Below are 58,965 nucleotides of genomic sequence, written 5' to 3' on the forward strand. Positions count from 1 at the left end.
CTTTATATAGAGCTTTATATAGAGCTTTATATAGAGCTTTATACAAAGCTTTATATAGTATTTAATTTTACTTTTTTACTATTTTAGCATTTTCTAGCATTTAGCAGCTAAATGCTAATACTTAATTATAAATGCGGTATTTGGCGCTAAATGCTAGTACTTAATAATAAATGCGGCATTTAGCTGCTAAATGCTAGAAAATGCTAGAAATGCTAGAAAATGCTAAAATGGCAGAAAAGTAAAATTAGATGCTGGTAAATTTTTTCCTAACGTTAGTCCCTTATAGCTTAGGACGCTATTTCTCTAAAGCCTTAATAATAGCTAAGAGTTCTTTATTATAGATTTTATAGTTATACTTTAACGTAAAATGCTTTATAGAGAAGAATATAACTAGTCTTAATTTTCCGTTATTATTATATTAGGAAAGGACTCCACTAAAAACCTAATTTAATATATCTATCTTTACTACTGTTTTCTTTATATGGTTATAGTATGCTAGTACTAGTACTAAAGTAAAGGCTCCCTTAAGGGCCTTAAACGATTTAGCTTATTTTAGTCCCTATAGCTATCTAATATCCTTCTTTAGGAGTTTTATTATAGGTATAGCAATAATAAAGTAACCTTAAATAAATTATTAGTAGAAGTTCGCGAAGCTAAGAAATTATTATAGTTCTTTAATTAATGTTGGGTCCTTTTATTCCTATAAGGCCTATACCTTTTTAAGGTCTATAATTATACTATTAGTTAAGATAATTAAGCCGAGGTATTTTATTTTAGTAAAGTAGAACTTAAACTTATTAATATTAATCTAAAGTCTAGCATTACTAAGTCTTTAGATAACTTTATTTATATACTTAATATACTCGGCGCGTATTTTAGAAAAGATAAGGATGTTATTAAGGTAGATAGTATAGTAGTTGTTAAGGGCGTTATATAGAATATAGTTAATATAGTTTTAGAATATAATAGGTGCGTTATAAAGACTAAATAGTATAATTAGTATCTTATAGAGTCTAAACTGGGTAATAAATACTATAAGCTATTTATAGCCCTTTATAATCCGGATCTAGTTAAACATAGTAATTATATTAAGTTTAGTAAAGTACTTAGCACTATAAAGTGCGTTAAGTGTCTTATAGATTAGTAGTAGTGGGTACTAATTCTTAATAGTAACTATATTTAGGCCTTAGTAGTTATAATAGATTTATATACTGCTGCCGGGCTTAATAGTAAGAAGGAGTAATATAGTACGTTAGGAAAAAAATTACTAGCATTTAATTTTACTTTTCTGCCATTTTAGCATTTTCTAGCTTTTCTAGCATTTTCTAGCATTTATTATTAAGTACTAGCATTTAGCGCTAAATGCCGCATTTATAATTAAGTATTAGCATTTAGCAGTATTTATAATTAAGTATTAGCATTTAGCTGCTAAATGCTAGAAAATGCTAAAATGGTAGAAAAGTAAAATTAAATACTGCATAAAGCTCTATATAAAGTTCTGTATAAAGTTCTGTATAAAGCTCTATATAAAGCTCTATATAAAGTTTTATATAAAGTTCTATATAAAGCTCTACACGAAGCTCTATATAAAGTTCTATATAAAGTTCTATATAAAGTTCTATATAAAGTTCTATATAAAGTTCTACACGAAGCTCTGTATAAAGCTCTATATAAAGTTTTACACAAAGTTCTATATAAAGCTCTATACGAAGTTTTACACGAAGTTCTATATAAAGCTCTGCACGAAGTTTTATACGAAGTTCTATATAAAGCTCTGTACGAAGTTCTATATAAAGTTCTATATAAAGCTCTACACGAAGTTCTATATAAAGTTCTATATAAAGCTCTATACGAAGTTCTATATAAAGTTCTATATAAAGCTCTGCATAAAGTTCTATACAAAGTTCTATATAAAGCTCTATATAAAGTTCTGCACGAAGCTCTGCACGAAGTTTTATACGAAGTTTTATATAAAGCTTTGTATAAAGCTCTATATAAAGCTCTATATAAGGCTCTATATAAAGCTTTATATATAAAGGCTCTATATAAGGCTCTACGCAAAGCTCTATATATAGAGGCTCTATACGAAGCTCCGTATTAGGTCCCCGCTATATTCCTAATAGCCTCTAAACGTGCCTTTACTAAGTATACCCCCTATATACACCTAGGTAGCCACCTTATTTTTTACCCTTCCTTATATCCTCCCTACCTAGGAAGACACTAGAATAATAGCTAGTAGATGACCGTTACCGGAGCTAGACGACCGTTAGAGCTAGACGACTGTTATTAGAGCTAGATAACTGTCGCTAGAGCTAGATAACCGTCGCTAGAGCTAAACAATTGTCGTTAGAGCTAGATAACCGTTGTTAGAGCTAGATAACCGTTGTTAGAGCCAAATAACCGTTGTTAGAGTTAGACAACCGTTGTTAGAGCTAGATGACCGTCGCTAGAGCTAGATAACTATTGCTAGAGCTAGACGACCGTTAGAGTTAGACGACCGTTGTTAAAGCTAGACGACTGTTACTAGAGCTAGATAACCGTCGCTAGAGCTAGACAACCGTTAGAGCTGGACGACCGTTAGTAGAGCTAGACGACCGTCGCCGGAGCTAGATAACCGTTGTTATCGCCACACGACCGTTGCTAGAGCCACACGACTGTTACTAGAGCTATATAACCGTTGCTAGAGCTATATAATAACCGTTTAAATAACTAGCTAGCGAACACAATAAACGATTTAATTAATTAATTAAATTAAGGTAATATAGATAGGTAGGCATAGACAGGTAGGTATAGATAGGTAGGCATAGACGGGTAGGTATAAATAGATAGATAGACAGATAGATAGATAGATAGATAGGTAGGTAGGCAGGCAGGCAGGCAGGCAGGCAGGTAGGTAGGTTAGTAGGTAGGTAGGTAGGTAAGTTAGTAGGTAAGTAAGTAGAAGAGAACCGTCACTATATATTAAATTATCTAAAATAATATAATTTATTTTGCACTAACTACGTAGAAAGAGTAATGCTTATTTATTACTTAAAGTAAGTAAGATATATAGAATATGTAAGAAAGGCATTATATATAAAATGTGTAAGAAGGGCATTATATATAAAATGCGTAAGAAGGGCATTATATATAGAATGCGTAAGAAGGGCATTATATATAGAATGCGTAAGAAGGGCATTATATATAGAATGCGTAAGAAGGGCATTATATATAGAATGCGTAAGAAGGGCATTATATATAGAATGCGTAAGAAGGGCATTATATATAGAATGCGTAAGAAGGGCATTATATATAGAATATATAAGGAGGGCATTATATACAGAATGCGCAAAATGCGTAATTAGCTGCACTATATTATTAAATATAGTAGTCTGCCATACTGCATTATTAAATATAGTAGTATACCGCACTGCATTTTTAAATATAGCAGTATGCCGCACTATATTGTTAGATACAGCAGTACGTAGCAGTATGCCGCATTACATTATTAAATGCAGCAGTATACCGCACTGCATTATTAAATGCAGTAGTATACTACACCTTAGTCAATACTATACGTTACACGTTATAGTGCGCGGAATGCGCATTTGGCCGCTAAATGCTGCTAAATGCTGTTAAAATGCTAGTAAATTTTTTCCTGACGTAGCTAGTAAGGTTAATTTATGGATAAAACCTTTATCTAGTATTTTATTAATCTACTTCTTTATATACCTAAGTTTAGCAGGTAAAAGTAGTCTATTTTTATAATATGGGGCCTAGTTTCTAGAGATAATCTCAATTTAATAGTCCTATAGTTAGTAAAAGGGCAGCTTATTTACGTTTTTAGGGAGAAAGTGCTTAATATATTTATATAACTTCTTTAGTAGGCGTTATAGAATACCTTTATGGGTTAATCCTAGTTTGCCTTTTAGGAATTTTTTAATATTAGTGTTAACTATCTTCTGATATAAAAGCTTGGGTTTAGTTTTTAGATTTATCTTAAGAAAGTTATAAAAATAGAAAGGAAGCGCTTTACGGGCTTCTTTTATTATATAGTTACCTTCTACTAGCTAGCGGAAAGACTTTTCTAATAGGTTTAGTACTTCTATTAGGCCTATAGGCAGCTCTTTAAGCAGCTATTAGTACTTATTTTGTTTAATTAGTTCTACTAGCTCCGCTATATAGATCCTTATTACCTTTATGTATTTTTATTTATAGAACTAGGTAAAATTAATAGCATAAGTGTATTTAATATTGTCTAGGTTAGGGCGTATCTAATTCTTTAGTGCTACGGCTAGGCTAGCACGGCTTAGTTAGCCTAGGGGGGCAGAAATAAGGCGGCAGCCCTATATAGTACGCGCGGGAGATAGGTATAAGGTTAGGCGTTATAGTGGCGCGGTTTTTATTATCTGGGTTTTAGTAGTTCTATAGCTAGTCCTTACTATAACGCGAGCTATAGTATATATATATAGCATATGGCTTAGTTCTAGGTATTAAGCTAAGCGGCTAGGGTTTAAATAGTGCCTAGGTTAGGGTTAGATTCTTAGTAATAGTAGCGTAAAGCAGACCTTCTTCTTTAGTCTTGGTAGGGCTGGCTAGCCTATTATTTTAGTCTTAAGTGCTAAGGTAGTCTAGTCTTCTACTATCTTATTTCTTTACAGCTATATAGGCTCCCCTTTATTAGGAACGTCTTCTACTATTAGGGCTTTATATATAGTCTTAGGTACTAGGCTTAGTAGTACTAAGTATCTATATAGGGCGTCCCTACTATCGTCGGTTATCCCCTATGGGAGGTAGTGCCTAGAGTAGTAGTCTAAGTTAAAGTGGATCTTAAGTTTCCTAAAGCTAGAATAGGGTTTATGCTTCTAAAGCTAAGGTATACTTAGAATAATTAGGGTAGTGGGTAAAAGTTTAGTAATAAAAAAGAGCATAGCTTTAGTATGGAGGCCGATTAATATTTAGGTAGTAAAGTAGTCTATAATAAGCGAAGTTAGAATGCTATTTATAAGGTATAATAGCCTAGGGACTAGCAGCTTCTTAGTTATAACATTATACTTTCTTATAATAAACTCTATGTTAGTAAATACTATTATAGTACTACTGGAGTCTACTAGGCTTATTATATTAATATAAACTTAGGGGTATAGGTTATATACTAAGGAGAGTTAGGTTTAAATAAGGATTAATTTCTTATTACTATTTGCTAATCTAAGATTAAGTAGCAGCTTACTAATAGAAAGGACTAATTAATTTAGTAATAGGGACCTAATCTTCTCGTCTTCTTCCTTATATAGTTTAAACCCTTAAACGCGACTTAGTCTAAGGGTTTACCTTTTAACAACTAGGGTATAAGGCTATCTTAGTAGGGTGGTCTAGTGTCCGTCTAGCTGGCGGTATTAGTTTTAGTCTTAGTTAGGGTATAGAAAGATAATACCTTACTAATAATATAGCCGTGTTTATATTCGCTAGCGCAGAGTCACTAATACTAAGTATTATTAATAAGTTAGGCTCCTATATAGGGTATAGTTTAAAGTAACTAAGCTATAGGGTTAAAGGGGGGGGGTTATCCGCCGCGGCTATAATAGGCTCCGTAGTCGCCGCGTCTATAATAGACTCTACGGTTGCCGCGCCCGCGGTTATTAGTTCGCGTTATTTAGTAGGGTGGTATTAGAACTAGGTTTGCTATCTTAGTAGGGTTATAGGTATTCTTCTAGTGGCTAGGTAGGCTATAGGCAAAATATAATCTATTATTAACGCGGCGCTTACGCTCCATATCTAAGATTTTATTAAGGTCTATAGGTTCTCTAGTTACTACTAGGGTTAGAATTAATATAGGGGTAAGGGCTTAGGTAGGTGGTGGTTAGCGTTTTTCTTAAGGTTAGCTTAGTGTGTATAGTTCGCGAGGTTCTTAGTAAATATATCTATCTACTTACTCCAACCTATATAGTCGCTATTATTAATTTTATAGGCAAGTCTAAGTACCAGCTCTTCCATTTTTGGAGAAATAAACTTTTAAAGTAGGTCTACCTTTTATTTATCTATCTTTTTAACGCAGACTATTAGCTTATTAAGCTCTCCCTTTTAAAACTAGTAGTTACGCTTACCCTAGGGGAAATAGTTAAGCTTATTTTTTGCGACCTAGGTTATATTAAGGACCTTATAGTAGGTAGTAAGGTCTTTAAGTATATCTTCCTTAATAGGCCATTTCCACGCAGATATATTATTTGGGTTCTTATATATAAGCTCTAAGCCCTACTTAATAAACTTATAGGCCTTATTTTTTAGTATATCTAAGATATAAAGGATTTAAAACTAAACTATATTAAAGTAGTCCTAGTCCTAGTTAAAGACTTCCTTAATCTTAATATGCCAGGTTTTAAAATTGGCTTATTATTCTAGTGGGGTGCCTTTTCCGCTAAATATTAGCGGGTCTTTAGATCTCCGTTTTTTCTACTAGGTTACTACTATTATTATAGGGGTTAATTATTTTAGAACGGCAATAGTCTCTACCTAGGAGTTAATAGTTCCTATTTAGGAAGCAATAAGAGTATTAAGGTTTTTATTTGCTTTTTTATTAGCGGTGTTTGTGTTATATATACACTATAGTCCTACTTTAATATTATTAAGGAACTTGTTAGTATAGTTAATAAGGGTAAAGTAAGCTTTGCTAGGCTTAAAGGTCTTAGGGTATAATAGAGAGCGGCGGATTATTTACGCGATATTAGGGTATATCTCTATAAAGAGGTCTATAAAAACGTTGCGGGGGTTTTAGGTTTTAGCTATTTTAGTATTATTAGTGTCGCCTATTTAGGCGCTAGGTAAAAACTAAGGATTATTTTAGGACTGTGCTGGGGACGTATTAGTTTTAGTAGAGGCGCGTATAGGTCGCGATTGCTCTAGGGCGGAGGTTAATTAGCTAGGGTATAAGGAATTGGTAATTATAACGGGGCGTAAATTAAAGATACTATAAACTGTTACAGTGCTGCAATAAAGTAGACTAAATAACTACGTTATGGTATAAAGAGGGGAAGAAGGTAAAAAGGGGGTATTGTATATAAATAGTAGGGCCGGCCGCCAAGTCACTAGTGGTGGGCCAGCTAATAGTAGGAAATAGTACGAGACAGTATAAAACAGTATGCGTTAGGTCAGTGCCGTGACATTACTCTAGAAAGTATACTAATATTAAGCGCTAAAGGTACATCTTTAATTAGATATAGGCCTAGGTAATATCTTATAAATAAACCGCTATTTTATTCTTTATTAAGGAGGGAGCTAGCGTAATAATAACTCGCTATCTAGCTTATTAAATTATAGGAGATTATATAAGAATTACCTCCTTAGTATTATTGTTATAACCTTAGATAATAAGCTTTAATTTCTTAAATAGGGCGTTAGTAGCTTTGCCTTTAATCTTATTAACTATTCTTAACTTAAAGATACGAACTTTATTAAACTTAGTAGGGTTATACTTCTTAGATTTAAAGACTCCTTTTATAATAAGACTATTAATCTCCTACTTATTAGATGCTTAGAAAGGAGCTTTAGGGGTTATAATATAACCTTTCTTTTCGAGCTGTTTTGTAAGCTTAAAGTTAGCCTTCTCCTTAGCTGTTATAAAGGCCATTAATAACTTAACTCTATTCTTAATAGTAGTAATAAATTGCTCTTTAAAATTAATAAAGTGTTAGCGATTTTATAATCCCTTTAGGCGACCTCTACTACGTTATAGTTGCGGTATATCTACTATAATTATATTAAAATTATAGTTGCCTTTTAGAGTACGTTAATTGTAGTTCTTCTTTAGGGCATTTTTTAGGGCATCCTGTAAAGGCTTAAAACTATTATCTTTATAGTAAGGCTTAATAACAGTTAAATAGAATTAAGTGGGTCTGTAAGGCATCTAAATAGTATAAGTTTAACTATTAATTATAATAAGTTAATATAGGCCTAACTACTCTCCCCTTTTACGCTATACACGTACCTTAGACTAGAGTAGTAGATTAAGCGTAATTAAGGTATTTAGGCTATTTCTTATTCCTAGTACATTGTTAACTTAGTATATAGCGTAGAAACGTTATACCTCCTTAGCTTATTATATAATAGAGGGCGATAATAAAGAATTGTTAGTTATTTAAGGGTAGGCGCTAAAGGCTAGTAATATAGGTATAAGTTTATTTAGGCCAGCGGAATTATTAATAGCTTTAATAGCTATTTATAAGGTAAGTTTTTTACTAGCGTTCTCTAGTTTTAAAGAGATAATCTTATATGCGTAGCGTAATAGCGTATAATATTACTCTACTTTTTTAATACTATTATATGCCTTAATAGGGACTTCCTTAACCTTAATTGCTATTGCCTTTATCTATTATTAAAACTCTATAAATAAGAAGTTCTTTCCTATATTATTGACGATTTAATTAGGGGGTTCTAGGTAAATATTAATCTAGTATAATTAAAGGGTATTTTATATATTTCTAGCTAATATATCCTTTAAGAAACGTACGGCTTAGAAGAAGGTTAAGAAGTTAATAACTTAGAGTACTGGCTTACCGCTAAGATATATAATATTAACAATAATATAGAAGTTAAAGTTATAGTTATTTTTAAGGGTAAACTTAAATCAGCTAGGGGACTTTTAGTTTATTTAGTAGTAATAGTAGTACTTTATAAGATGCTTAATTGCCTTAACTTTAACTTTATAGCCTACTTACTAAAGAACCCTAAGCAATTAATAAATGGATAGGTGGCTAAAATAATGGTATAGTTAGCGTAACTCTAACTTAGTTAAGTAGCTCTAAGTAATACTCTTTTCTAGTTAATAAAGAAGTAACTAGAGGTAACCTTACTTGCGTATAATAGGCACCCAATTATCTCCCTAAATAAGTATATTCTTAAGGTTATTAAGCTTAACGCCTAATTTATTTATATCTTTAATATAAAATAGAAATAGGGTGTTTATAGGAATAATGTAAAAAGTAATATATCCTAAGGGGGTTTGGACCCTAATCGTGCTAAGAGAGATTATAATACCCTTACCAAAATAAATCGTATATTAGCCTACCGTTAAATAGTTAATCTAGATAAAGTTATTAAGCTATTAAAGAGCTTAAACTTAAGGTTCTCCTACTATAGATACTCCTGCGGCTCCGGTATCTGATATAATACTATAAAAGATATTTACTAAATATTTATTATTAAAGGAGAACGCGGAATTCTCCTTTAGCTTATTAAAGATATCTAACTTTATAATAGAATGGAGTGTAGATTAGTTATTAAGAATAGCAATAGTTTATAAGCTATTTACCTTACTATACTTAGTAAAGTATTAGTTAGGGAAATAGTCCTTAATTTCTATATCTATAAGGAGCTGTTTGGTTTTATTAACCTTACCCTTAAGATCTTTTATGCCTTTATATTAAACTAGGAAGCTTTAGAAGTAGGCTATAGTAACCTTTTAATTTTTAATATTTCTTATATTTTGGCAAAACTTATTATATGCCTCCTTTTACTTATTAAAAGAGTGCCTAGTTAACTAGTAACTTAGCTTCTTATAAACGTAGCACTTCTTCTAGTAATTACTTTAAAATAAACTTCTATAATTGCCTCGTGGTCGGCGTTAATTATACCCTCTACTATAGTCCCTACTATAACCACTATATATTTAATCAGTCCAGTTATAGTTATATTAGTTAGCCGGGTCAGCCGGGTTAATTAAAGTAGGTTAGAGTTAGGCGTTAAATTACTATACTTTTTAAGAGCGTAGAGCAGTGCTAATAGAAGATCTTAATTAAGTATATATTCCTTTATAGGTATTTATAGGATTAAAAAGAGTAAGGTTGTATTCTTTAACGCCTTAGCATGCATTAATAACTTAATTACGTAGGCTGAAATCCTTTTAATATAATTTAGATAAACTATGCTAAATCGTCTAAAGTTAATTAAAGAGCTTTTAAAGATAATTACGCTAAGGGATACCTGGGTTTATAGCAATAATTCTTAAAAAGGTAGTCTCTTTCTATTCTAATATATACTGCTATTTATTCTTTTCTGTTTTAAAGTGGCATCTTAACTTATATATTATACGGTTAAAATTATATCCTTTTCCTTATTCCTACCTCTATATTTTGGTACAATTATTATATATACGGTGTGAATATTGCAGATTAATTGCGCTTATATTTTATAATATAGAGAATTTATAGGTAAACCTAGAAGCCTTTATGGCACTTCCTTCTTAATATAGTAATTGTTAATTGTGTCCTACTATCTTCCTACTAACCTACTAATTGATATTGTCGGTATCACCCGGGGGTACTGCAATTGCAATATAAGGTAACTGGTTCTTAATTTATTCGTTTTTTTTTCTCGTCTACCAAAAGAGAAAGAAAGGGGTAGTAAAGGTCGGGCTATCTATCGGGCCGTGGGCAGTCAGGTGACCTACGCTACGCATACAGCCCCTACCGCATACACTCTACGCCATTTATCTAATAACAATATTTATAACCTCTACTCGTACAGACAGATATAGATATCGCGAGAATAGCCACAAGTAATTTTTAATTAACCTCCGTAAAGCCTTATTTAAATACTTAATTTAAAAGCGAAAGAATTGTATATTTAAACACCTACCTTGACGTTCTATATATGATATAATATGGGTCCCTATAGCGCAGCATTAGCTAATTAAGCTGTTCCCAAGGGAGGTTTATTGCTTAGCTTGTATAGAGGCTGGCAGGCGTGCTTAAGAGCAGTGCATTGAGCGTTGAAAGGCTCTGTCAGAGCTTTCACCTAATACTACAAGGAAACCTCGCGATAGTAAGGAATGAGAGAGGCGTGCGCGTCCTCCAAGGACTCATTCCGGCTGCAGTATATGCAGTGATCTTCTTGGACTTGGTTAATTCTAGAGCTCCGTGGCGGAGCCGTCTTTGGATTAGAGTGGATCCTGTCAATTTAATTGGTTAGATGGAGTGGATTTAATGCTACAGAGCTCTTAGAGCTCCAATTCTCTTACCTGATTTGGCAGGTATTATATAAGGATAGAACCAATTAGCGAGGTCAACAATAAGATTTGATTTTAATTAGGTTTACGAGCTATACAATCTAAAAACTCTAATATATATAAGTGTCTCCTCCTACCCCCATTATCGTTGTCGTCGTCATTATTATCGCTTTAATTAATTTATCCTTATCTTCTTACTACTACCATAGATCGATATTTATTAACTTAATCGTCTCCTGCGTCCGACAACATAATTCTTACACCTAAGAGCTTTAACCTAAAAGCTAATAAGTCAAAAACGTTTAATAAGTTTAAGCTTTATAAAAAGCAATATATTTAGTATAAGGCTCTTACTAAAGATCTAAATCACACTAAGCAACAATCCTTATATATTTAAAAGTGGGGTAAGAATATCTAGTTAAAGTCCTCTATAGATTAGCGAACGTTCTTCTATTACTATATTTACAAGCAATTAAAGCATAAGCAAGAGCTCTGTATAGTATTATTAGGAAGATTAACGGCCATAGATTACCTTATAAAAGATTACTAATTAGATAAAATAACGGGCGAGATTCTCTTTAAAAAGAAGGATAAGCTAAATTAGCCAATAATTAAGTAATATCTAGAGGCTAAATCGCTTAATCTAAATCGCAATTTTAAAGGCTTTAAGGCTCTCCTAATTTAATAGATTATTTGCTATTATATTACCTTCTTCTAATTAAAAAACGCCTACTTTTAACAGCTCTTATTTTATCTCTACCCTAGGCTCTAAAAGTTTCTTCTATAAGTAGGAAAGATAATTTGCGGATAGGTTATAAAATCGTTTAAATAGCGGAAGGAGTTATTAAGGAAAGAGCTTAAGAGCGCCCGTAGTATAATATTAATTTCCTTTAACCTATAGACGTCACCAAATACGCACGCGATTATTGGGGTAGTAGGCTATTTTATTAATAAAGACGGCAGGCATTGCTATGTTATTCTTAGGCTTTATAAAACTATAGATAAGCATACTAGTAAGAATATAGCGGGCGTCCTTATAGATCTATTTCGCGACTATAGAATCGTAGGTAATATTAGGTATTTTATAGCCAATAATACGGAGTTAAATAATATGTATATTAACGTAATCCTTTATATACTATATTTAAATATATTAGCAAAGCTTCGCAAAGGACACTAACTATATTACTTTAGTTATATTACAAATCTTTACGCCTAGGCCTTTATTATTAGAAGTAATATAAAGGGAGTTTATAAAAAATTAGTAAGGGCTTATTATAAGATAAACTTTAAGAAGGTTAAGGAGTTATAAAAAAAAGCGTGGAGCTATTAGATTGCTTTACAACCTTATATAATATATTTATATAACTCCTTAATATTATAGTTTCTTTTAGAGGATTAAAATAGAAGGCCTATTAGCAGAATTTAATAGCTTAGAGGTAAGTAAGAGATCTTATATAGAGCCTTAGTATTAAATTTTAGCAGCTTAGCGCCGGATTTAATTTTATCCAAAGGAAAATTAACTAAATTAACTCTCTTATATCCTTATACTAACCACCTACTAGCTTATTTAAAATAACTAAACACGTTAGAACTTATTATTCTCGGCTATATTATACTTTCTAAACTATAAAGAACGTATTATAAAGTTCTATAGTAGCTACTACTTAGCAGTAAGTATAAAGCAGCTTTCTAAGGATAACCTACTTTAAGAGCACTATTAAAAATAACTTAAACACCTATATAATTACCTGGAGACGTTTTATAAGGCTATTATTATAGTAGAAGGTAAGTATATTAGCCTTACTAATTACTTCTAAACCCTAGACTAGCTTTTACTTAAGCTTAAAAGAACTAAGTATAGGTTTATTAAGCTTTTAAAGCAATTAAAAAAAAGGCTAAGGCGTAAGGTTATTACTACTTAGCTACCTACGCAGAGGCTACTTAGTAAAAGTATAAGAAGTACTACGTTAAGGCTAATAATATAGGAGCTTACTATATAGTAATTATTCTTAACCTAATACTTAAGATATAGTGGTTTTATAACTAATAGGCGCAATATAAAGAAAAGGCGGCTTAAATCTTAAAAGTAAAGGAGGTAGTAAAAGAGCTCTAGCTTAAATATAAAGGCAAAAGCTTTCTACTACTACTACCATTATCTACACCAGTAACTCTACAGCCGCTAGTTATAAAAGAGAAGATCTATACCTCCGCCTAAGCTTATAAACACCTTAAGATAACTTACCCTAAATATAACGGCCTAGCGCCAATTAATCGCTTTAAAGAATATCTTACTACTAACTGTATACTTCTTACTAAAAACTAACTCTTTAATATTATATAATACTAGCAGGATCGCTATAAGAGCTAGCCGGATCTCGCCTAATTTGCGCTTAATATATTAGCCATGCCTCCTATAAGCGATAAATATAAACGACTCTTTAGTAGCTATAAGATTCTTTTTAATAACCGGCGCTCCCAATTATAAATGGATATTATTAAGGCAAATAAGGTTCTTTAGTATGCGTATAGACCACCGCTAAAGGGTATATTTAATAATAAGGAAGTAGATAACTTAGTAGGAGAGCCTTATAAAAGGGTATCCCTTAAGGAAGCGGCAAAGGCCCGGCTTACTGCTGCGGTTGCCGCAGAGGTCTCTACTTAGGTAGAAGACAATATAATTAATAAGGAGGAAGGGGGGCTAGATAAGCAATATGCGGCTATTAAGATTAACTACGAGACTAAGGTTATTAGTAAGGAGTAATATAGGTAGCTTTTAGTTAGTTATCCTACACCTACTCTTCCTTTTACAATACTATGCCGATGCTAAGCCTTTCTATTTTTAGTATATAAATGTACTGGAGCTCTAAGGAGCTCTTGGAGTCAAACAATTTACTAGCTGGATGGAGTGGATTTGAGCCCGAATCCACTCCACTCCAGTCCAATACAATCACTGAGTATATGTAAAATACTGTTCTGCAGGAAGGACGACTGCTGGAGGCCTTATATTGAGCGACTTAATTCCAAAGAATAAGCCTATATATCAATTTTATATAGTATATTACGAATATCACCAGCCTTGTATTTCTGAGTACGGGCACTAAATTCAGCTAATCTAATTAGTTGGTTCTTATCGATACCCTGAGGACCCATTTTGACGTTGCAAGGGATAATTAAGATGATGATGGATATTAATGGGAATAAAGGTTTTTAAATTAAAGATGATGCAGTAGACGGCCTGGGCTTATAACTGTTGAACGGTTAATTAAGGATGAGAACTCAGTCTATTAAAGAGGGCTCCAGAAGCTCTCTTATATATATTAGGTAGGTCCAGACAACTGAGTTAAATAGGTAATAGAAAATAGGTAATGAGACATTCGATGAGACATTTAGTTATAAGTTGAGAGATAACTAAGACATTGTACGTAAAGACGATCTAGGTCGTCAGACAGTAGTACGATGGTGGTAAGGAAGTCCGATTCAGGTCGACAAGACCGGATTTTATTACCTTTACGATAAAACTGGAAATTATACCTCTAAAGCTACCATTCGAAATACTTTAACACGAGCAAGTGGATGTCCCTTTCAGGTGCTTATTTATAAGCTTCTGGATACTGAACCGGATTGTCAATGGAGGCTTGAAGTTAAAGATGGACACCATAACCATGTTCCCTCCATCAACCCGTCTGTCCATAATGTCTATAGCAAACGCACACAAGCTCAAAAGAATATCATTAAGTCGGTGTCACGATCTGGTGTTGCTCCGAAGCAGATCCTGACCGCTATCAGACACTGTCGATCGGTAGTCCGTGCACCGATTATAAGAAAGGAAGGACTCGTGTGTAGATTGATCTATGAAGAAAAGAGACTATTTATACATAAGGTAGTACCCCCCCACAGGGGTCCCTAGAGAACGGTGAAACTAGATTGAAACCAGGTCGAGACAAATCTGAAGTTTATGTCTGACAGTACCCGTCACGGTCGACAGACACCAAGATTCAGACACCCTTATCGCGCCTACCAATATCCGCAACGACCGTACGGTAATTAGGCGTAATTACCTTATGGATAGGACGCCAATTGAAGCTTTGTTGGATGAATTATCGACCTCATTGGAGTGGAATTTCGATGTGAAGAAGGACTCTAAAACCGTGTTCACCATCTCTTTTTTGCACACACTAAACAGGTCGAACTGCTCCGCGCGAATCCCGATGTCTTGCTAATGGGCTGTACCTATAAGACCAATAAGTACAGGCTCCCGTTATTGCATATACTTGATTGCACAAACCTGCAAACCTTCTTCTCCGCGGGGTACTGCTTCCTACATGGAGAGAAACAGGAGGACTACTACTGGGCTCTTTCAACGTTCCTCCATCAAATCAACCCATCACCTCCGAAGGTCTTCATCAGCGACCAGGAGGATGCATTGAAATCTGCAGCACTTGAACTTATGCCTGAAGTTCCCCAGATTTTATGTGTCTGGCATATCAGCATGAATGCGCTAAGTAAGGCTCAATATGTGTGGCGGGATAGGGATGCTTCTATGGAGGATGAGAAGGTGGAAATTGCAGAAATGAGGACTGATTTTATGGCTCAGTAGAAGTAAGTATCATATTATTAATATGCCACGACCCTGCACAAAGTCCGTCCATGATGGATAAGCAATGTATTTGGGTCCTTAGACTAAGAAAACTATAACTAAGAAAGGGAAGAGAAAAGGAAAAAAGCTATCTGTGTGAGGAAAATATATCCTGTTGTGGTGCCCCGAGCACTTCGCCGTTCTAGGTAATCGTGGGAGCTAGTGTCAAGCTGAAGACGGGCTGAGGAATCGTGGGAACCAGGTGGGGGCCTAACACTATAGCCTTTTAGAATTACGCTACTAATATAGCATGCTCGTGCCAAACCGGAAACGGAAGCTCTGCCTGTATTGGCTCAACGCCACCAACACTTTAGGGCTCGTATTATTGGGTCGAATGGTACAAGAGACTGAAAAGAGTCGTGATTATCATTAGGTACTGTTTAGGGGTGCTGCGCCGCCATCTTTAACTGGGAAGAAGCGAAAAGGGGTAGACACTTCAACCGTTGCAATAGGCGGGTCCGAAGACTTGACCTTTGTTTTAAGGAAGGCATTAGGGGAACTTGCAGGAGTGTATCATATCTGTACTCTAGAAAGTATGGAAACCCTGAAAGATAGAGCAGTCTACAATAATGCCTAATACCCCACAAAATAAGAGCATGAGTATCCTAGACCCCGTCTTCCTTCCAATGAACATTGCCAATAAGGTACCGAGGGATAAAAACGCGCAAATAATTGCCAAGATTGGGCTTGCCAAGATTGGGCTTGCCATGAATACTGTGCTTTGCGAAAGTGCTGCGAAAATCAAATTAAGCGAGCCTCGCCCACACAACATCGAATTTGGGTGATCTTACCATACAAATCGAATGCCTACCACGCATACCACGCTTACCGTTCCTTAATTACTTGCGAGGCTTGGGTATTATATCGTGTTGCTTATATAGATCAATTTTCTGGTGTTGTAAGCGCGATGGTACAGCATAATAGCCTTCGGAAACGAGCTGCCAAGCTAGGCCTTGCAGCAGGACTTCTTTAATTAAGGCGTGAGCTTAAGACCTTTTAAGCAAGCTAAAAGGGATAGTAAGTTATTAATTTCTATAAGGGCACTACCTAAATTTAGAAGATCGCGCTCCTTACTAGTTTTCTACTAAGTAGCCAGCCTGTTAAAAGTGTCCTTAAGCCAAGCGACGGATTCCTATACACTATATTTTAAAGTATAGGAACGTACCAAAGCTCTTATAATCCTTAATTGAGTAAGCGTTTAGTTAAATCCACGCCTTAAGATTATAAAAGGAAAGCTTAATTGGGTTAAACTCTGGGTAGTAAGGAGGAAGATATTTAATAGATATTTAGGCAGCGGAGTAGAGCTCTATAAACTTCTATATCTTCTAGTTAGATTATATAGTTATAATATATATGCAATTACTTTCTTACCTAACTCTTATATATTAAGGCGTTATTTAATACTAAGATTATATAGCTAGGTATACAATGCGGTAGAACAGAAGACTTAATCTAGGTATTAAATATTTTAAAAGTAATTAAGCCTTGCCATATAAGAGTTCCAGGGAGGAAGCCGTTAATTATATACGTAGGAAGAATACTCCAACACTCCGAGCGCTTAATTAATACTATATTAATTACAGGAAGGTTTATAGGACTCTAACCAAACTTCCTATAACTAGTCCTCTTATTAGCGCCTAACTTATTAATAAATATAAGGCGATCAACGTCCTATATATATTAGCGTCCCTTCTAGGCAGCATAAAGATCTTTTAAGCGCTCCTGCGCTCTTTGCTGTACAGCCTTCCTACTCCACTTATTATATTTAAGAGCCCGCTATATTAATGATATTGACACTATAATATCGCAATCGTCCTATAGGAACCAGGCCATTTCATTAAGGTAGGCAGTAGGGCGATCCTCTAAGTAGGCAAGAAGCGCCTACGTACACGGTTAGTATACCTAATACTATAATATTATATATCACGAACTTGCTTATATTCCTTTGGTATATTACTTAGTCGCCTAATCTTAAGATTAGGGGGAGGGTATAGCTCCCTATAAAGGTCCAAATTAAGCTAGATACGGTATATAGTTAAGAGGTGTAACTTTGTAGCTGTCGTGATATATTTAACCGTCCAATCAAATAGGAAAGCCACTAGAATTTGATGGAGCTGCCATTTAGGAAGCCTCTTAGACATAGAAGGCAGATATAAGCGTTTTAGGCGTGGTATGCGTGGTAGGCATTCGATTTGTATGGTAAGATCACCCAAATTCGATATTGTGTGGGCGAGGCTCGCTTAATTTGATTTTCGCAGCACTTTCGCAAAGCACAGTAACAAGGTCAGCCAAATGGCCGTCAAGACCACAAACCCACCAAACCACCATTTGTCCCTCCTGAACCATCTTTTAATGACTTCTCGGAAACGATATTGCGGCTGCCGGATGATGGCGCCGTCGTTTTTGATGGCTCCTCCTTTCAGGTCTCGACGCATTCTGCTGATAATTTGGCGTTCCTCAAGACATGTAATGTCCTCCCCTTCTTTGACAAATTCTCGCTGTATCGCGGCACCTAGCCCGATAACTGCTTTATAATTTCCCGGAATTTCACAGATGTCTCGTACCTTTAGAGCAAGGTGTGCTTCTAGCCAGAAAATATACGTTCCAATGCTCCAGATTAACAACGTCAAGAGAAAGATGAAGAGGAGTAGGAAAGAAAACCCCCATTGATAGGGACCTAGGGGCTGACAGGTACCGTTTACCGACAAGTAATCAAACGGATATGGTACTCCGTTCGCCACAAAGACTGCATCTGACTGGTTGGCAAATGGCATCTTTCCTGTGCGAGAGCCGGTCCAGTCCGACCTGGAGATATGCTCTGAGGCAATGTAATATGCTGATATATTTAAAGTTGGTGCAGAAAGATTGTAGGTTTGGGTGTATTTGAAGCTGCTGTTGACACTATTTATTCCGTAAAACCCGTACTTGGTAACATCTGAATTCAATATGAGTTAGACAGACTCGCAATGGGTTAGCCGAAAAAATATATAAACGTACAGCTCGATACATTGGACCGGAGAATACAACCCGCCGGTATTGGACCAAATTCGTTTTCAGAATCAAAATCATTCGTAGTAAAGTTATACCACGAGTCACACTCGCTTGCATAAGCTTGTCGTGGATCAGCTTGTCTTGCATTTAAAGCTGGAGTCGAAAAGTGCCTTACTATTTAGAAGCCCAACACTGGTATTTCCGCTTATAATGTAATCTTTTGTTAGTCCAATTCGGTCTCCATCGTGTATAACATAGTCAATATACCGAAATTCGGAAAATAATGCAAAGTTGCCAGTTTGGTCCAGAACGAATGGTCCGCGCTTACCATTATAACCGCTCATTGCGCTGACCCAAGTGGGGAATAATGCGATAAAAGTAGCGCTTAGTATCATCCAAATCATTAGAACTTTTGAGTTTAAGGAGCGGTAAAATATGAACTCTCGAAGGAGGGTAAATATAGAAGATATATTGGGATCATGGCGAAAAAATACCGTACTGTAAGTTGCGTAGGATACTGGGGAGATAGTCATAGATGCGGTGATATATTGCGCAAAGGCGAAGCACGAGATCAAACTAAGAAAGATCTGACCAACGCGCCCTATCATCTTTTGGTATGTGAGTTAAATACTTCTGCGAGGACGACATAGATCAAGCGCTTACAACGTCCCATATTACGTCAATAAGTTTCGCATTAGCGAATGACAAATTACCGAATGCAAGCGTAATCTCAAAGGCTCCGGAAATGGCCCAAAGATCGTAAATATTTGGGTTCATGCTGAAAGATCCATCTGGCAGACATGGTGAAATTTTGTTATTATAAGACCGCGGATAGCCGGAACTCAGGGTTCCAGGGGTGATAAAGGTGATTGCTGTGATCAGACCACCGCACCAAAACACGAAAAACGAAAACCAGCCAAATCCGCGCACGCATCTCGTGCTTCGGAAGTCATCCCGAAGCTCTTGAAACGCAGTTTTCAAAGGTTGGAGAATGAATCGTGAGGCAACTGAAAGCGCCATCAGTTATATTTGTGAGGACAAAGAGGCGGGAGAGGCGCAAATAAAGATAGGTAGGGGAATAATAATAATAGAAAAAGAGGGCTCAAGCCTGGGCAGAACAACAGTATATCCATATTTACCGTACAATCTTGCGAAATTCATCGAACGCTAGCAGGGGGGTTGCGGCATCTAGCTATATTGGGTAGGCGGTCAGGTTCTGCCAATATCAACAAACCAAACGTCCGCGTCAGGACCGTAATACCTATGCGAATTCAATTAACCCCTTTATTAATTGCTTCTTATTAAATGCTTTAAATGCCTCCTCTCCAAGAAATCAGTGGCAATACCCGATATGCTCCACCGTCTAAGAAGCGCCCTGGGCCAAAAACTACACCATTAGACGCGCGTCCGTACAAGCAATATAAGCCAATATCCCGTATTGAGCGAAGCTATTCCCGCGAGCGAAAAATACAAGTTCTTCTATTCCTTATTTATCACTGAGTTAAGGATAATCAGAGACGTCAAGCACGAGCCGGCTATACCAACGCTGAAACCGAATTGCCTGATGGCACTGTATATCGCCCTCCTACTACTGCCAAGGCGTTAGCCTATTGGAAGATACCAGAACCAATAATAAAAGGCTGGTGGCGATAAAGGGATAAAATTGTAGAGTTAAAAGCTAGAAGTAGAGCTTTACCCAGATAAGGTTAGACCTGCTAATGGCCAGAAATGGAGCAAGAGTTATTTAATACATTCTGTGCACGTAGATTAGCTGGCTAGCTTATTTAGCGGAGCTGGTTCCGACGAATATCAAGAGATCTCTTTTAGCGCTATTATATAGACTGTGGACAGTTATTTATGTTTTTATATGGCTGGTTTAACAATTTTATAAAGAGATATGGAATTTTACGGTGAAGGGTTACTAAACAAGCCTTAAAGCTTCCAGGAGAATATATCAAAGTTATTAACTCCTTTTTACGGTTTATTCGCCGGAATTCGCAACCTCACGGGCCTTAATTACTACACCAAATAATGCATCCAAATCGCTTTGATTTATTAACTATCCTTAATCTTAATAAGACCCCAATTCCATTTGAATATCTAGATGGCTATACCTATAATTTCTGTAGAGCAAAAACCGTTTCTGGCAAAAGCGATTAGAGTAGGTGGAATAAGAGGCGAGCAACACTTATCCTATATATCTTTGCAGATGGTGTACAAAGAATACGGCCGAAGCTTATCTTTTATGGCACTGCTGGTCCTTCTAGACAAATTTATAAGCAGGAGGGCCACCGCTACAGCAAGGAAGTTACAGTTACCTATAATGAAACAGCTTACAATAATAAAGAGCTGTTTGATGAGTGGATTACTAAAGAACTCTGCCTATTACTTAATAGACTTGACAGGCTTGATAATCTTCTTGTTATGGATGTCGCCTCATTCTATAAGATATAAGCAATTCTACAGAAGCTACGCAATAGCTATATTACTACAGCGCTAATTCCAAGCGGCTGTATAAGCCTACTGCAGCCACTTGATACTGCAGTTAATAAGCCCTTTAAAGGCTGGCTACGAGAGGCTACTGAGGAGTATCTTAAGGGTCTGTCTGAAGGAGATATCACTAAATGGACTGTGTCAGATCGGCGGGTAATGACTATATATGTAGTTGCTGCTGCTGCACGGAGGCTTAGTTAGAAAGCAGACCTTGTACGTAAGGCCTTTATTAAGTGTGGAATTAGTATCCATACTGATGGCAGTCAGAATTATCTTATCCGAATTAAGGATATATCAAGCTCAGATATTAATTTTACTGGATGGGAGGCACAGGAAGATCCAGTAATTAAATAAGAAGAGGATTTTACGGAGCTATTAGTAGTAGGTAACATGGTTAATGAATTTATCCTCCAATAGGAAGAATATCTACCAAGGAATAACTACAGAATACTGCTAGTTAAGCAGCTAAAGGACCTTTGCAAGCAACGAGGCCTTACAGTTTATAGAGCAAAGAAGGTTCTTATTAAGCGTCTTGAGCAGGAAGATGCTAAATGTAAGAATAAGCCAAATATAGTATAGCCGCTAGATTTATAGAGGTATTCGAAGCATTTAATAAGACGCATTTGATAAGACGCATTTGATAAGACGTATTTGATAAGACGCATTTGATAAAGGGCCTTCGATTTTTTGATATAGGCAGAATCTGACCGCCTTCCAAATATGGCTAGATGCCGTAACCACCCTTGCTAGCGTTCGATGTATTTCGCAGGGTGGTTTTGGATAAATCTTATCGCGATAAGATGCAATGGATATCCTTATCGCGATAAGGATATCCATTGCGTTTTATCGCGATAAGTCTTAGCATACCCCAAATAAATTTTTAGTTGCCTTCTTCTTTATTATTATACAAAATATAGCTTTAGAAGTGGAATTAGAAACTCTTAACCCTATTAATACCTCTAAATTAAAAATATAAGAGGTCGCTTAGGTCTTTTAATATAGGACTATACCGTCCACTAATATGTGGTTTTGGATAAATCTTATCGCGATAAGTCGTAGCATACCCTAAATAAATTTTTAGTCGCCTTCTTTATTATTATTATATAAAAATAACTAATTTAAACCTAGTAAATAAAGTTATATTATCCTTTTTTTTTTTTAAATTTAGTAGGTGGCTCTATATATAGCTCTACATTCAGCTCTACGTATGGAAGCTCTGCATATGGAGGCTCCGCATGAAGCTCTGCACGAAGCTTTTCACGAAGCTCTGCACGAAGCTTTGCACGAAGTTCCGCACGAAGCTCTGTACGAAGCTCTGTACGAAGCTCTACGGAAGCTCTGCACGAAGCTCTACGCGAAGCTCTGCGCGAAGCTCTGCACGAAGCTCTACACGAAGCTCTGCACGAAGCTCCGCGTACGGAGGCTCTGCACGAAACTCTGTATACAAAAGCTCTGCACGACGGCTCTGCGTACGACGGTTCTGTCCTATTCAGCTTGGTTGGGGTAGAAAAGCCCCGCACAGGGCACCTTTATCCTTATCGATTGCGATATTTTATGCATTTTCTATTGGATAAAGGATATTTTATGCTCGCTTATTCGCATTATCCAAAACCACCCTGGTATTTCGCAAGATTGTACGGTATGAGAATCTTTCGTTCGGGGGCTGAGCTAGACAGTTATTTGCTTCTACAAGAATGGGCTAGGCTGAGCAAGCCAAAGCCGACGGGCTGGAAGCATGCAAATGTGGGGGCAGAAATGAGCGGAAACTGAGGGGAAGAGCAGAAGGGCAGATAAGTGGATGCAAGTCGGTCTTACCACGCTAAAGGGTGAGTCAACCATAAGCGCTAATGCACAATCCCTGTACGGGGCAGCCTCAGCCAAAAAAATCACGTGTTCAGCCAGCCACCTGGGGCAGATTCGCGTATGTCCACAGCGCCACCAGCGCCAAGCTGTGGACATACGCGTATCAAGGGCCGCCTGCTAATCGACCCGCTGATCGACGCCGACCATAGGGTAATTAGGGCCATTAGGGCCACAAGTATATATAAAAAAGTCCTCCCTACCTAATCCTTAATTGCGGCAGCACGTCTGCTATTATACCTACTATATAAAATTGTTACGGACCTTATATCGGCAGTAGTCGCACTGCTGAAAAGAGATATGAACGGGTTGGTTAAGATAGTACGGGAGGCGCTAGAACCGATCGAGCCATGGGACGAGGGGTAACCGAGTTACATAACACGTCACGTTACAGGTTCGGAACGTAAGAATGTGGAAATGTAGGAATGTGGGACGTACCAACGTTCCTACCTAGATAGTTCTTCTCTTTATAGTAAATCTTAGAATATAATTAGAGTTAATCTATTAGGCAACCTACTCTACTAGTTATATTTACGTTGTTAACTTCTTACTACCTATATACCTAGCCTATTAATAAGTCTACCGTTATTACGGCGCTAGTAGAAACTGGTGGATTGTGGCTAGTAGATATTAGTAGATTGTGGTAGATAATTATAGACAATTAAAAACAGTTTTATACAGTTTTAGACACTTGCTATTATATAACTAGAGGATTATATATAACATTAAGCGACGCTACCTTTTATCTTCTTTTCTTTTTCTAGCTTTAGATTCTTGTTTATAAACTACTAATTATATAGGCTTACGCATCCCTCTTGCTGTGCTTATGCCTTAATTAACTAAGTTGCTAATATTATCTAAAGCTTAACTACCCTTTCTTCCTAAGAAGGAACTTAAATATATTTATAGACTATAAACTAGAATAGCACATAGAATTAGACCTAAAGAATAGAAAAGAATAATAAGACTTATAAAATACGTATAGACTAGAACCCCTACAGAATTCTACTAAAAATTACCTATAGAGATAGTCAAACTTCTCTCACATAACTGGTTCCGGTTATAGCCGCTAACCTGAGCAGCTGCCGCTTTAACCTAAGTCGAGCGTAAGCGAACCCTGAGTTAAGGCTTAGCGGACTAAGCGGTGCGTACAGGTCGGCCAGACCACGCTAAAAGGTCGGCCTGATAGGCAAAACCTCCGCCCGCCACACCAAACCCCACCCTTCCCCTCCCAACCTGACCCTACTATCCACCCTATCTTTTCTTATATATCTATCTTAAATCTATTATAAAAATATTTTTTATATAATAATTATTACCTTAAAGAGCTATATAAGCTATTTATAGCTTATTTTATAGTAATTTTAATAGTTTAAGCTATTTATAAAGCCTATTTAAACCAAAACAAAATCCTATAAAGGTAAATAATAAGTTTTTTCTAATATATNTAAAACATGTTTCTAATACGTTTAGAATATATTTATAACTAGTTACAAACCTATTCTAGCTATATATAATTAAAATATATTAAGAATTATTATTAAATATAATTTTAGTAGTTTAAGCTACTTTATTATAACTAAAAACTATATATCTATATATATATATAAATAAGGCTTAAATATAAATATAAATATATTTTATATACTTATTATTATATACTAGCTTTTATTACTTTTAATAATAATAATAATATATATATATATTAAAACACTTTTCACTCTTTATATTTTAGCTCATATTTTTTTCCCTTTTTATTTTAAAGAACACAAATATTATGCTTAAAAATATATATTTATACTTATTAAATTAATATAATAAATATAACTTTTATTTAGTACCTAAAGAGCTTAAATAATTCTTAATTATAAATATAATAAAAGNAACTTTAAATTATATATATTTAAAAATAGATTAGAATATATTTAAAACTAAATTAGAACTAGATTAGAACTAAATTAGAACTAGATTTGTCGGTATCACCTAAGTGCACTTGATTGGCCTATTAACTGTTGAATTGATTCTTGTCTAATAGGTGTCAAAAGCAGAGGATCATAAGGATCGCGGTGCCTAAGTAGGGGGTTGATTAGTCACCATAAGGATGACTAATCAAAGACACGACGACGACACGTCGACGACACGTAACTACATAACCTCTGTCCATATATCCGACAAGATTAGAACTAGATTAGAATTAGATTAGAACTAAATTAGAATATATTTTAAATTAGATTAAAATATATTAGGACTTAATTTACTTTTATAGCTATATTTAACTCTAATATACTATTTTATAGCTTAAATTTTTAATTTTAATTATTACTAAAGGAAGTATTTGGGTTAGAATATATAGTAAAATAATTTAAATATATTCTAAATATGTTCTAAATTGTTCTAAATATGTTTTAATATATTCTAAACATATTCTAAATTATTTTAGCTAGTTATTTATAATATTAATTTAATTAAGAGGTAAGTATATAGTAGGATAAGCGATTTAGGCTTAGCTAAACTATATAACTTTATATTTTAAGTTAAGGCTACCCTATATAGGGATTATATATTAGCGCTTATAGTAGGCTAACCTTTTAGCATAGTCTAGCTGACTTAAACTATGCTATTTACTTACTTTATATTAGACCTTATATCTTTTAAAAAAAATTAAAAAATTTATAGGTATTTATAAATTTTTTATTTTTGCCCTTTATATTTAAAGAACTAATATTATTAGCTTAAGAATATATATTTAGCTAGTTATATTAATATTTAAATATTATAAACTATTTATATATATATTTTAAATAATATAATAAATATAACCTTTATTTAGTACCTAAAAGAGTTTAAATAATTCTTAGTTATAAATATAATAAAAGAACTTTAGATTATATATATTAAAACTAAATTAAAAAGTACCTAAAATTAGATTAAAATATATTAGAAACTTAATTAAATTTTATAGCTATATTTAACTCTAAGATACTATTTTATAGGCTTAAAAATTTTATTTAAATTAGAATATATATTAAATATATTCTAAATACGTTCTAAATACGTTCTAAATACGTTCTAAATACATTCTAAATATGTTATAACTAGTTACTTATAATAATTAATTTTAATTAGGAGGTAAGTTGTGTGGTAGAATAAGCGATTTGGGCTCGGTTGACCATACGACTTAGTATTTTGAGCTGGGGCTGCCCCGTACAGGGATTGTGCATTAGCGCTTTTGGTAGGCCGACCTTTTAGCGTGGTCTAGCCGACTTGTAACCACGACTAAGCGGAGGCTGGGTAGCATGAGCAACCCCCTGTCTAGCGTGGACGGGGGACTGTTTCGTACCTCCTTAAAGCCGGCTGTTCTTGCCCAATTGCGAATCCTTTGAGCAAGGGTGACCAAAATCGACCACACCTTACGAAAAGTTCCTAGAAACTGCCTCTATTCTTTGTGATTACTTAACTTCTCATCTGCACGGATGGTATTCTGGAAACTATAGAGCGAAAACATGCGATCACCGTAGACTGCATTTACTTTTATCGTTGGTGTTTAGTTCTCTCGTGGTTCTCCTACTAACGACCGGATAGTTCAGCACAGATTGTTTCCTACGCTCTCTTGTGCCCAGCGCAACCGCGAAGCAGAAGGGCTCTGACGCCAAAGTGAATCCAATGATGCCGTTGGTTAACAATTGAATCTCTCGGTCCTTACGAGTGACTCAAGGGCGAGCTCCTTGACAGAAGACCGCCATCGGCCCACTCTATCTGCCACAACAGCTGAGCGACAGCCTCCGGCGGAGCGACGGCAGAGTCCAGGCATGTAGTCGGCAAAGGACAGCGGAGGGTTAGCGAATCAAGGTTTTCTTCGGGCTGAGCGAGCGGTGGAGGATCCATACCAAGCAGAGAGCAACGGTTGCGATTGGAGAGCGCTGGCCTTCGCGGATGGAGCTGAATTATGGCGAGACACTGTCAGCCTCGACGGGCCAGCAGGATGGCGCAGAGTGGAGTTGAGCTCGAGATAAGGATAACTCAGGGATGTCCTTGCGCCGGCATGACCGACCTGGAGCCAGGTCATATGGACCTAACATGGACAGCATATATTGGGGCGGAGTTGGACACGTCGGATATATGGAAGCTGATAGAGTGTGGCGAGTTTATGCAAACGCAATCGACGGATAGCTATAGGATCGGATGCAACAAACGGCGGCACTCTTCGAAGAGAGATAAGGAGGGCGTCGACTGGGACGTTCAATTTGGAGAGGGAGGCGAGGGTAAGGACCCGGTTGCTGAGGGGGAGAGGAGTACGTGGTGGGAGTGATTATATGTCCCGGCACTGCTTTTGGGGTTGGATCAGGCGGTTGATTTTAATTGCGATATGGTACAGTAGGCGGCTCACGTCGCACTAATAATAATACATTCTGGCCCTTGGTTTCTGGGTTTTATATCATGGTTCTTAATGGTGTCAATGGATGTACGCTCGACTATAATATAAAGGGCTTCCGCCCACTTGTGGTAGCTGTATTTCTCATTCTGCCTACGCCTCATAGTATTAACTGCGAGACGGTATGCGATATGGTACGGTAGGCGGCTGACGCCGCACTAGCTAATACATTCCAGCCCTCGGTTTCTGGGTTTTCTATTGTCCTTCGTAGTGGCGCCGACATATGCACGCTTGACTTTAAGATAAAGGGCTCCTGCTTACTTGTCGTGGCTGTATTTCTCATACAAGAAAACGTCGTACTCGATTGCGAACTAACAAATTACGCCAATTACATATGCTAAAATGCAAATCGCCCAAGACTCCGAGTCAAAAATCCCAAAACAAAACCTCCATCTAGCGACAAGTATCCTTCAGCGGCACCTCCGAGCAATTACTATCGCCACAAAGCTGCTCACAAGCCTGTCCAGGCCTAACAAACACTCTATGTGTCTGGCCTCCCAACGCATTACTCCAAGTCACACGATACTGGTCATTCCCACTCAAATCCAACCCCGTACCCCTATATCCCGCCTGGCACATACAGAAAGTCTGACCACTGTGTGGGAAAGTCGTAGACGGGTTGAACGCCGTGCAAGTGGCGCGGGCACCACAAAGGTTGTTCGGAGGCAGCGGATCGCATGTCGGCACGCACTTTGGTCCACCCTTACAATTCGCCGGACAAGAATCGCCTTCGACATTGTTTCCGTCATCGCAGTCTTCGACGCCGGGCGTGAGGATGCCGTCGCCGCAGATGCTGTGGCAGTCTTCATAGTAGAGCTCGCATACACGCTGCGTGTCTAATTTCGATGGGTATTGTGCGGGACCGTTGAAAATGACACCGGCTTTGGGGACAATGGAGAAGCAGTCGTGGGGGCCCGAGCCCCCAATACATCCGTCGCCGTAGTGCATCAACGAGCTCAAGTCATACGACCCGGCCCAGTTGAGACCTGTTCCGGGCTTTTTCGCAATATTGTTTGTCACTATAGTGCTACAAGGGCTGGAGTCGCAGACGAAGTCGACGTAGGTATCGCGATCCGGTCGTTGATGCTCGTGGTATAGACCGAGAGCTGTGGAAAGGTTTTTGTTAGCGATCTCAAGCCTTGAAGGGATGGATGCACGTTGTGAAACTCACTGTGACCAATTTCGTGCCTTGCGCTCCGCGGGCTGCAGTCCGGGCACAACTCGATATCTCCCCCGCAGCATCCGATGGGGGAGCTGTTGCCACTTCCCACTTTCACAGTCCTGGCTATTCCGCTAGAGTCGGTTGGGTCGTACTGAAACTTGAGGAACGGGAGTCTGTTCGTCCATTCTGTCGCACCGGCAAGGAAGTAGTTCTTGTGCGTATCGGGTAGACCGGCATCCCATTTGTAGTATACCACCCCTCCGGGCCATTTCTTAGGTGAAATGGAGATCTCAGAGAACGCTCTCTTATGTATGGAAGGATTGACTGCCGCTGCGAGCAACTGAGCCTCAGTGCCGAAGATGATATCGCCATCAACTACGGCATTTCCATGATCAGTGACGAAGTATGCGACAGTCTTCTTCGTAGCAGGGGGTGCTGTCGCGTTGTAGAATCCAGCGGTTTGTGTTGCTTGAGGACCTGCGGGACCTGCATAGATCTCAAGAGTCGTATAGTTCTTCGCGATGGATGCTGGTGGTCCTTCGGGGATTGCTGAGATTGTTGGCTTGTACAACAGACTTGTTGCTGGGGTAGGATTCGAAGTTAGGCTTGCGGCTTGCGGTGGGGTAGAAGCCGAAATTGCTGGGACAGATGTTACAACGGGATCGAGAGGACTGGCATATGCGGCGTGAAGGAGGTGAATGAAAAGGAAAAGCGATGTTGTGCGTGCCATTATGACTGATTGAAAAGATATTGTTAGACTGATGTGTTCCGATTCCATGAAAGCGCTGCATGGATTGCATTTATATATTCCCATTCACTCATGTACTTCAGCCTGGGAGGCCTATTTTGGTACAGAGACATAGCTGAACCTAATTTCTTTATTTCATTCGAAAACACCACTTGCGCATGATCATTTAGGGGCTGTGGACAGTGGTGGACTGAGAAGGCTGTAGAAATGCTGCCTTTACGAGCCAGGAACCTGATCATAAGGTGTAAAGACAAGACTTTAGCGAAGCCAAACTTGGCTGGGATATCTATCACATATCGGGGGGGCTGATTTGGCGCGGTTACGACCCGGGTTAATACGAGGTTAGGGCCACCCCTGCTGATAACGCGCCCGAACCCCGCACGAGGTCGCGCAGCGACCGCCCCCGAGTACTTTCGCACGCGATTTTGGGCGAAAAGGTACATAATTTATGTTAAATCGGTACTTCTGGACGGTCGCGTAATATTACTCTAAATTTACAACACCTAAACGGGCTCTATTCCTACATTAAGGCGTCTTAGTTACTATAGTGCAGTCCTATATTAAGACGTCTCGGTTATTAGAGTATAGTCCTACATCAAGGCGTCTCGGTCGCTGCGGTGCAGCCCTATATTAAGACGTCTTGGTCACTAGAGTATATAGTCCTATATTAAGGCGTCTTGGTTACTACAGTACAGTCCTATATTAAGACGTCTTAGTCACTAGTAGAGTCCTATATTAAGGCGTCTTAGTTACTACAGTAGTCCTATAGTAAAATAGTATTATATATATATATATATACTGCTTAATATAGAGCCTTTTCCTCCCTTTCCCTCCCCCGCCTAGTAGTTAGATATTCTTATAAAGCTAATCTAAAGAACGCTAGCCTTATAGCTGTTCTAGCTGGTTAATAGCCTATCTCTTATCTCTTACCGTACCGTCTTCTACGCGCTGTCTTATATCCTTAATTATCCTACAGCGACGGCTATAAAATATAGCCTCGCCGTTAACCCGCTAGTGTGCCCCCTAGCAGTAATTAAGAGCTTTAATTAACGGCCTACCTACTAGCCCTAAAGTCCACTCAGCCTAGAGCTAGAATACTAAATTACCGCCTTAAAGCATCTTATATTTCCTTGACGGCGCCTATAGGTTAAGGATAAATAGAAGAGGTTAAGCGTTAGCTTGCGGTAGCTATAGTGGGGGTATAGTAGAAGTTTACGGCAGCTACTATGGGGGTATAGTAGACGTTATAGTAGACGTTATAGTAGACGGCTGAGCAGGCTTTACGGTAGTAGATAGTTAAGGACCTCTTAGTATCTCTCTAGGGGTTAGATATACGGGAGAGGGTTTATCTAAAGACGGAATCTAGCCGTTAATACGTTTAGGAATAGATGCGGGTATAGGTATAGATATAGGTACGGATATAAGTACAGGTACGGGGCCGTTTAAAGACGGACATACAGACTCTATAGGCCCTATCTAGATACCCGTTTTCCCTTGCTAGATCTATATAGGTGCAAATAATGCTAATAACCTTTTTATCTCGCTAAGGCGTTCTAAGATCATCTGTATGTATAATTAAACCCCCTTTATCTCTAAGATCGTAGCCTCGTGTCTTAGCTTAGCTACGGCCTTATAGGCGGGCTAGTATTTCCGTATTATTATCTTATCTAGCGTAATTACGCTAGCTAGTAAGCTTTTTACCCGTGTAGCGAACCTCTAGTACTTTTTATAGCTAAAGAGGGAGTCCTTTTATAGGGGGTAGAGCGGGAACTGCTTGCGTAGGATTACTAAGTCCTATAATAGGATTACCCTAAGCGCGCGGAGAAGGCGTAGAAATTTTAAGCCCGTAAGGTTAAGCTATATAACCTTATTATCGGCCTTCTCTAGGTAGTAGGTCTCTATACGTTTTAGCTAGATATTGGTCTTAGGCTATATCTTTAAGTAGAGGGCCTCCTCTAGCACCTCTCGCGTATAGGGGAGAAAGTAGCCCTTTCCTTCCTTTAGGAAGCTGGCGATCGACTGTATAAACGCGCGAGGTAAATAGCTAAGGTAGGCTCCTGTTATTACATCCGTATTCCAGCGTCCAGCCTATCTAATTTAGGTCTCCTTAATACCGCTAAGCTTAGCATACCAGACGCTCTGCTTATAGGCGCTATAGGTCTTCTCCTTTAAGTAAATTCCTACCCCCTAGAATATCTTCTTATTCTATTTAAATTACGTATAATAGCTTAACGGCCATTATAGTACTTTAATACTACTAAGGAAGATATATAGGTTATAGTAGTCCTCTAACTGCCGAAAGGATAGGAAGCTTTTAGCGCCNTNCTTACCCTAGCGGTTAAAGAAGTAGAAGGCTATTATAGAGAGAGGGCAGAGGATAGGGTTAGTATTACGTATATAGCCTATATACTTAACCTTACTATATTAATTCTGCTTCCCTTATATTATTAATATAATTATATACAGCGCTAGCTTATCTAGTTTAGGCCCTTTGTTCTTTAGTTTAATAAGGACAAAGTTAGCAAGCTAAATATCCCGTTTACTCTTACCCTAGGTAACAGTAGTATGGCCTAAGAAATAGGTTAGAAAATGGTAGCCGTAAATACTTTATATAGACCGTAATATATAAACCTAATAAATGCTTAGCCGTAGTTTAAAGGTAAGACTTAACTAAACCCAGTATTTTAGAGCCCGTCTCCTAGCACTAAGTAATCGCCTTTTTAAGCCCTTTAATATTATAGCCGCTAGTAATTATAAATAGGCCTTAATTAATAAAGTTAACATATTAAATCCAGTCCTTATTATAGCGGACGCTATCTAGTACTACTAAGAGCTTTGCCCCTTATAGCGGCTATAAGGTCTTACCTTCTAATTACTATATATAGAGCTTAGTAATAGCGGAGACGTAGCTATTTATAACTAAGTATTAAACGGTCTTATTAAATAGGGCGTTTAGGGCCTCCTTATCCCATATTTCTTCCTCCTTTATAGCTTCCTCCCCTGCGGCTATAGCTACCCCTACGGCTGCCTTTCCCCTTAGTGGCCCTCCTGCGGTTATCTTCTACCTCTTCTTTACCCGCTCACTATCTTTTTATATCTCTTTCTATTTTAACTTCCGTTTTTAATAGCTAGCGGCCCATAATTCTTAATTAATAACTTACTACTCTAAAAATAAGTAAAGCTTATCTTTCGTTACCTAGGCGCCGTCCATATTACCTTCTAGTCTTATATACTAGTCCTCCCACTCTTTCTACTTTAGCTTATACGCCCCTTATAGTATTCTTTAAGCGCTAGGCCTTATAAATATCCTATAGCCGTGCTATTTAGGCCTTAAATTCGTTCTAGAGGCTATAGGGGGAGGAGGCTAAGGGGGCTTCCGTAATAGACCGTAGGGTAAGAAGATTCCTAAGAGACTCTATATCCGTAAGAGGTAAGGGGGCAGATATATAAGCGTGGTATGGGTAAATAAAGCTACTAAACGCGTAAATATTAATAGAGAAGGAGAAGAAGAGGGCTCTATATTATAGAATTAAAATTATAGTAGGCCTTTCTATATAAAATTAGAAGCCCTATATAAGCTAGGAGCTAATATAGGCATAAGAATAGCAAAGGGTTAGAAAATAGGATTATTAAGGCGACGATAAGGTCAAAGGCGCGCAATAAGGACCTCTATACTAACCTAGTACTAACCTAGGCCTTAAAAACGCGTCTAAAAAGTAGGGGCCACCACTAAAGGGGGGGGGTAATATTTAGACGATATGTTACGGACCTTAAGGGGTCGTGCGTAACCTAAGGTTATACCAAGCTTAACCCAGACCTCCAATACCTATCACATATTAGGGGGGCTGATTTAGCGCGGTTATAACCCGGGTTAATACGAGGTTAGGGCTACCCCTGCTAATAACGCACCCAAACCCCGTACAAGGTCGCGTAGCGACCGCCCCCAAGTACTTTCGCACGCGATTTTAGGCAAAAAGGTATATAATTTGTGTTAAATCGGTACTTCTAGACGGTCGCGTAATGTTACTCTAAATTTACAACACCTAAATGGGCTCTATTCCTATATTAAGGCGTCTTAGTTACTATAGTGCAGTCCTATATTAAAACGTCTCAATTACTAGAGTATAGTCCTATATTAAGGCGTCTTAGTCGCTGCGGTATAGCCCTATATCAAGATATCTTAATTACTAGAGTATATAGTCCTATATTAAGGCGTCTTGGTTACTACAATGTAGTTCTATATTAAGACGTCTTAGTTACTAGTAGAGTCCTATATTAAAGCGTCTTAATTACTACAGTAGTCCTATAGTAAAATAGTATTATATATATATATATATACTGCTTAATATAGAGCCTTTCCCTCTCTTTCCCTCCCCCGTCTAGTAGTTAGATATTCTTATAAAGCTAATTTAAAGAACGCCAGCCTCGTAGCTGTTCTAGCTAGTTAATAGCCTATCTCTTATCTCTTGCCGTACCGTCTTCTATACGCCATCTTATATCCTTAATTATCCTATAGCGACGGCTATAGAATATAGCCTCGCCGTTAACCCGCTAGTATACCCCCTAGCAGTAATTAAGAGCTTTAATTAACGGCCTACCTGCTAGCCCTAAAGTCCACTTAGCCTAGAGCTAGAATACTAAATTACCGCCCCAAAGTATCTTATATTTCCTTGGCGGCGCCTATAAGTTAAGAATAAATAGGAGAGGTTAAGCGTTAGCTTACGGCAGTTACTATAGGGGTATAGTAGACGTTATAGTAGACGTTATAGTAGACGGCTAAGTAGGCTCTGCGGTAGTAGATAGTTAAGGACCTCTTAATATCTCTTTAGGGGTTAGATATATAGAAGAGGGTTTATCTAAAGATAGAATCTGGCCGTTAATATATTTAGGAATAGATACGGGTATAGGTATAAGTATAGGTACGGATATAGGTACGGGTACAGGGCCGTTTAAAGATGGATGTATGGACTCTGTAGGCCCTATTTAGATACCCGTCTTCCCTTACTAGATCTATATAGGTGCAAATAATGCTAATGACCTTTTTATCTCGCTAAGGCGTTCTAAGATCGTCTATATATATAATTAAACCCCCTTTATCTCTAAGATCGCAGCCTTATGTTTTAGCTTAGCTACGGCCTTATAGGTGGGCTAGTATTTCCGCATTATTATCTTATCTAGCGTAACTACGCTAGCTAGTAAGCTTTTTACCCGCGTAGTAAACCTCTAGTACTCCTTATAGCTAAAAAGGGAGTCCTTTTATAGGGGGTAGAGCGGGAACTGCTTGCGTAAGATTACTAAGTCCTATAATAGGATTACCCTAAGCGCGCGGAGGAGGCGTAGAAATCCTAAGCCTATAAGGTTAAGCTATACAACCTTATTATCGGCCTTCTCTAGGTAGTAGGTCTCTATATATTTTAGCCAGACGTCGGTCTTAGGCCATATCTTTAAGTAGAGGGCCTCCTCTAGCACCTCTTATATATAGGGGAAAAAGTAGCCTTTTTCTTCCTTTAGGAAGCTGGCGATCGACCGTATAAACACGCGAGGTAGATAGCTAAGGTAGGCTCCTATTATTACGTCTATATTCCAGCGTCCAGCCTATCTAATTTAGGTCTCCTTAATACCGCTAAGCTCGGCGTGCCAGACGCTCTGCTTATAGGCGCTATAGGTCTTCTCCTTTAAGTAAATTCCTACCCCCTAGAACATCTTCTTATTCCATTTAAATTACGTATAATAGCTTAACGGCCGTTGCGGTACTTTAATACTACTAAGGAAGACGTATAGGTTATAGTAGTCCTCTAGCTACCAAAAGGATAAAAAGCTCTTAGCGCCGTCCTTACCCTAGCGGTTAAAGAAGTAGAAGGCTATTATAGAGAAAGGGTAGAAGATAGGGTTAGTATTACGTATATAGCCTATATACTTAACCTTACCGTATTAATTCTGCTTCCCCTATATTATTAACATAATTATATACGGCGCTAGCTTATTTAGTTTAGGCCCTTTATTCTCTAGTTTAATAAAAATAAGGTTAGCAAGCTAAATGTCCCGTCTACTCTTACCCTAGGTAATAGTAGTATAGCCTAAAAAATAGGTTAGAAAACGGTAGCCGTAAATACTCTATATAGACTATAATATATAAACCTAATAAATGCTTAGCCGTAGTTTAAAGGTAAGACTTAACTAAACCCGGTATCTTAGAGCCCGTCTTCTAGCACTAAGTAATCGCCTTTTTAAGCCCTTTAATGTTATAGCCGCTAGTAATTATAAATAGGCCTTAATTAATAAAGTTAATATATTAAATCCGGTCCTTATTATAGCGGACGCTATCTAGTACTGCTAAGAGCTTCGCCCCCTATAGCGGCTATAAGGTCTTACCTTCTAACTACTATATATAGAGCTTAGTAATAGCGGAGACGTAGCTATTTATAACTAAGTATTAAACAGTCTCGTTAAATAGGGCGTCTAGGGCCTCCTTATCCTATATCTTTTCCTCCTTTATAGCTTCCTCCCCTGCGGCTGCGGCTACCCCTACGGCTATCTTTCCCCTTAGCAGCCCTCCTGCGGTTATCTTCTACCTCTTCTTCGCCCGCTTACTATCTTTCTACATCTCTTTCCATTTTAACTTCCATTTTTAATAGCCAGCGGCCCGCAATTCTTAATTAATAACTTACTACTCTAAAAATAAGTAAAGCTTATCTTCCGTTACCTAGGCGCCGTCCATATTACCTTCTAGTCTCGTATACTAGTCCTCCCACTCTTTCTACTTTAGCTTATACGCCCTTATAGTATTCTTTAAGCGCTAGGCCTTATAAATATCCTATAGCCGTGCTATTTAGGCCTTAAATTCGTTCTAGAGGCTATAGGGGGAGGAGACTAGGGGGGCTTCCGTAGTAGACTATAGGGTAAGAAGATTCCTAAGAGACTCTATATCCGTAAGAGGTAAAGGGGTAGATGTGTAAGCGTGGTATGGGTAAATAAAGCTACTAAACGCGTAAATATTAATAGAGAAGGAGAAGAAGAGGGCTCTATATTATAGAATTAGAATTACAGCAGGCCTTTCTATATAAAATTAGAAGCCCCACGCGAGCCAAAAGCCAGCGCGGGCACGAAAACAGCAGAGGGTTGGAAAATAAGATTGTCGAGGCAACGATGAGGTCGAAGGCGCGCGACGAGGACCTCCATACTAACCCAGTACTAACCTAGGCCTCAAAAACGCGTCCAAAAAGTAGGGGCCACCACCAAAGGGGGGGGGTAATATTTGGACGATATGTCGCGGACCTTGGGGGGTCGTGCGTAACCCGAGGTTATGCCAAGCCTAACCCGGACCTCCGATACCTTTGGATATTCAAGCCATCGACCGACCTGAACGTGGAGAAATTCTACCAATCATGATCGCGGAGCCGATTAGATGGTCGAGGTCGGCTGGTGCCACAGCCACCACAAGCACTCAGCCGTTCCCCGAGCCACCACAAGCATTTAGCCGCAGCCTAAACTCTGCGCAGCATAGCGCCATATTTTGCATCTTGGAGCCTAAGGGGCCGTTCGGTTGCAACTCCATATTCAATATGGAGGCTCCATATTTAACCGAAATGGAGCTCAAATCTGAATATGAGGTTGTCGTTCGGTAAATCTGACGACTTTTGAATATGGAGCTCCTCCATATCGGTAAGCGCGTCAAATTTGCAAGCTATACTATATACAGTAGTTGAAATGGGGTTCTTGGCACCATTTCAATATGGAGCTTCGAGCTCCAGTTCCATATTCCATATTAATATGGAGCTCCCACACACGCGCTAAAGTAATGACTTCTTGTGATATGGCAGCCCCATACGCCCCGATTGTAATACTGCAGTCGCATTTGCAAGCCTTATATAACGTTATTATCTTAATCTTTGTGATCGTAATAAGCTTGTTTTCGGGGCGTCGCAGGCGTCGCAGTAACCCCACCACGGCTCGTACGGGAAGTAGGCAAAGATGTAGGAAACGTCGATCGCAGAGAGGGCGTTGGCCCGAGGAGGAGGCTCCATTACTACACCAGAGTAGGGAGTCGCGATAGAGGCCTGGTGGCAGAATGGGGGTCATTCAAATCGCTCACTGATGGCAATCACGCATTATGCGAAGTCAAATATGGAGCCTCATATGGAGCCTCACCGAACAATCGACTCAATTACATATTCAAATGAGCCACGGTAGTAGCCGCCACTAATTACAAACGGGTGACACTAAAAGGCACACGGATTGACAGATTATGAATATGGAGGCGATTTGCAACCGAACGGTCCCTAACATTACTCCTGGTCTCGGTTATGATGTCGTGGTTCCAGTTTTGGGGTACCCAAATGCCAAGGCTGCCAAACTCTATTTTTATCAAAGGGGACACTTTCAGAACCCGGCAGAAATAGACGATAACCTGCTACCCCAGTCGGAACCTTCGATCAAAACCGCCCTGCACGTCCTACATAATCATCATCGCGTATATTCCTTAAGTGGCCCTAAATGCCAAGTTTGTGGCTGTCGGCCTGTGGTGGTCTCTTTGCTATTGGGGTCGAAAACTGACTTGGCTAAGCCGCTCCGAACCGTTGTCGCCACGTGCTCTGCGCTAGCTACCTAGGCGGCGGCTGGATCCGCCAGTCGGCATCTTTAGACACAGGCGCAACATCTCGAACAACGAACAATCAAGTCCTCACCCGTCCCTCTACTCTCGATCCACATGCCCAGCACCTTGCCTAGCTGCGATTCTGGAAGCATCCGGTACCCGCGCACTCCCCCGATGTCTAGCTCCGCCGTCGTCCGCGAATGGCTCGCCAATCTGCTTGCATCGCCCCGTCCGTCCTAAAAGCGCGCCTATAGCCCTTCCCAACAGGCACTACAACCCAAGCGACGTTAACCGCTCCGGCCTACGAATATAAACCGTCGCTTACTATGGCGGAAGGATAATACGGGCAATGACCCCCGACTAGGCAAGCTTAGTGTAGTAAAAACAATATATGTCGGATAAGGGCGATATAGAGGAGAATGCTGTCTTAGTGGACAACGCGATAATACCATCACCCCATCCTCTATTTATCTAATACTAGCCTAAGCACCTCCGCATAATCTGGGAAGTTTAAGTTAAAGCTAGTAATGAGTCCGGCTAAGATCTTGTAGGTTAAACTAGTATCTATATATTAACTAGCAGCAATACTAAGGCTTTAATATAATTTCTACGCTTTTTATACTTAACGTTAACCGTAAGCTAAGACAATTTAAATATATAAAAACTTTCTATATACGCCTGCCTTATTATTATAATTTAAGTAAAATATTTTACTAACACCCAACTTCTAATCCTTCTTTTTAGTAAAGTTTTCCACGCCGCCTAACTAACCTATTTATCGGCTTGTTGTTATCTAGATAGTTATTAGCGTCCCTATTCTCCTTTTAGTATTATATCTAGTAATCTAGCCTTTATAGAGGTCTGGGTTAGGTTAGATTAGCTCTATAAAAGTTATAGAGATTATATAGGCTATTTTTAAAGTTGGCTGCGTTATGTTACGGACGCTTTAAGTACGATGTTATGACTACTTGGGGAAGAGTTAGAAGAAGCTAGTTGGTTAATATAAGCACGGTCTAGGATGGAGCCGATAGAGCTATGTAACGAGGAATAGTAACCGAGGTTATATAATGTAATCTGTATAATCTATATAATCTACGTAATCCGCGATAGAGCAGATAGAGTACACGTTTATTATATATAAGAAGGATTTTATAGGAGTACGGTTGTGTATTTAAGGACCCTTAGTCCCTACCTAGATAGTTCCTTTCTTATAGTGATTCTCAGAATATAATTAGAGTTAATCTATTAGGCAACTACTCCACCAGTTGTTATTATATTGTTAACTATTATCTTTATATTTTCTATACACCTAGCCTATTAACGAGCCTATTGTAGTTTCTGCTACAAGGTTCCGTTATATAATTACTACTATAGTTATAGTATTAAATACAGTAAGTTAAATAATATGCTACTAAAAGCAGCCACCATAACGCCATTGACGGCGGCAACTACTTTAAGGTTAGGTAACGACACTAGTATAGTAGATACTAATTTATAGTAACCTATAACAATTGGATAACTATAAGAGATAGTTAACTAGTTAATAGAAAATAATGTGACGTTGGAAAATAGGATTAACGGGATAGGTGTAGTAAAGGTTAAGTTACTATTAATCGAAAGATTCTTAGGAGAGAAGTTAAAGCTTAAAGGATTCCTTACGCAAATGCACTTTAAGGTTGCGTAAAAAGGAGTAAAGCTGGTAATACCTATAGATTAAATAGCGTATACGGGATTATTCTTAATAGGAAGAGCACTTAAATGGTTTAAGCTTTACCTTACGAAAATCTAGGTAAATGGAATAACGACTGCAAACTAAGAGGTATAGTTTATGTTCTTAAGCTAGAATAGATTCGTAGAGCGACTTATATAAATGTTTGGAGACCTAAAGGCAGTAACTATAGCGGAAAGAAAACTCTAAGATATTATATAATAAACCTCAGCAATTAAATACACAACGCAGTTCTAGACGTTAGCGACGTAAGTAGAGTGGAATAATAGGGCGCTTATAGCACAGTATAAATAAGGACTTAAGGCTAAAGTCTAGGACGTAATTATCCTAATAGAAGATGCGGACACCCTAAGGGAACTAATAGATTAAGCAATTAAGATTAATAATTAGATCTACTAAAGGGAATAGGCTAAGAGAGGTTAGGATAGAGTTCTATAGTTATATAAGGCATAGAGTACGCAATAACTAAAGCTAAGTTAAAAACTATAGTATGGCGTAGAGCTAATAGACCTAAGTAGTACTAAAGAAGCCTATAAGAGATAGAGTAAACGACTATAGAAACCTAGAGGATAAGGATCAAGTAATTAGAGGTTTAGGGAGTAGAGGCTAAACTAGGAATCTTAATAGTAGAAGACGTTTAGGCGGACTCTATAGTAAGAAAAATGGTTTAAAAAAGGAGCTTATATAAATTGCGGAAAACAGGGTTATTACGTTAGAGACTGTAGAAGTAGGTAGAGTTACTATATAGTAAAAGGGACGAGACCAGTAGACGATATATACGTATAAAGGGATAATAATATGCTGCAAGGAACAAAAGAATATTTAATTAAAAGTTTCGCGTTTTATTATAATAACGTATACCAAATTTATAAGGACGCTAAGTACGGCGCAAGCTATTAGCTATAGGAGCTATATTTAGCAGAATGTAAAAGAACTAATAAACTAGCTCGCAAATCGGATATTAAGGTCGATAAATTTAATAAAGGCGAAGCATTTCGTAATAATAAGGCAACAGAAGCGGTTTACTAGGAACACGTAGCTATTAGAGATATTATACTAGAGGTAGAGGATAATTCCACTATAGAATAGGGAATATTAGTAGGGATTAAGACCCTACTAGACACGATATCTATCGCTTCACGAGATGTAAGAGAAGTAGGATAGCGAGCCATTTTGGCACTTAATAAAGGCAAAAGGCTAAAAGCTTAAGACTCTTAAGACAAGATACAAGACGACTAAGATTCTTAAGATAAGATGAGGCAAGCTTAAGGACCTACAACGGACGATAACCGATAGAGCAGAGTAATGGCTTAGTTTAGTAATATATAAATAAGCTTAGGACGAAGTTTCCTAAAGGTATAAGACTCTTAAGATAAGATAAGTAAGATTTAAGACTCTTAAGACGAGATAAAAATACTAAGTAAGCCTAGTTAGACTAAGGCTAGAGCTAAGCTTAAGTTAGAAGTAAGCTTAGGATTAAAGAATCTAAGGGACTAAAGATTTAGAGTATGAATAAGGGAACCTATAAATAAGAGGCGAGAGGCTTCTTTATAGATTAGAGAATCTATAGCGCAAACAGCGATTAGACTAGGAGACAGGTATATAGACCTAAAAGACTTACTAGGAGAACATAGTGTTCGGCCTAAAGATTAAAAGTTAATACTGGGATTAAGAAGTAAGACGACTTTAAGGATTAATCTACAAGACGTAAACTAAAAGAAACTATAGAAGAATTTAGGTAAAGAATTATCGCATAGCAAGAATAGAAACTAGATAAGAGATCTAGTATATTAGGACGTATAAGGGATAGAGCGCCAGTATAAAGAATTACTAATAGGCTAAGAATAGGTATACTAAAAGCCAAGTAGCTTACCGAACTAGAAAACGAAGAGGATTTAGGAATTCTTACTAGGTTTGAAGAACGATATATAAAAGGCTATTATAACGTAGTAATAAGAAGATACTTTCTTATGGATAAGCCGTATATACTCTAATAGCTATACTAAAGGTAGTATAAGCAGCAACACAATAATAAGTAGGAAGATTTCTATATATAGTTAGATGAAAAAGTTATCTAAAACTACCTAATTATAGAAAAGGCTATAAGTTATATTAAAGGAGCCTTAATTATAATATTAAAAGATTTAGAGGAATAATTAGAGGATTAAAGAAGTGAGAGGCATATCTTAGTATCTGTGAATAAAGTCGCAACGTTTAGATTAGTACGATAAAGGTTTAAACTTAAAGATAAAGATAAGTTAAGAGTTAACCCAAAGCACCTAGTACACTACACGCTATTATAGATCGCATGCGTGGACGATATATGCAAAATATATAAAAATCTAAAAGAAAAGAATTGGAAATACCCTATAAGGATATACTGGATAATAGATAAGCGATAGTATAAGAATGCTAAATATATATACGGATAGCATCTAGCAAAGAACCAAGAGGAAGGAAACTTAACACTTTAACTAGAAAGATTCCTTATAGAAGAATGCTTAGATAGATGATAGTAGTAGGAATGCCTAGAGAACATGTGTTTATAGTATATTAAGGATAAGAAGTGAACTAGGCATTGGCCGAAGAGTAAGCTAAGTGCATAAGAATTAAGCAGCTAATAGTTAGGAAAAGTAGAGGCCTACGGGACTAAAGGGAGCTAGTAGTAAAGCCTTAGACCCTTAAAGGAATTTAAGGATAATACCTAAATTTATAAATTAAATGGCAAGATTAGTAGTTTGAAGCGTTAATAGATAGTAGAGTAACGCGAAACCATATCTTACTAATAGTAGTTAAGAGAATAGGGTTACCTTATAGATAGAAGGAGTAACCTTATCTATTAGTTACAATTTTAGGAGATCTAATAGCCTATAGAGGAGGGATTATTAACCTTAAAACAGGACCTATTTAGATAACTATTAAAGGGAGATAAATTAAGATGTCTTTTAATATCCTACTATTGGGACGGGATGCCTTAGTTATAGGAATATAATCTAAGGATCGATTAGATTATAGGTTAAGTCGATATTAGGGATACTTAACGCCACAGGATACGATAACAGGCTAAGTTAGTATAGTACTAAGTCGAAGCGATATATAAAGAGACTAAGCGAGGCTTAAGTTATATACTAAAGAGATACTATAAGTATGGTAAGAAACTATGGTTACTAGAAAGTGAAAAGCTATTAAAGTATATAGTATGGAACTATAAGATAGAATTAGAGCTAGGGATAAGTCTAAAGTTCTTTCTAATCTATAAGCTTACTAAAGAAGAAAATAGAGCACTAAAAGAGTTTATCTAGGAAAATTTACGAAAGGGATATATTAGACTATCGCAGTTATTAGCGGAATATTTAGTACTATTCGTACCAAAGAAGAATAGTAAATTAAGGCTGTGTATCGACTATAGATAGTTAAACAGCATTACTAGAAAGGATAGGTATCCTTTACCCTTAATTAGCGAAATTTAGGATAGGATAGGCAACGCGCAAATCTTTATAAAGATAGATCTGAGATAGGCGTACGATTAGATTAGGATTAAGGAAGGCAATAAATAGAAGGCAGCCTTTAGGTTAAAGGAAGAACTATATAAACTATTAGTTATACAATTCGGGCTTATAAACGCACTAGCAACGTTTTAGAAGCGTATTAATAATATATTAGAAGAATACTTGGATGAATTTGTTATAGTATACCTTAATAATAATATTATTTACTTAATAACTAAGGAAGAACATGGAGAATACGTTAAATGGGTCTTAAAGAGACTATAAGAAGAACAGATGCTAGTAGCAATTAAGAAATGCGAGTTTTTTACCAGGAAGACTAATTTTATTAAATTTATTATTAAACTAGGCCAACTTAGTATAGATTTAAAGAAGATTGAGGCTATAGTAAATTGGTAAGAACTAGAGAACGTTACGCAGTTAAGATTGTTTCTAGGGTTTTGCAATTACTATAGAAGGTTTATAGCGCAATAGTTAAAGAACACTAAGCCATTTACGTAATTAATAAAGAAAGAAGAACTATAGGTATGGGGAAAAGAATAGTAAGAGCTATTTAGGAAAGTTAAGGGATTGTTTACCCAGGAGCTAGTTCTTAAGATCTATTAACTAGGACTAGAAACGGTTATAAAAACGGATACATTAGACTATATACTAGGGGCGTGCTTTATATAGAAATATTAAGACGGATAGCACCTAGTGGCATACTATAGTCGAAAGATAATACTACTAGAGTTAAACTATGACATCTATAACAAGGAGTTGCTAGGTATAGTTATAGCACTTAAGAAATAGAGAGCATTCTTATAAGGTATAGAGAAACTATTTATAGTTAAAACGGATTATAAAAACTTAATAGGATTCTTAATAACAAAGGAACTTAACTAGAGATAGGTTAGATAGGCAGAGATGCTTATAGAATACTATTTCGAGATTTAGCATACTAAGGGTACAGACAACACGTAAGTAGATGCTCTAAGTTAAAAAGCTAAACTATAAAATAACGAAAAGCCATTAGGGGCTTTACTATGAAAAGATATAGACGGATTGATTAGGTATAATTATCTAAAAATCGCAGTAATATAGGAAGAAAAGATCTACAAGACACTAGGAAGCTTTTAGGTATAAAGAATTCTAAAGGTATAGCTAGAAGATCTATAGACGAATATATACGAAAATTAAGAAGTAAAGTACATCCTAAGAAGCATAGCTAAGTAATTTGTGGAAGAGTTCTATAAGGGATTAACTTAAGGACACAATGGAGCTACGGGCTTAGTGTTAAGACTCTAGGAGGAGTATATTATTAATAGAATCTAGGGCTTAGCGCGAAAAGTTATAAAAAAAATATCTAGATTGCTAAAGAAATAAACTAACGAGGCATAAGCTATATAGAGGGCTATAACCTATTAAAACACCAGAAAGATTATAGGAGGTTATATTATAGGACTTTATTATTAAGTTACTAAAGTTAAGAGACCCTATTACCGGATAAGATTACGACGTAATCTTAGTAATAGTAGATAAGCTTACGAAGTGGGGATACTTTATAGCATATATAGAAGAAATATCAGCGGAAGATATTGCTAAAATTTATATTAAAGAAGTATTCGTAAGATATAGGGCACTAAGTAAGATTATATCGGATAGAGATCTAAGATTCGTAGTAGTATTTTAGGAAGTATTCTTGGCAGAGCAAGGGGTTTAAGTAGTAACTTTTACTATATATTACCCGCAGACAGACGGTTAAATAGAAAGACTAAATTAGACACTAGAATAGTATCTAAGGCATTATATTAATTATACATAGAATAATTAGGTATCGCTATTACCAGTTATATAGTTTGTATATAATATAACACCTTAAGAAGGAATAGGCATATTACTATTTAAGGCGAATTATAGATATAAGCTAAAAACATTATTATTACCATAATAAGCGAAGAAAACGAGTAGCATAGCTAAAGAAAGGATAAAGACGTTAATAAATCTTTATGTAGACCTTATAGGATTAGTAAAGAAAGTATAAGAGAGAATAAAAAAGTACTATAATATTAAGAGATCTAAGGGACCAGATTTTAAGGAGGGAGATAAAGTATAACTACTATACAAAAATTTTAAGAGTTGACGATTAAGTAAGAAATTGGACTATGTTAGACTAGGACCTTTTAAAATTATATAGAGGATTTCACCAGTTATGTTTAAGTTAAACCTACTAGCCAAAATAAAGATCTACCCTATACAGCATATTATAATGCTAGAGCCAGTATATAGGAATGTTAAGCCACCAGTTTATAAAGCAGACACGTATAAAGGACAGGAAGAAGACAAATGGTAAGTTTTAAAGATTATTAGTTATAAGGACGTTAACGATAAAACATAGTATAAGGTTAAGTAGATAGGCTATACTAAGACTACCTAGAAGCCACTAAAAAACTTAAAGAACGCTATAAGAAAGGTATAGGAGTATTAGAAAAAATTAGGTTAGGTAGTATTAATAAAGAAGGATTACTAAAGAACGAGTTACCTAAGGGGGACTTAAGAAAAGCAGTTACCAAGCTACTCGGATTTATTTCCTTCTCTATTAGGAGAGAATCTGTTCTTTTATCGCTAAGTTCCTATAAACCTTATTCTACTAGTTTTTACTTCTTAGAATGGACCTTTTTATAAACCTTCTTAAGACGGATTAACTAAGCGGACGCTATAAGATAAGACTTAAGGGCTTGTTGCTAAGTATCGGTAGCCTCCCGTTCTGTATTACGGAAATGGCGTAACTCCGCTAGAGTAATAGATAGTTTATTATCTAGCTACGTAGTAGCAGATTAAATATAAAACCCTAAGATAAGTTAATTAGGGAGCCAGACAACTATTAGGAGTAATAGGTCGCGTATATTTAGTATTAGAGATAAAGCGAACGTTATAGGACAAATAAATATTTGCTTTAGTACACTCTAAATAAAAGGACAGTTATCGCGAAGATGGACTTGCTAACGTAATATAAACCAACCCCCCTTTCAAATAACGAGAATATAGAGATGGCATAATCTCACTAAGAGACAGTATCGCAGCTATAGTGCGAACACGATAAGCAGTTAAAGACAAAGAAATTGCTTTAGGTATAATAAGTAACAATATTAACTAAATTAATTAGACGGATATTACACCTCTAGTAAACAACTTAGAGATATTAGAAATCTTCAAGGATAAAAATAAAGAGGAGGGAGATAGTGTTACGGACGCTTTAAGTATAATATTATAACTACTTAGGGAAGGGTTAGAAGAAGCTAGTTGGTTAATATAAGTACGGTCTAGAATAGAGCCAATAGAGCTATATAACGAGAAATGGTAACTAAGGTTATATAATATAATCTATATAATCTATATAATCTATATAATCCGTAATAAAGTAGATAGAGTATACGTTTATTATATATAAGAAGGATTTTATAGAAGTACGGTTGTATATTTAAGGACCCTTAATCCCTACCTAAATAGTTTCTTCCTTATAGTAATTCTTAGAATATAATTAGAGTTAATCTATTAGGCAACTACTCCACTAGTTATTATTACGTTGTTGACTATTATCTTTGCATTTCCTATACACCTAGCCTATTAATAAGCCTATCGTAGTTCCTGCTACAAGGTTCCGTTACACGTTATACTACTTTGGATTATTATTATAGCTAAGCCATTTTACGCGGTATTTAAGCTTTCTCCTAAAGATACAGGCCCCTAGAACTTGCTTAACCTTATATTTATTTTCTTTATTCCCTTAGGTAGAAAGAGCTGGGTTAGACTGGGGGCGCTACTAGAGCGCACTTATGCTAAAGCCTAGGCTATAACTCCTTATAAAAGCTTATGCTCTAAAAATTATTATTTTACTTATTTACTTTAGCTTCTTTAGTCTCTAAAAAGGTAATATAGTCTATTTATCTATTAGAGTTTATAGGTAATTGCTCTCTAGATAGTTAATCTTACTAATACGTTAGGAAAAAATTTACTAGCATTTTTGCAGCATTTAGCAGCATTTGGCGGCTAAATGCGTATTCTACGCACTATAACGTATAGCGTATGGTATCGACTAAGGTGCGGTATACTGCCGTATTTAATAATATGGTGCAGTATACTGTTGTATTTAATAATATAGTACAGCTAATTGCGCATTTTGCACTTAATACGCAATTAATATATAATGCCCTCCTCGTGCATTCTGTATATAATACCCTCCTTACGCATTCTATATATTTTACTCTTCCTATACACTTAATAGTATTTACTTAGTTTATATAATTAGTGCAAAATTATATTATTTTAGATAATTTAATATATAGCGACGGTTCTTTTTTACCTACCTACCTATTGATCTACCTGCTGCCTGCCTACCTGCCTGCCTATCTATCTGCTTACCTACCTACCTATCTACCTGCTTACCTACCCGTCTGCCTATCTATCTATCTATCTATCTATCTATCTATCTATCTATCTATCTATCTATCTATCTATCTATCTACCTGTCTGTCTATCTATCTATACCTACCTATTTATGCCTACCTATCTATACCTACCTGTCTATGTTACCTTAATTTAATCGATTAATTGAATTATTTATAGTGTTCGCTGGCTGGTTATTTAAACGGTTATCTGGCTCTAGCGGCGGTTATATAGCTCTAGCGACGGTTATTTAGCTCTGGCGACGGTTATATAGCTTTGGCGACAGTTATATAGCTTTAGCGACGGTCGTCTAGCTCTAGCGACGGTTATCTAGCTTTAGCGACAATTGTTTAGCTCTAGCAACGGTTATCTAGCTCTGGCGACGGTCGTGCGGCTCTAGCGATGGTTATCTAGCTCTAGCGATAGTTGTCTGGCTCTGGCAACGGTTGTCTAGCTTTAGCGACGGTTGTCTACTAGCTGTTATTCTGGTGTCCCCCTAGGTAGAAAGGATATAAGGAAAGAAGGGTAAAAAATAAGGTGGCTACCTAGGTGTATATAGGGGGTATACTTAGCAGAGGTATATGTAGAGGCTATTAGGAATATAGCGGGGACCTAATACGGAGCTTTGTATAGAGCCTTTGTACGTAAAGCTTTATATAAAGCTTTATATAGAACTTTATATAGAGCTTTATATAGAGCTTTATATAGAGCTTTATATAGAGCTTTATATAGAGCTTTATACAAAACTGCGTATAGAGCTTTATATAGAGCTTTATATAGAACTTTATATAGAGCTTTATATAGAACTTTATATAGAACTTTATATAAAGCTTTATATAGAGCTTTGTATAGAACTTTATATAGAGCTTTATATAAAGCTTCGCGTAAAGCTTTATACAGAACTTCGTGCGAAACTTTATATAGAATTTTATACGGAGCCTCTATATTAGGGAAAAAATTTACTAGTATCTAATTTTACTTTTCTGCTATTTTAGCATTTTCTAGCATTTAGCAGCTAAATGCTAATACTTAATTATAAATGCGGCATTTGGCTACTAGATATAGCATTTAGCAGCTAAATACTAGTACTTAGTTATAAATATAGTATTTGGCTACTAAATACAGCATTTAGCTGCTAAATGCTAATACTTAATTATAAATGCGGCATTTGGCTACTAAATGCTAGAAAATGCTAAAATGGCAGAAAAGTAAAATTAGATGCTGGTAAATTTTTTCCTAACGTATGCTCCTAATCCTTATTATTAGCTCCATTACTAAGAGCATCTTTATTATTAAGACTATTCTTTAATTCGCTATACTATAAGGACAGTAATATATTATCTTTGCTTTTGTTTTAATTTAATATAATTTTAGAAATTAGCGAGGTGCCTAAGTTAGTAGAAGATAGGGCTTTAACTAAAGTAGGACGGAATATTAACCTTTTCCCTTAGTTTTAAACCATATTACTTTTGTTAACAAATTTATATTTTAGATCTTCTGTCTTCTGTCTTAATAGCCGCCTCCTACTAATATATGTCTGCTTAGTTGGTCTAGCTTTTTCTTTACCTGCTAACCTAGACCTTTTAAGAATACTCCTAAAATTAATATAATAGACGTCTTTAAGATAAAACTGGAGCTCCCGTAATAATGTAAATAACTCTCTATAATAGAGCTTACTTAGAGGGTATACCGGCAACTTAGAATCTTTAGAATGCTTATTATAGATATAGTTTTTCCATTTAGCTGTTTTAGGGAACTACCGTATTCGCATTTTAGGGGGTAGGGACTTATTGCCTAAATAGTTGGGATAGAACCCTAGAGTAGCAAGTGTTCCTCTATAGATTAGTGGGTTATACTATATAGGGATTAATTTAGGCTTATTTAAATAAGCTTGGTAATAAGCGTTCTATTTTTTTTAGTTAACGAACTATTCGCTATAAAGGAAGCAAAACTCTATAAATTTATAACTTTTCTTAAGCTACTTCCGATGGCAACTATATATATATTTCTACTGTGTAGCAGCCGGTTAACTATTAGAAATTCTCTAATTAGACGCCATATTATAAATAATAGGTAGGGTTGCGTACCTATTAATCTTTCGCGTAAAGCCTATTTTTAGATAGTGGTATTTATCTAGCTTAAGACTTAGTTAAAATACTACTTTCTCTTCTTATAAATAGAGCTTAATTAGATCTTAAAGGACAGCCTTGCCTATATCGCTATATATAGTAGCCTTAATAAATATGCTAAACGCTAGACGGTCGCAAACTGGTATAAGTTTGCGCGCTTATTAGAATATAGTTTTATAATAGCCGGTGCATTCTTTTATATAGGCGTTAACTTTGCTTATAGGTTAAGTAGGCTGTTCTCCCTAATACCTATAAAGCGCTTTTAAAATTAGCTTTTATTTCTAGGCCTATAGCTCCTTACGTTTATTCTTTAATAATATGTCGTCTAAAGAAAGATCCTTAAGTTTTACTTTAATGTCCTTAAACTCGGCGCTCTACTTAAGCTTATGCCGCTTTTCTACTGGTAGTAACTACTATAGCTCTAAGTTTTAAGTAATAAGTAAGGAATGGAAAAGGTCCGTAATATCCGTATAATAGTTTTTATTATAGAAGAAGGTTACCTAACCGTCTACTCCGGCATTATTAGCTGCGTAATAATTATAATATACTACTAGGTTACGCTATCCGCCCTATTTTATTTTTATATCTTATAAATAATTTCTATCTATATATAGTATAAGTTAGGTATATAGTATAAGTTAGGTATATAGTATAAGTTAGGTATATAGTATAAGTTAGGTATATAGTATAAGTTAGGTATATAGTATAAGTTAGGTATTATAGTATAAGTTAGGTATATAGTATAAGTTAGGTATATAGTATAAGTTAGGTATATAGTATAAGTTAGGTATATAGTATAAGTTAGGTATATAGAGTACTATAGAACAGTATATATATACTAGTAAGGATTAGACCCTCCGCTCTAAAATTATATACTATTAGGGGTTTATTATAGCCGGCACAAAAGCCCTATTCTTAAAGATATTAGCTAAATATGCTTACGGTCTCTATCTTTTTATTACTTCCCTTAAAGAATAGCAGGTCCTAGACGCTTAGGTTTTAGTAAGGTTAAATTATTTACTTATCTTCTGGAGGTTCTAGTGCTAGAACCTCGTCTATTAACTTATAATCTCTAAATGCATTTCTTACTATATATATAGCGACTATTATAAGTATTAGATTATAAAACAGTGAGTAAGTCTTAACACCTTTATATAACGCGTGCTCTAGTCTATTCCGTAATTAGCGTTAAGTGCGTATATAATAAGAATTAATTTTACCTCTTATCTAGAGTAAACGTTATATACTTTACGTCTTACTAAAGTTGTATAGCAAATTTTATATTGCTATACTTATTGCAAAAGACAGTAAAGATTGTATCCTAACCTATTGCTATTAGTTTATATAGGCTACTTTAAGACGGACTTACCTAAAAATATAAGCCCCTACTAAATCTAAGGCGATATATAGATTCTACGTATTTACTAATTTTTAAAGTGCTAAAAACATAGGCTATAATAAGAGCCTATATCTTAACTCTACGCCGCAGCTTTAGAAACATAAACTAATTGTTTTTTTACTACTGTGTTTTTAGGTAAAGAAAATAAATTTACGAGCTATATTGCCATAGTCTCTTTTTAAAGGGCAGCTTAAGGATATTATATAGCTCGTACTTAATAAAATGTCCTATATAATTAGTACTAATGCTATAAAATACCTGGCTGGCTATAGTAGACTTATATTTAAGGTGGACAGTGTTACGTTTAGGCTTATTACCTTTACTAGCTCCTTCTTCTCCTTCTCTTTATTCTTTTCCTTATTTTCCTATTCCTCTTCTATCCTAGCTCGCCTCTAGCTAGCGGTGAAGTCTTTATAGTACTAGACTACGGTCTATAAGCCTAGCTTTTTATTACTATACCTACCTTTAATTCCAAGCGTAATAGATATAACGTAGTCTTTAGACGTCTTAATATTATTTAGACTTACTCCTAAATTTAACTTCTTATATCTAGTATTAAAAGTTTATATTAATAAGGTGTGCTAGGCTCAGAGATACTATTATAGACTTACTAATCCTATAGCGCTAACGCGCGAGCGTAGTTTTTCTTTATCTTTGGCTAAAGTTTTTTTAGAACCTATTTTTAATTAACAACGTCTTTCTTTTTCTCTATGGCCGCGTTATTACTAATACGCTTAAAGAAGGCCTCTAGTGAAATCTTCTGCGGCATTTTAATAGTGTAAGAAGCTGCGGTATAAGAAATAGAATAAGAAATAGCATAAAGTTTAAAAACTAATGGTGATGCTACTAAGAAGACGGTAGCGTTGTAATAATGGCTAAAGTAGTTAAGCAGGTTTAACCTAGTAGCACAACTATGCCTTTATAGTGTAAAGGTATAGCATAAGCTATCTTGCTAAGGAGAGACGGCGTTAGCGTTGTGGGATACTAGGGGGCGCATAGTGAGGGGGCCTATTTGGTCCCCAGTCCTTAGGGGATAATTTCATCCCCCTTTCTAAAACGCGCCCTAGAGCCCAAAACCTACCTTTAAGTATCTCTCTTATCTAGACCTAACAAAATTGTAAGGGTATATCCAACTTATAAGTAAGTACAATTAGCTATTAGGGAGAGCGTAGGGCAATATAACTAAGCAGCGAGTGAGCAGCCTAAGGGGTAGGTAAGCTAAGGGTAATTAGTACCTAAGTAAAGTAGCGCCGCTTACTAGCTATAGGAGGAAAGAGAGTGCTAGAGAAATTTGACTGTCTACCTTAATAACTGTACTACTATGCTAAGAAATATAGCGGCCGGTAAAGCAGCTATAGGACCCTTAAATCCCTCTAACGGCGAAATAGTAATTAACTTAAACTCTTAGGTAGAGCTTATAGTTGCTAATACCGAAATTAAATAACTTTAAGAGCTGCTTAAAGCTAGAGAACCCCCTATACTTAATAAAGAGTTATTAAACACCTAGAGACTTATTATAGTCCTTAAGGCCCTAGCCTAATATATAGTATTAGCATTGTTGCGGTCCGCGAAGGTTATAGACTGTAAGAGGCCAGCCTGACCGGAACGTATGATTATCTAATCGACAGTGTCACCGGTAAGTAGAAGGTAAGTCGAAGGTAAGTTAAAGGTAGAATAAGTTTCACGTATTGAAGGACAAATGCTTCTAACCACTTCTATTTAGAGACTAATCGCTAGTTCTTCTCTAGAGGGGAACCAGCTTCCTATATGTTTCTTCTGAGACGCTAGTAAAACCTTTCGCCCCTAACCTGTCTGACTGTGTCTTCTGGAACATAGATAGGACATAGATGAAACCTCCTACCGTCTCATCGGATATGTACCTCTCGGGGGGTTCCGTTACATAGACCCCCTATTACATATAGACGAAACCTATTACGGCACCGTAACGGATCTAGTTAGGGGGCTCGCTTAAGCCTTAGCATATATATATAGACGTGTCCTTTTTTACCTTTTACTCCTTATCTTAATATCCGGGTTTATAGACTACTAATTATATAGGCTTGTATATGTTCTTTATAGCGCTTATACTTTAATTAACTAAGTCGCTGTAATAGAACTAACCTTATATTTAATAATTAGAAGCTTTAATTATAGGATAAGCTTAAAGTTAATACGGACTACTTCCTTACTACTTAGGCTAAAATGGCCTACGTCTTTAGCCGTACTGGTAGGGATATATAGACGCACCTACGTCCGCAATATGTATAGGACTCAGCAGATCCCTTTCTCTCTAAAGAAGAGATAATTGTTTACCTGTCTTTTATTTATAAGGACCCCTTTAAAGTATAAAACGCCTAACTTAATTATAAAAGCTTAAATATAAAAACGATAGAGACTTTCTTAGCCTTTTAGACCCGCTTTTTGCACCTAGCTAGCTAGGCTTAAATTCCCTAGGAAGATCTAATACTAGACCTATTTAATAAGCTTACTATAGACTTATAGCAAGCCGTATTACTAGTTTTTATTATTATATAGATGCTAAAGGAACTTATAGATTAGTGTTTAGCTATTAACTAAGGCCTCTGTTAAATTAAGGTATGCGCTAAACGGTATAAAGATAGAAACCCTTTAAATTAGACTATAAGTAATATAAGAACGGCCCGCAATTCCCTAGTATAATTAGTAACCCCTATAGCACTACCCGTATAGCCTGCCGCTAATTTAGCAGCTAGCTATATAGTTAGTCCTACTATAGGTTTAGCGAATGCTTAGCCTATATATAGTAACCCCTATATATTGGCCCTTAGTAATTAAGGAGCTTACTTTTCTTATAGTTAGAAAGGCTGCTATATAAAGAATTACCTAATAAACGTAAAAGCGGATAAGGTTTTATTAATCTAGAAGGATAATATAGAGTTAGAAAAAGAGGAACCTTAAAGGAAGACTCCTCTTTAGGGTTAAAAGGGATTAATATGTTAGATGTTAATCTAGGTTAGCTAGTTAGTAAAAAAAGCTATACTATCCCTTATACTTTATTCCGTAATAAATACTAAGTTTAACCTTTACTTTAGCTAACTTTAGAGTAAATACCTTTACCTTAATAAATACCTAGTATGCTGTAAAGCTAGCTAACTTTCTAATATACCTATCAAAGAACTGCCTAAACTAATTCCTATCTGTGGGTATAATGGGCAGATAGGGCCACCTATTACAACTATCTTGCGGATTTACCTCCGTATTAATAGACGAAGGTAGTATAATATCCCCTTCCTTATTACGGACCTAGGTAGCTATAATATAATCTTAAGGCAAAAATAGCTAGCCTATTTAGGCTTATAACTTAACGTATAGAGTAAACGGCTTATTTAGCCCAAAATTCTACCCTTAACCCCTTCCTTTATAAAAGAAATTAGTATTATAATAGAAAACCTTATATGGCTTTAAATTAATACTATTTACTAGGCTAATACTATACGTAGGGACTAGGCCTTTAAGAAAGATATATAGCTTAATTTGTAATAGATTTATATACTATATCGCCCCTAGACTACCTATATTACGCCACCTACATTAAAGACCTAGGAAGTTAGTAATAACCTAAAAAAAGCCCCCTATAGAGAGCTTAGGCCCTATATAGCCACAAAGAATAGTAAGGGATGTTAGACGTTATACTAAACTAATAAATTAGAGGGATAACCTGCGGAAGACAGAATAGGAGCTAAAAAAAGATTATAAACCCTAAACCGCAAAATACGGTTTAGAAAACAGCTATAAGAAAACTAGCAGACCTCCTACTAGTTATTATCTACTATATTAGTGCCGTAGGATTCTATTAAAACTTGGTTTAGCCTAATACCGTCGCCTTTATAATAAGCTTATATAAAATTAATTAAATAATTAAGGAAAAGAAAAGTAAGCTTAGTAGATAAGAAAGCGAGCTTATAGATAAGGAACCAGTAGAATAAAAGCTACCCTATTAATACCAGAAATTTAAGGATATATTCTCTAAAGTAGTATTTAATATACTTCTACCTTACTAACTATATAACTATAAGATCGAAATTAAGCAGGGTAAGGAAAATACCCTTAGCTTTAGCCCCCTTTATAAGTAGTTTATTACTAAATTATAGGCTATAAAGTAGTGTCTTATTGATAACCTAAATAAGGGCTTTATTAAGCCTAGCTAAGCCCCTTTTACCTTGCCTATTCTCTTTATTAAAAAGCTAAATAGAGGACTTTACTTCTATATTAACTACTATAAGCTAAATAATATAACCCATAAGGACCGCTATCTGCTTCCCCTACTTAATAAGACTTTAGCCTAAATAAGTAGAGCTAAGGTCTTTATTATTACGGGACACCCCTAAAATACCTTATACACGTCTACCTATTTCCACTAACTTAGTAACTAAAGACTAACTACGAGATGGCAATCTAATAGCAATCTACGGCAATTTAACGGTAACTTACCGCATTCTGCTATATTCTACTAAGTTCCACTAAGTTTTACTAAATCCTGCTAAGTTCTGCTAGGACTACTACCTAAATCCTATTCTGCTCCGTATATATATTAACTAAGCAACTAAGTCTATAATATATACCCTTTCTTCCCATTTTCCTACCTTCTTTCCTTATATAACGTCTTAACCTCCTTATACAGTTTATATATATAGCTTAATAATATCTACCTTGCTATATATTATCGCCGCTTATACTTACTCTAAAATACTATATTGCGTTAACTATATATACTACCGCCGACCGTTACCTAACTAAAGCCAACCAACTCTGTTACGCCCTAAGTTAACAAAAAAAAGACAGCTAACCTTATTAAACCCCTTTAACCAAACTTAGTATAAAGCCTAATTGTACTTTTTAAAGCTATATATAGTAATCTAAACCGCTAAGCTACTGCTTAGAGAAAGGTAAACTATATAGCTTAAGGAACGAAAAGTTTCCTAGTATACTTCTCCAATTTTAACCATTACGTAAGAGAGACAGCTGGAACGACTCTGCACTAGTTAATAGCCTTATTAAATCCCTAAGCCCTGAACTAAAAACCACCCTAATAGGCGTAGACTTACCTAGAGCCCTTAATACCTACGTAAACGTTATTAATAAACGGTATAATAATATACTACGCCTAATACTAAAGCCCGTTCCCCGATATAATATAATAGCCCCATAAACGTCTACTAAGTTATCTTAGCTTAAGCACCCTAACGCTATAAATATTAATACTGGGACCCTAGAATACGCCCTACTAGGGTCCTCTAAATAAGAACAACGTATTAAGCTAGGCCTCTGCTTTAAATATAGAAGTAACTCCTACCTCTTTAACTACTACTCTATCCCTATACCTAAACACAATTTATAAACAACTAATACTAGCAACTATTTACCGCATTAGTCTTCTGGTTACTGTCCCTAATCTTTACCTAGTTCTAGCCCCGCGTTTAGTAAGCACCACTTATAAGGGTAAAGCTATAACTAATATCCTATAGGAACCCCTTCCTGTTTACTACTTAAAGGCACGTTCTAGAGTTAAATTGCTCTTTAGAACGGCTCTACCTTAGGATCTTATTAAATGCTTTAGATATTATAAACTTTAACTCTTAGGATCGTAGTATAGCCGTTAACTATTATCTTTAGCAGAATAATTAATAGGCTAATACTTAAGTTCTAATTAATACAGGAGCTAGAAGCATAGGATTTATTAATAAGATCTTTGCGTAAGATAATAGTTTTACCTTAATCTTCCTTAACCAGCATATTAATGTATTTAGATTTAATAGTAAATATACAGTCTTAGGCTGAATTATCTACGTAGTATACTTAAGACTTTAATACCTAAACCATAAAGAACTAATTAGGCTTTTTATTACCACCCTAGGTTACCTAATAATTTTTAGATAACCTTAGATAAAGCTATATAAGGTAACTATTAATTAGGATAACCTTAAGCTTCTATTTACTATCCCGCGTTATAAGTAAGAATACTCTATAATATACCGCTTTAACCTTAAACTAAAATCTAGGAAATCTACTAAGATTTACCAGCCTAAGATTTCTACTAATATCTACTTTACGCCTAAGAAATCTACCAGATTCCACTAGTATAGGAATTCTACCAAATTTTACCAATATAAGAATTCTACTATTAAGAATTAGATATTAATTCTTAATAGTAATAGTATTAAGAGCTTGGTAGTCTATATAGAAGCGTAAACTACCACTAAGTTTCTTAATAAAGATTACTAGCACGGCTATAGGCGACGAGCTTACTCTAATAAATCCTTTACTTAGGTTCTCGTCTAAATACTTTTATAGCACTTAGAGTTTATTTTAGGACATTTTATATAAGGGTCTAAATCTAGGCTACTTTCCTTCTTTAAGTATAATCTTATAGTTATATAGTCGGTATTCTAGTAGCTTATTAGCTTCTTTTTATAAGAATATATCTAGACGGTAATAATACTCTGCTAGTACCTTCGTGGTAGGGTTAGCTTGCTTCTACATAAAGCTTAATATTATCTTTATATTTAACCGCCTTCGTATTATAAAAGGAGACAAATAGCTTACTATATTTCGTACCTAATATAGATTATTTAAGTACTTAATAATACTCTTTGGCCTTGTAAACGCTTTAAGCTTGTTTTAACATTATATAAATAACACCCTATATCCTTACCTAGATATCTTCTATACTGCTTATATTAATAACATCCTAATATATAGTAATAATCTAACTAAATACCGGAAATATATTAACTTTATTTTATAAGCCCTATAAGGAGCTAGTCTATAATTAGATATAGATAAATACAAATTCTATAAAATAGAAGTCCTATATCTTAGGCTTCTTATTTTTATAAATAGTATATAAATAGACCTAAAGAAAGTTAAAGTAATTATAAACTAGTAAGAACCTAAAAACGTTAAGGATATAAGAGCCTTTATAGGATTTACTAATTTCTACTAATAGTTTATTAATAACTTCTCCGCCCCAGTTTTACCCCTTATAGCTCTAACCTAAAAGGATAAAGCCTTTATCTTTAATAAGGAATATAAAAAGGCCTTTACTTATTTAAAGGTTATATTTACTACCGCGCCTATACTCTAATACTTTAACCTAAACTAAATAAGTGTTATAGAAGCTAACTTATCTAACTATATTACTAGAGGTATTCTATCTTAATATAACAAAGATAGAGTATTATACCCTATAGTATACTACTTAAAATAACTAAGCCTAGCTAAATATAACTATAAGATCTATAATAAGGAGTTGCTAGCTATTATTAGATATTTTAAATAATAATAACCTAAACTAGAAGGCGCTAAATTTCTAATTAAGGTCCTTAGCAACTATAAGAATCTATAGTACTTTATAACTATAAAACAGCTAAGCTATTATTAGGCCCGCTAGTTAGAATATCTATTCTATTTTTAATTATTAATTACGTATTATTTAGGCATTTAAGGTTAAAAGCCTAATACTCTAACCTAACGCTTATAAGACGCGCTAATACTAAAAGAAGTGCGCTCTTACTAAAACTAGACCTTACTTTATCTTAAATTATTTAACCCTCTTACTAAGGACCTTATAGTATACGTTCTTAAAATAACTAATTAATTAATTAAATAGATTATAATTAATAAATATCTAAATAATAAGTTTATCTAAGAGACACTTAAGCTAATCTACGATAGCGTTAGACGCTTTAAAAAGATCTCTCTAAGTAAATATAAAGCTTATAGAAACCGCTTATATTACTAAAACTATCTAGTTATCCCTAATTATAATAAACTTAAGCTTCTTAAATACGTATATAACCTACTAGTAGCTAGCTACCTAGGCTAAGGAAAAACCCTAGAGCT

The 58,965-nt window shown here is 36.1% G+C and overlaps 3 protein-coding genes across 3 annotated transcripts; 1 reads left to right on the forward strand and 2 right to left on the reverse strand.

Annotated features, from left to right (window-relative positions):
• Nucleotides 1-17,580: 17,580 nt before the first annotated feature.
• On the reverse strand, nt 17,581-19,630 carry K441DRAFT_705332 (uncharacterized protein; the record flags this gene model as incomplete). The annotated part of the gene is made up of 4 exons (XM_067653587.1): nt 17,581-18,552; nt 18,615-18,728; nt 18,784-19,216; nt 19,272-19,630. Coding segments are annotated over 4 exons (1,601 nt in total), but the record flags the coding sequence as incomplete, so codon positions are not given.
• A 6,724-nt stretch (nt 19,631-26,354) lies between these two features.
• Nucleotides 26,355-26,725, forward strand: K441DRAFT_88500 (uncharacterized protein; the record flags this gene model as incomplete). The annotated part of the gene is made up of 1 exon (XM_067654511.1): nt 26,355-26,725. A coding segment is annotated over one exon (189 nt), but the record flags the coding sequence as incomplete, so codon positions are not given.
• Nucleotides 26,726-27,645: 920 nt separating this feature from the next.
• On the reverse strand, nt 27,646-29,531 carry K441DRAFT_696081 (zincin). The gene is made up of 2 exons (XM_067652857.1): nt 28,565-29,531; nt 27,646-28,499 (listed from the first exon to the last, which is right to left on the reverse strand). The coding sequence occupies exons 1-2, from the start codon at nt 29,367-29,369 to the stop codon at nt 27,787-27,789; spliced, it is 1,518 nt and encodes a 505-aa protein (XP_067504295.1). The 5' UTR covers nt 29,370-29,531; the 3' UTR covers nt 27,646-27,786.
• Between the last annotated feature and the right edge of the window lie 29,434 nt (nt 29,532-58,965).

Source organism: Cenococcum geophilum, assembly GCF_001692895.1.
Source record: "Cenococcum geophilum 1.58 unplaced genomic scaffold K441scaffold_19, whole genome shotgun sequence".
NCBI classification, from domain to species: domain Eukaryota; kingdom Fungi; phylum Ascomycota; class Dothideomycetes; order Gloniales; family Gloniaceae; genus Cenococcum; species Cenococcum geophilum.

Coding starts and splice junctions, on each gene's coding strand:
- K441DRAFT_696081 (XM_067652857.1), bottom strand. CDS start 29,369: ATGGGAATATATAAATGCAATCCATGCAGCGCTTTCATGGAATCGGAA. Junction 28,500..28,564: donor AAGGCACGAAATTGGTCACA/GTGAGTTTCACA, acceptor ACCTTTCCACAG/CTCTCGGTCTATACCACGAG.